This window comes from Opisthorchis viverrini, assembly GCF_000715545.1.
Source record: "Opisthorchis viverrini unplaced genomic scaffold opera_v5_696, whole genome shotgun sequence".
Taxonomy (NCBI): domain Eukaryota; kingdom Metazoa; phylum Platyhelminthes; class Trematoda; order Opisthorchiida; family Opisthorchiidae; genus Opisthorchis; species Opisthorchis viverrini.
Window position 1 is genome coordinate 1 of NW_008752347.1, and position 60927 is coordinate 60927.

Genomic DNA, 60927 nt, shown 5'->3' on the forward strand with positions numbered 1-60927 from the left:
TGAGTTATTTTGTTTTGTTGTTCGGGTTGCTTTGTGCTGCATGGGGTTTGGCGTATTTTGCGGGAAATTTTTTGCGATTTCGGAGGGTGCGTCATATGGGTTTTCTCCATTTTTTTAATTTTGGCTTATTGCCCCCTGTTTGGTTGTTTTAGTGAATAATTCGGCGTGGTCATTAGCTTGATTGTTTTCGAATATTTCTGCGTGACTTCCGTTCGTGTTTTCAGCCATTATTGTTGTCTTCTTTTTATTTGGTGGTTTCATGGAAATGGATGTTTTTCGGCGTTTGCTTGATTTTTTCTTATTTTTGGGTTGTTCTTGGCCTTGCTGCGTGTATTTCGGTGGCTGTTTTTCTGTTGGCTCTGGTTGGTATTAATTCAATGGTGGCTTTATATTCTGTTTCGCTTCCGTGTGTTTTGGGATCCGGATTTTTCTGGTGTTGCTCCCCGTCCTTCCTCAGGGTGTAATTTTTATGATTTGGTTATGATTGCAGTTTGTTTTTTTTTACGTTGGTGGGTACTTAGCCGTTTTTTGGGAGTTCATATGTTTGCCATCTGGTTGACAGTCGGCAGCGGTTAGTTTGCTTATGTTTCTCGTCCCGCGGTTTTGTTACTGCTCAAGGGGTGGGTGAGNGAGGGCTATTGGGTCTGTAGGGAAAGTGTTCGTTGGTGTATTCGTCCTCTGCGGCTTTCCTGGCGACGCTGCCGCGTGAATTCAGCTACCACTGCTTCTGTGTTATCCTGCTGTTGAACGGTCAGGTGAATGTGCCTGGTAGGTTTCAGAATGCATCACTAAGGTGAACGAAAAGTTAGACTGTTTCACTTATCGAGCACCTAACGTGTTTCATCAACGCATATGAAATGGAGGCGGAATTGTCATCTTCATCCGGTTTGGTGGACTGCGTGGTAGCAGTGAAATATTCTACTTCCTTTCATTCGAGTAGCTGTAAATTTTTGTGCTGTTTCGGGTGAGCAGTTAATCACTATCGGTAATGGCCGTCTGTCAGGTGTTTGCAGGACATCGAACGAAACGAAGGCAACATCATCCAGATTTCCCTGGCAGTTAAACAATATGGATTTTCGGAACATTTCTGAGTTCTGATTTTTCGGTACGCCCATCTTTTTTAGTTGCGTGCACATCACTCGTTAAATGCTCATTTGTCCCAGTGCAACTATTTTGATGAACCTTCAAGAAGGGTGAGGCACTGGACTTGCTTTTCCTTCTAATTTGCTCTGGTCATTAGTTAATTTCATTGGCCTTTCTGGGATTTGAACTCGGGACCTCGTACACGAAGTGAGTATGTTGCCGGCCGAATTCGTTGGATGCACTTTAGTTATATCGTCAGAACAGGCAGAATTTTCCACGCTTGCGTAATGTGGTGAACCCGAGAAATCGAACTCTGGCGCATTAGATATTCCTGTACTCTGGCGGTTAAACCGCCTATCAGAACATTCCGTCCGGTGGCCCACGAAAACCTGGGATCTGTTAGTTTTGTCTCCTTGTTTGTCTGCCGTCACCCGGTTTTCACCTTTCAAGTGACTTATTTTATTGTCATTTTACTGCTTGCCGATGTCGGCATGACAACTAATCACATTTCTAGATGCCAGACCACAGTGCATAAAGCGTTTTTGCTAACGTAGTGCGTGTATTTTTACTAATTCTATCAAGCGCGTCCGCTTTGGTGTGGCGATCCAGCTTGGACTTTGCAATAATCCTGCAGGCTGGAACGCCTTTGCTCAGGCTTCAATCCTGTAGCAAAGGTCAAAGAGAAGCAGTGCGACTTTGTACTGCAAGTAATACTATTACGAGGTGGTTTGAAGAGAAAATTACACTGTCTATGCGACAGAAGAGCGTAGAATCACTGGGCGTAATGTTGCCTTCCCTCAAGGAGGGACGGTTTAGAAACAGTCATCTTGAAAACTACGATCTCCGGTCGCCTGTGGATCTAACCTAGACACACCCCGAGGTCTTAACAGGAGCCTGGTGAGGCCCCAAACACATCTTTTATACATAGCAACAGCAGCAGCAGCAGGAGTCGGACACCCATGCCTTAATTCCTGTGGATTAGGTTTGGCTCGTCCTCCGTACCCAAGTTGGCCAGACTCTTGAGTGGCTCGCTTCTGGAAAGGTCCTCCAAGGGAACCTTATCGACAGCTGCATCGCGTTTGGTTCATTTGAACCATCACGAGAGTCTAGATCTTACCGTGGTGTGATGGTTTGTGTGCTTCCGTGATTCAATGAGCTATACTAGGGGTGCCCACGCGAAATTCACAGACTCACTTATACCAGGTTAGTCCATGGGTAGAGGTCTGACCAACACAGTTTTTTATTCCCCCAGGTTCGGGGTTAGAACATGTGGCGACTCGTTCTTTGGACAGAATTAATGCACCGGCATTTCCCGCTGTATTGCGATCAGTCTTTTAAGTCGAAGGCTTTGATCGAGGACCCCAGTCGTTTTTTGTCTAGGTTTGGTCGCTCTGGCACTATCCCAACCAATTAACAATACTTTCATGTACTGTACACGTACATCGGCTGGTACGTGTTGCCATTAACCGCGTCGTCTTACTAGCTGCATACAGCAGGATGGGTAGGCGAAAACGGGCTACTGCTGAAGCCTCCTTTGTTTCTCTTTCACATGCTTCTTATTCCCCATCCCTCATCAATAATTCTCTCTTTGTAGGCCCATTACTTGAAACTGATGACTCCGTTCGTCATGCGCCTGTTTAGGCAGCAGCGTCCGCGCGTCATCCTGCGCAGACATCTTCAGGCATCTCGAAATCAATCTTCAGTCCTCGACGCCCAGTCTGCCTGGCTGCGTTTAATGTCCACAATCTGAAGCAATCAGGAAAACAGGCAACTCTTGCTGTCACACTGGACTCGCTTGACACTGATGTATGCCGTCTATCAGAAAAAAATTCAAGCTGTGAGCACAGTGGTTGGGCTAACTGCCCCATCACTTTCCACTCACTTCCGGCCCGACATAAGGCTCCCACCTTGACATGGTGGTTGGACTTGAGTGTTGCAATGATCATGCAGGGTACACTGGCTGGAACTTCGTCCTACAAGGTGCAACCATGCCAGGAAGACCAAAGGGGAGCGGTCAGACCAAGAGCAGCGAGACCCCATTTTACGAGCAATCGTGCTGCATTCCCCCAACGAAGGACGGGTTCGAAAAGGTCGACCGCCAAAACCGCACGTTCCGATCGCCGGACGGTTGACGGTGACCGCCGACGCACTATTCATTATGGTCAAAATGCTTAAAATCCAAAAGTCCGGCGCTACTCAAAAGGCACCTGCTACGCGCAGCCGCATCAGGAGTGATACCGTAATGCCTTACTTCTTGCTTTCCTTCGGTTAGGCCAGCTCCCTGCAACGGAGCAGGTCAGACTATTGCGTCATCGGCTTCGGGAAGGGCCCCCGCCGCTTCGCGGATCAGACATTTGGTCTGAGGCTACGGGCAGGGTCCCCTAACGAAGTCCTGCATCTCCCCACTGTCTCGGGCCATATCTTCGCGCAAAAGGCTTAATTTGGGATACATCAACCAAACCCCCTTCCGCGGCCTGGGCAACCGGGAAGTAGCATTTGCGTGCACCGTTCTGTGTCCACCGATATCCCTGCCTAACCCAATGCTGCCTGACAAGCAAATGCTGCCTTAAGCACCCCGCTGCCTAGTAACAATGAACGAAACAACCCCTTTTTAAGTGGGAACATTTAACGTTCGTACTCTATGTGAAATCGCCAAACAGGTAATGCTTGCCGAAACCTTTTACTCCTGTAAAATCGATGATTGCTGTGTCCCTAAGCGTGGTTCTGCATCTTGGAACACTAAGGACGAGTTCATCTCTTTTACCTTCCTCTATCGGTGTGTTCGGTGATCCGGAAGCGATGACCCGTGGAATATATGCCGTGGTAGTTGTACCCAGCCCCAGAGTTGAACGCGCTTTACTGCATTGGGTCCCAGTGAATAGTCATCTTTGCGCCAATGAGTTATCCAGCTAAATCAAGCTCAGTGCCTTGACATAAAAAGCGGTGTCTCTTCGTAGTGTTGGCTTATGCCCCAACTGACTGCAGTTCTGATGTTGAGAAAGATAATTTCAATTGGGAGTTATCCAGCCCCATTTGTCATACAAGGAGCACTGACGTTGTGATCCTTGCGTGCGATATGATACTCAAGCTGGTCTTCTGAGCTCCCTGGAATCACTTCTGGGCAGTCGATTTGAAGTCGATACTCGTCGCGCAGACAGCAGAGAGCGACTCCCATACTTCTGTGCTGATCATGAACTGTTTCTAGCCAATGCGAGCTTTCAGCATAAACACTCGCATCGCCCAACCTAGCGACCTCCAGCTACAAATCAACCATGGACCCGGTTGTATCACGTGGGCATCAGTCACCGGTGGATGGCCACAGCTCAAGGCTGCCGTTCCTTCCACTTGATTCCGATCGTCCCATGGTGCGTGCATGCCTGACAGTTAGCTTCCCTTCAGGCCCTAGAGAATCAGCAGGAAGCATATGAATTCACTATTTTCGAGGAACTACCATAACTCATTGACCATCNGGAAGCATATAATTCACTATTTTCGAGGAACTACCATAACTCATTGACCATCTACAGTAAACCAATACTGTGCTGGTGGTACGACCAAATGATCACTAAATATCGTCGAGACCGCTAGTCGTGTTTGATACCAGGAAATTCATACTGGCAGGCAACGAATATGATGATGCACGCAAATCCCTCAAACGCCAAATAATGAAGAATGTAAAGCAAGACCGGGAGATCTGGTGGACCTTGAAAGCTCGGGAGATGGAAAACGCTTTTACTACGGGAAACAGCCGTACCGTACATCAACTGAAATGGTCAACTGGCCCCAGGAAAGCAACGGTCTGTAAAACGACGAGTGAAAATGATGGCTCATTAGTTCACTCGCAAAAACATCTACTGGAAAGATTGGCCGAACACTTCGAAGAACAGTTCAGCTGGCCTTCTGCAACACCGCTTGTGGATATAGTGTCTACGGGCTAATGGGATATACACCTTTATTGTCCGTCGGAAGAAATAAAGTAAGAAATATCCGTACTGGAACTTGAGAATGCACCAGGACCGGACGGTCTGTATCCATCCTTCTTCAAAGAAGGCGAACAGTACCTGATGACCCGTCCGTCCAAGCTTTTCGGTGCGATATGGAACGAAGAGAAGGTGTCTGCATGATGGGGCATGTCGACAGTTACTCCTATCTTCAAAAATGGTGTGCGGATGCTGTGTGATAACCACGGTTGCATCAGCCTGGTAGCTGTGGCATCGAATGTGCTCTTTGGCTTCTCGTTTCGTTTCCCAGGGCCCCGTATGGTGTGGACAAATAGCTTAGCAACTGAGAAACGGGCACATCCGGAAGTTAGACGAATTTATCATAATAATCTTCTATAGTCTCTTCCAACTGCTCCACTATCGTCGTTCTCTTCGAAGAGGAGACGGAGGAATAGGTCTTTTTGGATGAACTGACTAAAGTCATCCGGTTTTCCATCCATAAAGTGTGAAGTTGTGCTTCTGGGCATTTAGCGAAAGGAACTCGAAGTTGTGGGTTGTTTTACATATATTGGAAATTGTATTCGTTCTAATTGTAGTGTGACAGTTGAGGTCAATGCACGTGTTTCGAAAGCTCGGTTCGCTTTTGCTAATTTGAGACACCTATGACTTCAAAGCGTCATATCCCTAAACCTCAGTTGACGTGGGTATTAGGCTACAGTCCGAGCTGTGTTGTGTGGTTATGAGACTTGGCCTGGCCGAGCATCGGAACTGACGCATCTTCAGGTTTTCGACAACCGTTGTTTCAGTACCATAGCTCGTGTGGGTTGGTGTCGGATGATCCTTAACGAGGCAGTTGGAAAGGGAGTATTCGATTGTGCAGCGGGGACTTACATTTAAGACAAGCTGTGTTGGTTAGGCCACGTATTGCGTATGCCGAAGTGTACTGTTGTGCTTTCCCAATACATAGTGACGGAAGCAGAGAGATGGCCAACCTTGGACTTGGTAGATGAGTGCTTGTCCGACTCGCTTTTCCGGACGTGGACGTCGAAAGGCTACGGGTCCTTTTTGCGAACCGAAGTCAGTAAGTTCATATTGACAGGAAATTGTCGAAAATAAACCGTTTTATCCTTTTCAAACGCTTTAAAACTCGAGGATCAGTGTTCTGTAGTAAAGTATGCGGTGGAGATTGTTGTTTGGCGGAGGATGGTCTGGTTGAAGCTGGGTATTGTGCCTGGATGTTAATCAACGCATGATTTCGTGTTTCAGCTAAATCGCAGTCTAATACCAGTAGTCCTGATTTGGAGCGGAAGCAGTACCTACGGTACGGAGCGCTTCAACCGTAATGTCAGTTTTCAAAAAGAGCGCAAGGGGTCATGCAGAAACTATAATGTTGTCAGCCAGGTAGTCGGGGATCCATTGTTCCCGCTATTATTCAATTTTGCGCAGGTTAATCTATCACTGGAAGGAAACATTGTTATACCTGACTGCTGCCTCCGGTTCAGTGGCTTGGTGGCAGAAAATGATTCAGCGATAAGGAATATAACAGCTTTATTTGCAAACAAGCATGTGCGAAAGGACAATGGCCCCGGGTCATATAGTGACCTTGCTCCGAAGCTCTCTGATCGGTGTTTAGTGGAGTTTGAGAGTCTCAGCAGGTTCCGGGTATTCTGGGATCATCTTCAGGAGTATGACCTTAACAGACATTCGTCAGGATCGGGAAGGAATTCTACCTGATAGAGCAAGCATTGACTGTCTTCACTTTGAGAAAATTTCTCGAACAGCGCTATTCTTTCAAGCTTCCAGCGATGGTCACTTTCTCAATTTGAAGGCTGTGTTGTTGTCGTATATGACGGTCATTAGACCTTGCTCCAAGCTCTCTGATCGGTGTTTAGTGGAGTTTGAGAGTCTCAGCAGGTTCCGGGTATTCTGGGATCATCTTCAGGAGTATGACCTTAACAGACATTCGTCAGGATCGGGAAGGAATTCTACCTGATAGAGCAAGCATTGACTGTCTTCACTTTGAGAAAATTTCTCGAACAGCGCTATTCTTTCAAGCTTCCAGCGATGGTCACTTTCTCAATTTGAAGGCTGTGTTGTTGTCGTATATGACGGTCATTAGCACCACTAGCTTACTCTAGTGGGGCGTACGGATACACAGCAGACCTTCATCTGGTTTTAGGCGAGGCTACCATCCATTACCAGTCCTCCTCAACTCTGTTTTTGACGTGCTGCTTAAGACTTCAGCCTGTCTCTGGAGCCTCGAATTTCGAAATGCTCACAGCCGGTGAGTATGAGGATGATATTATCTCTTTAGATCCTTCAGATATGCAGCTTATTTTAAAGTACCTAGATAACACTGCCGCACCATTTGGTATGTGCTTCACACCTACGACATGTAAGCCGCTGCCAAAATCTCATCTGCAGACCAGCCAATCGACGTGGTAGATTTGTTTATTTACCTGAGTTGTTTTATATGTTCCGGTGAACTGACTGAAGGCAAGATCACTTCTCGAACCGGGAAGGCCAGCGCAGCTTTTGCCTCGACTTGGTGTCAGTTTGTTTGTCGAGAACAGAGTATACTGCTGTGTTGCGGTTCATACTGCATCGCGGATCAGAAACATGGACACTATGCACAGAGGATGTACAGAAACCATCGGTTTCTCCGGATCGTTGGTCGAGTCTGGAGTGGACATCGGATTAGGAATGTTGGGGAACGCCGTATGCATCTGGAAGAAAGAACTATTTCACATGCATGGGCTACTCACGCTTCATCAATTACAATGATTGGGACGTGTACTCTTTGTGCAGATCTGACGTTAAGAAAAACATCATAAACGAGAGATTCAATTGAGTCTCCCGTCAAAACCAAATTGATTTGCAAATGAGTGTATTTCTCGAAAACAAGACTGACGTTTTCATTCCTACGAAAGATATGAATGCTCAGGTCAGTTGGGTGAACTCTGTGACCTGTCTCTTCTCACTTCTCCGAACTATATACTGTCAAATGTCTAATGAATATCGCCGAGACCAGTAATCTCGACTGGTCCTTCGTCTTTAGTTGAGGCTCCAGTAGTGGCAATGCATTCGATGCAAATCGGTTTTGCACTTTGGTGCTTAACAACTTTCCTGACCTCGGATCAGACGTGATTACCCGCCGAACTAACAAGGATCATATTGGTAACGTCGAGTGAACAGAAAAAAACTCAGCAGCCAAGCCTGTGGCCAATTGGTCACTAGGCGTTTTGGTGTTCAGGTCATCCGGCGGAGCTGCTGCTCCATTCCAAGTCCAGTATTAAATACGGTAATGCTAGCATGACCCAAAGACGGTGAAAGGGCCGTCGGGATGGGAAGGGAGAAATAATAAACCTTTCTGTGTAGATCTTGGGTTCGAATTGTTTGCGAATTCAGTCCAAAGGGGGTGATATACTTCATCCAAGGTCAAATAATTGCACGAGTCTGATAGCGAACAAGTACCGTGAGGGAAATTTGAAAAGTATTTAGAAGAGAGAGTAAACAGTGCGTGAAACCTTTCGGAGGTAAACGGGTAGAGTTCACCTGTGAGCTCTGTGGATTTAGCTGGTGAGTTTGAGCATGGTCAAATTGGTAGATGAACGGGGTCTGCATAGCAGCAGGTCTCCACCCTTGGGTGGGAATGCGCAATGCATTTACCAAGTGTTGCGTGCTCCGAGTTTATTCGAGCCAGTTTGCCAGTCCACTTTCGCAGAGCGGTCACTATTGTGGTCAAACCGGTCTCGCATTGTCTCCATGGCTTTGTCTGGTCGGGATTGCAGGCATCCCGTTGGCTTGCTCTAGGTGTTCGGTCTTCGGGTCTGGTCAGCTGACCACATCGGTTGTGTGCAGTATGTCGGAGACTGCGGCTTGTGTGTGCGCGTGGCAGTCTGTTGGTGCGTCCGGGTTCGGGTTCGGGTCTTATCTGTCTGTGTTTACAGGCGTAATGATTTCTCAGATCCAGTCGATCGGCTGCTGCTTGCGTGTCACTGCTTCTATGACCAATGGCCTGTGGTATTGCAATTTGTGCGCACCGAGTTCTCCCTACTAAGGGCTGGAATACGGTGGCCGATATATGTTGCATATGCTTATCTAGTGTCTATCCACCAAAGTGGCCTTCCAATCCCAATACTGGTTGGTTCATGGTTAATCTTGCATGGAGTTTAGACGCTGAATAGTATAGATATCAGTGAACAGTGTCGGTGGTGTGGAGATCTACAGTGCCTCACGCGTCAGATGAATGAGCAAAACGCACGTCGATTGATTACCCTTTGGTGTAAAACGGTCGAAGGAATGGGTTCCGATCATTAGGCCTGTACCAAAGGTACCTGAAATCTCGAGTGCTCCACTCTGCCACAGTCCAGGTTACAGGGGAACAGTGGAACCCCTTTGAATTCGGCTCCACTATAGGGGTACTTGTGCTACCAGTGTAACAGTGGATACTACTGATGAGGCATGCGAGTAGTATGTTTTCTCGTAAATCCGCTTCGCGTCTCTTGAAAAGTGAGATCTCTTACGGAATTTGTAGAGTCGCTTCGTAGCATTTGCTTGCCTTTGAGTAACAGTCAATGAATATCCAGGAAAGTTTAGGAAGACGCGTTCAAGGAGAAGATGGACATTCAGTTTTGTTTTGCTCTTCTGTCCAATAGTCTAAGTGTTCAGTTGGTGTTTCTCTAATGAACAACTCCGCAGCGAAGGCCTTCTTGCTTTCAACAGCTACGATTCTGCTTATTAACGAGGACATGCCTTTTCAAAATCGAAGACTGATCTGAATTATCAGTCAACGACTGACGTAACCGACATCCACACCCCTCTTTATTTGAGCGTTGCTTTCTGGAAACGTGGTGCCCGAATCTATCCCATCAAAATCACAGCTGGGTTCCCGCCTCGTACGGCCCTTCCATCCAGGATGGTTGATCTTCCGTTAACTCAATCAATCATACCATTAAACTATTCGCTTATTTTTCGTCATTGACAAATGTCCCTTTTGTTTTTTCAGCTCTACACTCCTTACTCTTAACTGTGATACGCGGTTGACACATACTGAATGTGCTTGGCACAATGCATCAGATCTCCAATTGCAGATTATCGATCGGCGATCAAGGGCTGGCACCAAACGATTGTCTCCGTCTATTTCACAAACTAACCAACCTATTTCTTTATCAAAGTGGCCAATTTCCCGACTTCACATTAATGCAAAGACCAAAGACAGCCTACGAATATTTGCGGTCATGTCAGGTAGGGGCTGTATCTGGGAATGAAATCCAGTAACGCTTTTCTTTTGACAGGGAACGGATGCGCATAAGGTTGTCAAATTCCTTGATTCTCTACAAGAGCTGGAGCAGCACCTGTCTGAACTGCCGTTTCCGGTACATTATTGTTTAATCTTACTCGGTGGACTACCTTCTCATCCAAAACGCGCATTTTTGGTGGATTTTGTCGGTTCTTCTCCTCAAGACACATTTACTGATGAAGCTGTCATCAGCCCGTCTACTCCCAACCGCAGCGAGCCCATTTTCTCTGACTTTTTTCGATCATTTGTTCAACATCCTTTTTATCAGCTGTTGATGGAAGGAGCACCTCCTACTCGAACTTTTTTCTACTTTTATATGCCCACAAATTACGAGTCTAAGTGGTTTCTACCACGTCCGAATTTCCGTCTATTCAGAAAATGCCCAGTATATGTGTTACAAATTCTGACCGATTCAAAACACTCAATGATTCTCGATGATTTGGAAGCAGACCGCTGTTTGCTTGATATCAACAAAATCCTTTACGGGGAATCGTCGGACCGAATGTGGTACGCTTCCCCGGTGAGTGTGGAAGGATTTCGAGGAGGTGTCGTCTGAAACTGTAATCCTGTCCACACTCTCTTTCAAATATGTGTTCGAGGTTCTACTCGGTTTTTTATTACTTCACCCTACTGTCAATTCCTGACTGTACATAGTTTGACATTCTAAATGAAGAGTGGATGAATGAATGAATGAAGAATAAACAGACTCGTTGCATGCGGTGTTATAAATCCATATGGGATAAGCGGCAATTGGAATACACGCTGATATTCTTATCTTGCTTGGTACCGGTTTAACTTTCGGACGTTCCTCCGTGTTTTTCGACAAGTTCGATTTGTGCAATGACAATACGGCCTATTTTGAACGATTTGAGCATGTCGTAGACTGACAGAGCCGCGACGGATACACTTGTGAGCGCCTCCATTTCCACGCCCGTTGATTGTGCAACCGCTTTTGATGTGGACTCGATCCAAACCGATCCATCTTCGAACCACACATCTGTTGATATGTGTGTAAGTGGGACCTATTTAAAATAAGTGCCAAAAGAGATAAACGATAGTTGCGAAAATTCTTCCTATCGTCTATTCGTCAATGTCTTATCGCAAGCTTTAGTATTAGAATAGACATTCGTTTTGGCATAATACTGACGGGCACGCAAACGCTCAAGATTGCTTACGTTGCGTGGACGTGCAAAAATGTTCCTTGAATTTCTCAAATTTCCATGTTTTCCCCATGTAATTCAGACTTCTAGGCAGTAGAACTTACTTGATGGCAAAGAGGAAGGAGTGATGAGGTTTGTTTCGCAGCTTGCATTGCTCCAATTTTCGCTACTTGAAATACTTCTCCTTTTGGGCTTAGCAATTCGGTGTGCTTCCGAATATCTTCTCTCAAGTCCTGGTATTTTGCGACGGCCTTGAATAAGTCTTCCGAGAGTACCACCTGAGCACGGGCCTTTGCCCAACGTACCGTGCATTTGTTGGGATCTACCACGAGTTCACGCAGGTATTGACTGTGTTTTGCTGTGATGTCCACCATGGTTTTTGCTTTGTTGGATGTGGTAATTTCTGCTACCTTGATTGGGAAGTAAATTGTAAGGGTCTCTTTGCTGTAAAACTGGCGAATAACTTATAGGAATGCTTTTGGTATTTCGTTATATTTCGGCGTATAAAATAATCTCCCTTTACTTCGAGCGGAATAAATGTTAATTTTTACCTATATTAGCGCTGGAGAACCTTTGTTTCATTTTCTAGTTTTTACACTTGGACCAGTTAGAAATATGAGAATATTGTTATTCCTGACATCAAGTTACAGTGCCTAATTCCCCTCTACTTTCTCCCCCGTGTATAGTCAGAGTCAAAGCCCCACATTCAGAAGTCACCGAACATGTACTGCATGAAGTTGTAATCTTCACGGGTAAATGAAGCATTTAACTGCTGGAGGTGGCCTTCCTTCGGAAGTAGGTCGGGGCTGTCTAGTACACCGTGGTAGACAGTCGAGTGACGTCCCCTCAGAGGAGTTTCTTTTGAGGGGATCGCTATGCTCAAGAGCCGCGAGGTGTGTGCTGATAGTGAAAATTTGATCCTGTAAGTGAAGCTAATCTGTGCTGAAAAGCCGGGGAGCACTGTACGGCTGTTTCATTCTTATTGGGAATCATCAGCAGCGCGCATCTCGCGAAACTGGAGAATCTCGAATCCGCAACCTCCTGGCTAGTAGTTTGAACACTTAACCGTTCGACCTTGAACGGCGGGTCAGCAGTGTGATTAGCTCGCACTTAGACTCGCAGTTAGGATATTATGTCGCTCATCCTTCAATCACGGGATCCACATCACGTGGTCACACGTGCTGACTGGCTCCTCGAGCAACGACTCATCGGGTGAAGCCTATTTTTCCACTGAGCTCCTTATGGATTGTTGTTGGTTTGAGGAGATTTAAGAATTTTTGTGGAGATTTCGTCGTGTTTCATGCACAAACCCTTTAACTCTCTTTAATTCGGTAGTGTTTTCGTGCGTTATCGTCTACCTTGTTTTTCCTCAGAAGCTCACCCGAAGTCGTTTCTTTTTATTCTGAACGAAGTAAAATCTATTTCGTATGTCTTCATAATTATTACATCCCCTCTACTGAATGCACAAGTGTCGGAGTATCGAGAATTCGAATCCATACAAGTATTTGAAAAAAGGTAGTAAACTCACATGCTGAATAGCAATAGTTGATTGCATCCACCGAAGCACTGGCGAAAGAAGTCGTAAAATACTCATGATAGCCTCTTCCGAAAAGACCGCGAAATAACGGTTTCAGTTTCTCAGCTCCGATCACCAAAGAGAGCTATGCTTGGAAATTTGGCTGTCGAGTATTTCCCGTTTATCCAAACGGTGTCTTCGGTCTACATTCGATATCAGAAGATCCGGAGTAATTCATAATATCAAACCAAACAGTTATCATTACGCAACGAACATCCGGTACGACTTTGACTAGTCATCTGAAGGACCGTCCAAAACACGATGCTTATGTTTGATATACACTCTACGCATGTTCATTCTGGTAGTGTCTAACATTCGATAACATTTTATTTTTTTTCCTACAATGTTGAGTTTTATTTGTCAACAAATTAACACTAGGAAAACTTTGCGTCAGTTGACACTTTTCAGCCCCCAAAACTGTGTTATAGGATCCGGGGTCTAATTTTTTGCCCCAACATGTGTGTCTAATTATTGAGAAACTTAGAGAAGCCAATTCATCAATTTACGCAGTCACCACCAGTTTTGTGAGCAGACTCAAAAGTGCTCGGACTAATATGTGTACGTATCCATGGGTAAGATTTTGCAACTCATCCTCGCATGTACTTGGATTGGGAAACTAGCAATGCCATGGCCGCTCTTCATCTTTGAAATATTGCGAACTGTTAGGGTTGGCTGCATCGCTGAATATACCGAATATTAGAATCAGTCGTTATAGGAATTATCCACGCATAACACAGTACCTATCCAGCGCTTGGAACTGACAGGTCAACAAGTAGCCACATTATTTCCGATAGTTACAATATGGGAAAGATTATTTGGGGCAAAGGCTATGCTAGTGTCCGGTAACCAATACAATTCAATTGATTTGAGAGCTGTCTTTGACTTTGGGGACCGTCCGGCAATATATCAGTATCTGTGGAGCAAGGGTGTCCTCCATAAATACTTGACTTTCCATAGGGCGCTGTACGTCAACTCCCGCGGACTTGTGAAGCGTAGCCCTCGCCCGAGTTCACTACATCACGTGGTGTCAGACACGGCTGTTTTCTTTCAGCCTTCCTCTTCAACTTCGTCGGTGATGCGATTATGGAAGACTCACTATCAGTCTGTAATGCCTGTGGGGTCGAAGTGCTCCCGGGTCATTCGCTCACATATATCGAGTACGCAGACGACATTGCTACTTCTGGATCTGACGTCGTGGTAATGCAAACTAAATTAAATAATCTAGCTAATTATGCCTCACGATTTGGCATGCGCTTCATGACTGCAAAGTGCTAATACAAGACTAGATGGGATCGAACTCTAATCGTATACTCCCTTACAGTCCAGGGGGAGGTACTGTAAGTTGTGGAGCGTTTTACGTATCTTGGAAGTTGTATTAGTTCTGATTGTAGTGTGACAGATGAGGTGAATGCACGAATCTGCAAGGCCCGGGCCGCGTTTGCTAACTTGAGACACCTATGGCGTCAGAATGGTTTATCTTTGAATCTGAAGGGACGTGTGTATCAAGCCACAGTACGGGCTGTTTTGTTGTATGGATGTGAGACTTGGCCTATTCGAGCAGCGGAACTGAGACGTCTTCAGGTGTTCGACAATCTTTGTCTCAGAACCATAGCTCGTGTGGGTTGGTGTTGGCGAATCTGTAATGAGGCAGTTAGAAAGCGCGTTTTCGGTCGTGTAACGGGTACTTCCATCGAAGAATGTGTCCAGCACCAGAGGCTGCGTTGGTTGGGACATGTGTTACGTATGCCGAACCATCGTTTGCCGAAGAGAGTGCTGTTTTCCATGCCCAATTCAGAGTGGCGTAAACAGAGAGGTGGCCAACCCTTGACTTGGCAGAGTAGTATGAAGGAGATCACGAAACGCTTGGGTGCTGTCGGTGCTACTCGCCTTCCAGGATGGGGACCGCGTGATCCTCACTGTGCCTGGTTGCAGACACTACAAGGTATAGCTGCCAACCGATGTCAATGGCGTTATTGTTGTCAGTTTCTGTCCAGATTGCCTGAGTGAATGTTTGGAGGTGTAGGCACCTCGGAATGATTGTGTTAAGCTAGCACTAAGTCCCTCCCCATCCATGCTGATGACGAAGAGTCTATTGGAGTAATGGACAAATTTCCCCCGCTTGGAAGCTGCATCAGTTCCAGTGGTCTCGCGAAAGATGGTATTTCCATCCAGGTTGGGAAGGAAGAGCAGCTTTGGTATACCTGCATCACCTGTGGCGTAGGTGTGACTCAGCTTATCCATCAAGGGTCTAGTTTACAGTAATGCAATGCGCTCCATGTCAGTATACGGGTTAGAAACCTGGCCGCTGTGCACTAAGGACGTCAAAATTCCTTCACTGTTCGACCATCGATGTCTCTGAAGCATTGTCCGAGTCTGATGGGAACACCTGGTCAGTAATGCCTGAAGTACATCGAATAGTTTTCTGAAGAGATTACTCGCCCTACGATCACACTCCATAGGTTGTGCCGGCTCTGTGTGTCATTCGACTGCATTTCTTGAAAGATTCTTTTCACACATACACGTGAAGGATGAGAGAGAGGTCAAACAGTGACTTGGGGGCGATGTATGAAAGCCATTACCAGTAAGGTCACTTGCGCTGATCGTTGCCATCCCCCTGTGTGAGGACACCGAGACGAGACACATCAATGGTTAGAGACATTGTCAGATATGTCTCAGTCGCGCCTTCAATGGCGCTCGTGTATCCAAGCTATTGCCTTCAATACGTAGCTCCCCATTTGAAAGTCCACCGACAGGCCTGTATTTAGGCAACAACCGCCTACAACGCGGAGGTATGTGCTGGCCTCTCAAAATCATGGGTGAACGAAGTTGTGGCAGCTATAAGCACTCTACGGCAATTAGGCGTTTTTTCACAGCTGAGACGATGATGATGAACTATCCATCGTGAGAATACTTGCCTATGTAGGACCATTACGTCACTTCGTGGCCTAAATGAGCGCTGTTTCGAATGTTTCTTGAAGTTGCTAATAAGTAGACCGAAGATCCGCCACTTTGCACCTTGGAATATTTTCTCTAGGTTAGTGAGTGTGTCAGTTCCAAAATGTGGTATCGGGAGTGTCCCACCAGAACACTTTAGTTATGCAATGGAAACTCACATTTCTGAGGATGTTTAGCCACTGGGTGAGGGTAAAGTTTTTGTTTTTTGCTGACCTAATCGTCTCAGATAAAGCAATCATTTGTAAAGAGATGTATTGAAAAGGTACGAACCACGGATGACGTCAGAAGATCCCATTCAACTCAATTTATCTTAAGCATTTGGGACAGAAATAAGGTATCTCGTAAGTATTGAGGAAAATCAATAGGACTTTCAATATATGATCAGTTGGATCAGTAAATATGGGGAAACTTAGTGATTTTGCCTATTTTCGCCAGGCTAAATAAATACCCACGGAGTTAATGGACAAGACAACTCTCTCGAATACTACTCTACGCTTGTTAGGACTGTTCCACTTGCTGAACCCCCATCGTCATTTCGTCACCTATGAACCAAACTACCTGAAAATCACTAGGCCTGTTTATTACCTGAATCTCCCTTATTGTGGAGTCAGATATGGACTTTCATAATGGTCAATTTGTTGAATCACTGGAAATATTTCCCTCGTCTGTATTCGAAAAATCAACCTTCCTTTCGAAGTATGCTAATTCATCGACCAGTTTCTTTCCGAGTGTTTCACTATTAATCAAACTGAGCTCTTGGGTCAGTGACCAGAAGATCACCCCGACCTGATTTCGAAACATTTCCCCAAAGTTGAGGTAAATCCTAAATAGTATGCTGAAACGTTGGAGCAACCGCTATTGCTCGCTAAATTAGCCCAAAACACTCGCCTAATAAACCCGAACCTGGTATTCGCAGTGCAATTGGTCACCAGTCACCCTAATGTTCAGCACTTTTTTTACATATGAGGGACAACTAAGGTATGTTACCTGAAGCAGTTTCCGTTTCCTGATCAAGAAAATAAGTTCTCTGAATAAAATGTTCGTGACCAGTGGGTGTATGCCAATTATCCCTAAAACTGCTTTTTTTGATCCAGCAGGAACATGAATTCAATTTCGGTAGTAAGCTGTTCAGCTGATATTCTTTTGGGTCAAACTTGTGTACAGTGGAAATTTACAACTCAACTACAGTCCCTCATTGTGCATCTTTGGTTTAGAGCAATATACTGTGATTCATATTGAACCACGTCATGTTTATGAATGAAGTCTTCGACCACAATCATACATCGAGTCACACTGAAAAAATATCTTACTCTGGGTAAAATCCATCCGTGCATTCAAGCTGAACATCTCCCGTAAGAGTGAAGTTGTCATCTCTTGTATTCCATTCACATTACATTTTCGAAGCTTAGGTTTTAAAGAATAAAACCAGTGATTCCACATTTCTATGCAAATGGAAAATACTTGGAAACAGTGGCTTGTGTGTTTTATTGGTGTTGAAGTACATCATGACCCGAACTAGCTCCTGAACCTAAGACCCAGCAACAAACAGCGGTCACAACAGTCTGTTAACACGAAAGACCCCACAGAATAAGCTAATTTCACTGTGCCGATGCGACGAATTCCGACATCTGGAAATTTCGGTTGTGACCTCAGACGAATGACTGACTTTGTAACTAGTCGGAAGCACGTGAACATCTCATGGTAATTACCTGATATCTGTGTATTAACAAGAATCAGCACAGACGGTACTGACTGATTATTGACACTGCGTAGTGTCGAGTTACAAACGACTTTGATTTAAACGCAACTGAATGTCACTACTGAAGTTTGCAGTTGGTCTTGTTAAGCACCACATATTATATTATTTCAGAGTGATTAAAGGTAGTAGAATAAACATTTGTGTACGCATGTAATTACAAAATACGCGCGTGAAACTAGTACGCCTCTCCAATAGGCAGTACCATTTAGAATTGCTCGTTGCATGCTCAATGTTCCATGTCTTTCGTAGCGGCATGATGTTGAAAAAGAAAGGGGCATAACGAATAATGTGAGCTTATCGAAGATATCCTGCCGTTTTTGGAGCGCTTGGTTTTGTCTCTGAGTAGGCAGTTTGCTCTACCACTATAAACGCATCGTTCGAGCAAGGAAGACAAAGAGAAAGGCTATTTTAAGAAAACCACCACTGTAGTTGAAGTTGGCTAACTATACTGGGGAAGGTGTGTTTACTCTCGGTAGAATTGAATAGGAGTTCAGATGAGGATTTGCAACTTGATGGTGACTGCCTAGACTTATCAAGAAAGTCGGAAAGTAACGCGAACGGAAGCTCATTTCAGCCTACGCAAGGGACAAAAGCATGATGGGGTGCAACAACGAAGATGGACTGGAGCAAAGATCCTCAAATTACCACATACGGGCAGGTTCTTTGTACAACATGAAAACGAACGAGTAAATGGTTTTGTACAATTCAGTGCTGGTCGGGAATATTGACAAAAGATTATTTGTGGTAAGGTGTTTAGAAGGTGGAATTATTGCAGATCGATATGAAATGGGCTTCGTTTCCACCCAACTTTAATTATCTTCACCAGGATGTAAAGTTTGATAGGAAAAATCTGTTTCTTATCCTAAGGGTAATATAAACACCACGAAGGGTCTCTGTAAAGCAAGTAAAACCACAAGATAAAAACGCAACAGCTTTGACAAGAGTGCCCTGGACACAAGGGACTTTCTTCGGACTGCTAGGCATCTGAGAAAGATCATATATGACAACTAAAGTTCTGAGCACTAAGCGTCTGCGTCTAACGATTTACAAGAGCGTTTTAAAAATAGGTGAGGATCTGTTCCATAGCCTCGTTTCCAGTATGTCAAAAAATCCAGGTCTGCTCAGAAGGTGCAGAATACTCTGATTTCGGCTTGGTGTTTATTCTACAACAACCCGAATGGGAAATTCGTTCTTTTATTCGCTTGCGTCGCTGAGTGCAAAAAGGCCTATATCTTGCTAGGGCTTTTTCAATGTAATCTGGCTTGTCCACTATCACCGTGATGCGTCCTTTGTCTGCCGGTAGTATTACGATTGTTTCATCTTTTCGTAGACTTGTGAGTGCGTCTCGTCCTTGTTTCGAAATCAGTTGCATGGTTCTATTCCGTGTGATCGCCGGTACGATTGTCTGTCGATTGTCTGTTGTTAAACCTCCTCAGACATTTCGTTTGTTTTCAGGGCATGTTCTAAGCTGGCTAGGTAATCCTTGTAAGATGCGTCTTCGACGGTGAACTTGGGTCCTTTCATTAGCAGTTCCTGTTCAGCTGTGCTGAGTTGACGGCCAGATAAGTTCTTGATCCAAGCGTTGTAATTATTGTGTTTGTTGTTCCTCGTGAACTTGCGCAATTTTGTCTCCATGGCTGTTCTGCGTTTGATCTTGACATTTTCTACTCGGCGTCCGACTGCTGCTTCAAGCTCTGCTAAGTGTTGAGGACTGGTTTTAGTCAAACAATCTGTCTTGCACTCGTTAAGTACTCTTTCGTATTTTACGAGACGGTTGTGGGCATCTGTTATCGTTAACTTAACCATTCGCCTGCCATACTGTCTTTCTAGGTTTAAGTTAATGATAACAGATGCCCACAACCGTCTCGTAAAATACGAAAGAGTACTTAACGAGAGCAAGACAAATTTTTGACTAAAACCAGTCCTCAACACTTGGCAGAACTTGAAGCAGCAATCGGATGCCGAGTAGACAATGTCAAGATCAAAGGACTAGATCTCCTTATTTGATCAAATCGGTTGTGTGCTTCTTTATATTTTTTATCCTCAAGTGTATTTGTGTGGCATGTGTGTTGCATGTAGATTTCCAATCTGCATAAATTGGTAATCTCCAACTAGACATCTTGTATCACACCACCTGGTTTACACTCGTTGGGTTGCTGGACAATCGTGGGTTTCACCATGCCAGCATATTTGCATACAGTTTGTTTTTCCGTCAGTTGACTTCTTACCTCTGGTTTGGATCAATTATTGGAATCACATCGGACGTATGTGATAAAATATCCTTCAGTCCTACTCGACTTGTTTAAAATCAGTGCAGAACCAGATACATGCGCTTGAGTTAATCTTGTGTCCTGTTCACACATAACACTCATTGAGCTAGCTCCCATAAGCGTGATGTATTGGCGGGCTTGCAAATGTTTAAGTTTCCTGGCAGTTTCATAGGTGCAGACATGTTCACAACTACATGTCGATAAGGTACTTTTGAACATCAGTGTTCAAAGTCTGCTAGTTTCGGCTGACAAGTTTCGTGAGGGGCACGTAGTTGGAGGATTGAGACAACCCATCCCAAATAATAAAGTCCGAAAGTTGTGGCAACGGAGACATACTCTCAAAGAAAAGATTAAAAACATACTTTGACAGAAAACCATTTTATTTTACCAATAAATAAATAACACTTCAGTGGTATCTGAACAATTAGACTTTTTTGCTTTCTTGTCACTCTATCCACCAATGCGTATCATGGATCGGTTCTTCCCGGTGGCCAGCTGATTCATGCCTGAAATCAGCGACAAAAAAAATACAATGTAACACTGAGTGAGTTTTCTGATAGGTCTATACGATGATAATGATCTCATGTGGATGTGTGGTACGTTTGATGGCTACCTTAATTAGGCTAATTTTCAGCCGGCTCTGTTAAACTAAGTGTAGTTTATATGATATAACCCATTTTCCCTGTTATAGCAGTTCGCACAGAACAATCTGATGTAGTGTGATGAAACGACAGTTGAAAAGGTAAACACATGGGAAATTTACTCGAAATAAAGCAAAAGAGGAGAAAAACAGTCAACGGGTCGAACTGACAGTCCATGATCACCAGCTCATTAGGGCCAAACAGTGTTAGTGGACTATCGATTAGGATAATTCATAAATCACAACAACGCCATACTCCGCAGGTTTACTAGAAATAAGAGACAGCTGGTTTGGGTTCTGTGAGATGGGACAAGCAGAGTTATTTCTGATTCCACTGTAAGCTTAACTTTTCCAGATTGCAATTTATCCTGGTATGTTGTTTCGGACGTAGTAACAAACAGCGGTTAAAACACAAGTCAGCAATCGCTAGAAAACGGTTGACAATGATCGTTCTAGGCAGCTAGACATCACCCTAACGCCTGACCACGAGTAAACAGCTGTTTTTTCTGCCACCCGGTTCCAACTGATTTTGGGTCTCAATGCTTCAAAGCATTAGGTATCCAATGCCTTCAATTTTATCCCATATTTTGTATCGTTTAGTACGTGCCCGGTCCAAATTCCCGCAAAACTGTAGTGCAGCTTTCTGTGAAGAATGTGTTCGAAATGATTATTCTTCAAATGTATCCAGTAAGGTTTTACGGTACACCCAATCATGAGTGACAAAATGAAATCCCTCTGAATCTGGAATGTCTTCGTTTATCTCACGATGCATCCTCAGATCATAATGACACTCGGTATCAATTCTGGGTCGCTAAATGTCTAATTAAACTTGTCATTTGTTAACACGCTTTAGTGAATTATATACGAACAAAATAGGGAAGCAAACTATGTGAAACTAGGTCTAAAGAGACTTTCTACCAGAGAAGCATAGGTTCAAACGCAAGTCAACGTCATCCGGAAGCTCTGAAACTCAACTTCGAAATTCCGCACAGAAAAACTAGGCGTACTACGCAGAAGCCAGACTCCGGGTGCTACCGCCCGAAAACAACAAGCAACTCAATGCAAAACTGAGCAATGTTAGTAAAAATTTCCGTCGTACCAAAACTTTGCTTTCACAGAATACATGGAACTTAAACTATAGCTGATCAGGAACTAGAGTATCATACTGTATCCATATAGCAAAACCAGCACCGTTATCCAAACTGAAGTGGATTATATGTCCGTACTGGACATTATCTTAGTCAATGCATCCAGGTGCCTCCCAAGTAAACCACCAGACAAGGTGCTGTTTGTTTAGAAACAAATCAGTCAAAGGTTGTCAGTAATTCATTCACTTGTTTCATCTCAGAAGAGTTTACTATGTTAAAACCTGAGGGCCATTAAACTTACGGCCATTAAACCCACGGACGCAAGATACCCACTTGATCAACTTCAGCTATGAACGGTTCGCGCTGCCACCACTCAGAAAAACACCTAAAAGTTACTCTTAGAGCCGTTAAAATACTCAGTGATGAACATTAATTAAAGGTAGTTTACGAACTTTTAACCTACACATTATCATTCTTCCAGATGTTATCTGTTAGTATGACAAGTATTCACCATTTGCTAAGGTCCCTCTTATTGAATCTGTGAAGTTTTTGGAAAGTCATTTGAAGTCCCGATTCATACCTCCGAAGACATTAGTTTGCTGTGGTCTAAAAATGTCAGTTTTGATCAACATGGCGTCGTTTATTGATAGCCTTGCCACCTTCACCGAAGTTTTGATGGCCAACGCCAGGAAATCAACACAGATGGGCATAAAACGTAGCTGAAGAATGGTTCGCTTATCACGATCACCGAGAGAGGCTGGACACTACCGTCAACCAAGCCGTTTCTTCCCCATGTGAGTTTGGGGATGACAGCACACCTTCCCTTTTGGACAATCTGGTCACTAGAAATTTCGGTGGCACTATATCCCGTTCTGTGTATCAAAAACTGACCTGAATTTGGCACTGATTGAAGATCACCTGCTTTGCTCTAGTGCGGCACAAATATGTTTTTCACACAGCAGGATACATTTGTTGAGGAGGTTGGAATTCTTGAGGGCATGCTGCCGTCAAGCAGTAGTTTCATCGAAAAAGAAATTTCTAAAGACGAACTGAAAGTGTTCTTGTCTTGGTAACTGATTTGCCAGTTCGGCTGCTTATGTAAGGCTGCATTATCAGAAGACAGTTAACACGGGATAGTATCTCATCTTCAGGTTTAGCAACTGGTTCCGGTACCTCAGGCATTTGACGTGGGTGGATGTCTACTGCGGGATAACAGATTCGGAGACCCCGTTAAGACCCGTTAAGGGTCGACCACGACATTGTGTAAGAGAGGAAACCGGTTTTTAATGCACTGAAACTGTTGCATTCCAACGAATTAGAACATCATCTGGCCCCGGAGTTCGCGTATGTAAAACGTCACAACTATGTACATCTCGAGTGCACTCAGCTGCATTCGGTTTGACACCGTCTGTCATCGTATGAACTATCTCGGGAATCAAGATCAACTGCTCCCATGCCTGTCGCTTACCCCCATAACTGATGTCGCTTCTAATGAGGATGTTTTAGGATGGCGATCAATACTTGCGGTCCGTCGCGCTTGGGTCACCTTTGTTTAATCGAATAGGCTGGATCAAATGGCAGTTAACTCGATACTCTCTGACCTGTTTACGCACGGATGCACTATGGGATAAGAAACTGATTCAGCATAGCACCTTTGTGGGCCTACGTCGAGACTTTGCTGCAGTATATGCACTTATCAGTTTTCACCCGGTGTTCTTCAGTTGATGCATGGAGTGCGCTCGCTCAGTCACGCTTCACCTTGTTCAATTTGTTAACGCTTCTTGGAAGGGCTCGAGAATGTCGTTTATACTCGGACCTTCAAGAGTTTGTTGGTTTGCCCAATGTAAACACAAGAGAATTGGTGCAATCAATCTTGTGGACACATTTGCTACGGCGAATCAGTTGTCTCTGCGGTGTGTTGTCCATTGAGAAAGTGGTGCAGAATTTGAGATTGGAGAGTAGGTAACGGATAATTTCAGATTTATGTTATCGGTGCGGTATCCGCATCATATCGGTTGGTTCTAATCTGGATCTCGCTGTTGTGCCTTGATTGGGCGGCTGAAGCCTGTTGGATACCCCGTGTTTCACAATATTTGTTTAGTATAAGTAAACATCTTTTCTGAAAAAGTAGTTCTACAACAGCTTATAGGCACTCGGTGAGCCATTGTGCGGATTTTAATCCCTCCATACCAAATGGGTGAGCAGAGTTAAGGTTTAAGTAGTTATCCGTTTGAGTTGGTACGTGGTGAACTGTGCTTTTACAGTGATCATGGTTCCAAAAGACCGCAGAGGTGTTTTTTTTAAGTTCTGCATTCAAAAGCATTTTAGTCACCAGTATTTTCACTGCGACTGAATGGCTGCACGCGTGTGCTACCCCGCTGGTGTAAAATTCGTCCATCCAGGACTAAACACATCGCAGCTTAGAGGAGTAGTGTGAGGATGAAGGGGAAATGCTGTCAGTTAACAGCTTGTGATGAAAATTGAGGTCTTTTTCTCTTGAGAGGTAAAAATTGAAGTGAAAGAAAAGGGATAGTCGGTGGGGACAATCTCCACTTGGTATTGAATCAGCTCTGTGTAGGTCCTAAACACTGGCGGGACGAAATAAATCACCAAGGATGTCGCAATGAGTACCGTTCTGTTGAGCATCTCACATTTGCGTTCACGGGCTTTGTAATTTCCTTCTCTGTTTTCACACTTGCCTATAAGCAAGTAAAATGAACAAGCCCGAACTATTTTCGCCGATAAACGTGCCACTGCTTAGAATAAAATTATTGGAACATCATGCCCAACAATTTCTAGATAATACCTGTTGATAAAACTGGTACTTGTCAAAATGTTGTACTCACTGGTAAACCGCTTGGGAAAGACCAGTATAGTGACACAATGTGTGCATGAGAACAACAATGTCTACAAGCAGTTTTAGGGTAAGCAGACTCAAGAGCGGAGAATTAGGTGCTCAACATTCAAGGAAACCTGTTTCACCTAATGAAGGCCATTCTCATATACACATAGGCCTGTTTTGGAAACCCCAGGTGTGATCTCTTTAATCAGGCGGATGGCTGTTCTACGGGACTAGTTACTATGTTCTACCAATTTCGGATTATCCTGATTTGTTTCCCTACAGAGTTTCTACCTGAGTGAAAAGATGATTCGAGATCACCAGTCATCGCATTAAGAGATTAGCATGATGGCGGTTAAGGACCAAGTTACTATCCACACAATGTGCTTTCTCTGTAATATCACATTGCTCGTGTTTTAATAACCACTCCAAAGGCTGTTTTCTAGCATTAGAACAGTCAACATGAGAACAGCAATTCCAAGTCACCGGGTCGGTATTTGGGTAAACTGTAAAGGCAGCTACTCATCGCCGATCGGAAATCGCGATTACGGCGTGGTTTGTGTAGCCCTGCTAATCACGAACTAATAGTGAATACCAAGTTCTAGGGGATCTAGGAACGGTGGCTGTGGTTTAATTTACCAGTGCCCCCTCGGCGTTAATTTTCCATCCTTAAATCTTGCCCGCAATTAACTGTTAACAGAAGCAGTCTTATGGTAGGAGAGGACGGAAAATAATCTTAGGAGTGTAAAACTACTTGTCCTTTGTACTTGTACTGTCTAGTAGTTTTCTCAATCAAGTGTCTCGCCATGGAGGATTTCTGCGTACATGTCGTATGCATATGGTATTGTGTGGTGTTGCTGAGCTTTTTGCTGAAATCCCATGGAAAGCAGTTTAGGAAACCAGGTAGAATTGCCTTTTCCTGCCTGCCCACTAAATATCATCTTCTCCACAGTTGGCGATTTCGTGAAGAACATTCCTTGCAAGAACATCAAGATAATTTGCTGTCCTAGTCAACTCACAAAGCGAGTTTTGGAACCCAGAAGCGAATTACTTTGACATGTGACTATATTTCTAAAACGATGCGACTTTACATGAGAGACGAGGAATTTCGGGATTCATAACTGACTAGTGAGTGGGTGGAGAATTCTAATATCACTTTCAAATACACTAATCCACAGTTTTATTCCATAAAAGTTATCCACGTACAGAGTATAATACTGTGTTTCTCCACCGGATGATCAATGCATCACACTTAGACTGGGGACAATATTTATAATGTGGCTCACTAGCGAGTACGAACTCCCTGTAAATGAATGTTCCCTTGAAGTCTCAATTTCTTGGTCACTGTTTGTCATCCCTTGGGCTATCACAATGGGAAGCTATTTTTCATGTATGGAGCGACTGATTGGAATCTAAGCCGCAGACGTACATCAGTCAAAGAAGCAGGCCTTGGACTGAAAGTACTTGGACGTTTGACGTATCTGCGCACTGATGAGCTATTAGTTTTACTCTTGAAATTCGACTACCCATTGCTTATCCAACTTATCTGTAATAATCAATCAGTGTTTCGTAAATTCTATTACCTATTTTCATATAGACATTCACCTTCGTCTTCCAGACTTGAGACAATCCCGGTGGAATTTGGAGCACCTGACAGTGGATTGATCCGGTGCTTTGAATAACTTCCCAGTTATTACTGGGACGTCACTGGCACACACCAAATTATCCTCGGTTTTCGGATTAGATTTTTGTGAAAAATCTTAAAGTTCTCACCTAACTCACAAAACATGAATAACTCCCCAGTGTTTCCAACTGAGCCTGATATAGCTTGGAGGTTAAGCGGCGATTCTACTAACCGGAAGGTCCGAAGTGAGGACCCAACCCTAGACTTTTGATCGTATCACTTTATGTTTTGGCGATAAACTACCTGCAGAAGGATGTCAAAACGGCTTTAAAATAGGTTTACTATTATTACTAGTAAATTACCAAAACGTTATTAGTACTATGGTAAAATATCGTCAACGAAAGAGTTATGATGTTCGGATAATTATAACTTATCATCTTGTTAACTGCCGCAACTCACGGCGAGCATGAACTTTTAATCAACAATAGCTAGATTTCAGACGATATTACTGTCTACGGCATGAAAAATTATTCTTACCACTTGCGGGGAGTTTCTACCAGCTGACCTTAATTGTCTCGCTATTCTAGCGCACTAAGAAGACCATAAAAATGTTCAGGCACACTGACTACGTCGATACTACTGACAACAACATAACTAAATAAAGTGAAACATAATCACTGGTGCTCCGTGGAAAAACAGTTTGGTTGTCACCCTTATGTGGAACCAAATCAGTAAATCCATAGAAATTATCTCTCTCAACTTGAAGGTACCTTATAACTAAAGTAGGCTCCAATAGACGAACAAAAGTTAGTGGTCCATCGAGATGGGACCAGCCTATCAAGCCTTTTGCTGCTGCAAGTACCAGCAGCAAAATGGATTAATCCTTATGTTTGATGATTACGAGCTGGAATATATTTGGTGTTATATTTTTCAGCGTATGTTAGAATTTGTTCAAAGTTAAACGTCACAGATAAAAATACACGTTGGATGCATGTGGATCTGTCGACTTCAGCTACTCACCTGCATGCTCCGGTGCCTTTCTGGCCAGCGCTATATCCACCTTTTCGTCTAGACTGGCGAGAACCATTTCGAGCTTGGTCTGCGGCACTTGTGAATGAAAAAGCGAAACAGCCGAATCTTTCCAGTCTGCTGCTTCTAACGGGTACTGCTGGATAACCTTGATCAAATCAACCTCTTCCTCTCCATGAAGGCACGTTTTCAAATGCCCGTCGGCAGTCAGACGGAGGCGGGAGCAATTTGAACAAAAGTTTTCCGTCATTGAGGTGATGAAACCTACAGTACCCGGCCAATCGTTTACACGGTAGAGCTGTAGTTATTTGTGGGGATGAATGAAAGTGGTTAGTGCACTTGACCAATGGAAATGACCTCATATGCAAATATGGTCTTCTCAACTGAAAAAAATTGTCGTCAAGTAACTTGCTATGCATTGTTGCAGGACATATAGTGTATTCGTGAGGGCAGAAATTGTCGCAAAAATGTTGTGAAACAGTTGATAAATCAGGTAGGCATATCGTGCTATGGGTATCCAGGAGGATTCAGTCACTAGGTGCTCATAGGGTAGCCCTATTTTTGTCACACAGAATGAGCTCTTCCAGCATTCATTGTTTTTATCTTTGAGCCTACCCGTATCCTAAGGGCCTATCCTACCACGATTGTGTAGGAACGCAGTTAGACCCTCACGTTGTTAGGATAAGAGGAGTGGCTTCACAGATAAGGACTGCCAAATTTGCTCAGGGTGCTCGTGTTCTTACTAACAGGCTCGAAATTCTACTTTTCCGAACTGAAGGGAACACTTAAACCTGTGTTAATTTGCTGCTTTTGTTATGTCTTACAGACTATGGGGTCGTGTTTTACAGAAAAAGCATGCAATTTGCCAAACAACGATATGTGCTCATCTGATGAGGAGGTTGGATGCCCAAGTCCGCGGTCACTTGAAACCACTACTCATAAGCCTCAACAAGAGTGAGAGGTGAGGTAAATGCCGCACTAGTACTGAAATAAAGTGGAAAATTGTGCAATAACTTCTTTCCGCGGATAACCCTGCTCATTTCAACAAATCACATTAAAAGGGAAAATATGATGAATGCCCAGAGAAGCACCAACTAACTGTCTTAGAGCAATGGAAGGCACAAACTCTTGGTAAAGGCTTCGCAATAGTAAGGAGCCTGTTCTTGGGTGTAACGAAACGACACAGGGAGAAGGGCACTAATTGCACCAAGAAATCCTCATTAGCCTCAGTTTCATGACAAAAATCTCGCGTGAAAAGAAATAACAACAACTGGGTCGACCAGATTTATTTGGATCCGGCTGGACAGTAGATAAAGCCACAGGTTCGTGTCACTTTTAAGTTGCCAGGTGCGGCATTTTCAGGGGCTGAACATTGATGAAAACATCTGAAGTAAAACTGTGAGTGGCTGCGTCTATCTGATGGGTCAGTCGTAAGAAGGGCGAAACCCGTTTTGGGCGGTCAAAGAATTTTCAGCATCTCGTGAACAGTGTGTTATGTCTATACATGTGCTGCGATACCTCGAATATCATAACAACTGAACGTCACAAACGAGAGATCCAGCTGGGTTCTAGGTGAGTCTCTCGAAAAACTAAATTTGTTTGCAAATGAGTGTATTTCGCTAATTTCGTGACATTCGGGTTCAAGTAGAACATAAAGTTAACAGAAACCCGGAACTGATAAACCCTAAGAAAGGCAAGGCCGGTCGTGGGGTGTCGAGGAATTTTCAGCAACCTTGTGAATAGTTTCTTTTTAGGGCGAACAACATCTCATGTCCCAATAGGAGACTTTTAGGTGTGCAAGTATAAGACAAACGAAATTTGGGCATGACGTACCTTTGCAGTATTCGAAAAAGGAACTGGCAGTGGATACAAATCAGGGTAAACCTTCCTTATGGTATTCAACATTTCCTTGTAGCTGACCAGTTTCTCTGTATCCCAGTTGTTCCCCCCAAATGGCATAAACTCAATGAAACGTAATTCGATTGGCTAGGCGGGAAATGAACAAAACCAATGGTTGAATTTTAAAACAAAGTTGGAAGAAAACACCGAAAGCAAAGCTTAAGACAGTGACATGACCATGCTCCATATGTGTTCACTGTGAACCAATACAACTGGCGGTTTATTAGAAATCGGTTGGAAGATGAGCGGCTTAGGAGCAGTACTGCTCTACTGGTACCGTATACATGAGGCAGGAGTTAAAAGATCCAAGGATTTGATGCATCTATCGACTGTAGTCACATTCCACTGTGTAAACTTTTTTGCTGATCTTCTGAAGGCTTAGGCTTTCGGAAGCAGTCTGTCTGCTGTTCATGAAGTCTTTGTAGACTCAAGAGTCAGCAACTTACAAAGATGATGGAGAGATTGTAACACAGTGCCCATAAAACAGTTGTAGGCGGGCATCCTTCATACGTTATTTTATCCAAGTCAGTGGGAGTCAGTACGTCGGAAGTTAATCGTAAGCTGAATGAAATGGCCAGTTGTCCAGTTAATTCAATCTTTGACACCGGTTAGCAGACTTCGACTACAATTTGCGGACCATCCAAATATTTTTCAAATGACGCCACTCTTTCAGTTTTCATAACTTCTTTGGACAAAATTATTGAGTTTGGTCGATTAAAATTATGATTCACCACCATCTGGAAGTAACTTGATGTAAAGTTAGGATAGTCAAAGTCATGTTCAGATTCCAACATGAAGCTGGATGTTTGCACGCCATTTTCCGACAACTCAATACGACACCTGGTCACCCTACGTTTCTAAACCACAGGATTTCGTATTCCTGATTGAGACATTGTTTAAAAAATGTCGGCGCGTTTTAAAACGAAAGATATGAACTTAACTGGCACACACCATCTACTTCCTCCTTATCTCCTTGCCGTTACCAAACGAGGGGGAGTTGGAAGTTGAACTGTGATATCTTTGTCCGGTGTTGGTGAGTCAGACAAAGGTACCGTTTCATTGGTGATAGATCTGCGTTTTTCTTATTTGATGGTGATCTGTTAAACCTCTCGTTAATTGGATTAAAACATGTGGCTTTAGACCAAAAGTAAATACCCCTTCAGTGAGGAAATCGGTTCTCCAGTTAATAGGATCACATCCAGACTGAGACTATTTTACCCGTTCTATTTACTATGCTTTTCCTCCCGACATTAGTGTCTTTTATTGCTGGACTGGAGTTTTTGGATCATCTGTCAATCAGCAGGTGAACATGTAAGCTTGCCTATTTTCGATCTTGTTTTCTTGACGGTTCTCAGCTTCGTCCAAGCCACTTAGTGAAAATCCCGCCTTTCAGAGAGTGAGTGTGTCTAGTAGCGATGAGCTCGCATGGCTGCAAATGAGGCGAAAACGGTCACCAGATGCGGACATTTTTTCTTCAGGGGTCTGACAGATGGGTGTTCGTCGTAGCTAAATAATTCATTATAAGATACCGGTGCAGCTGACTATATTCAGTTAACTCTTCCGACAGTTGGACGATTTTCAGTCTTCAGACGTCGTGTCACATAGTCGGAACAGCCTTGAAGGTGAGTGACAATGGATAGAATGACTTGAGAACCGATTCACTAGTACGCTTTTTCATCTGATGTGAGCCTTTACATTGCGCTTGGCAGTTGTTTTAATTGTGAAACCACGCCTAGCGTTTGCGTAAAAAACTTAAGTAGAGTGATCTACTTTACGTCAAGTGGTGAATCATTGCTGGACTAGCTGGAGGCCAGAATATCTGAGTGGGGCATCTGCAAAACAGCTGTACCGTACTGAAGCATTCGTACCGCACTGCAGTGAATCTTGATCTTTGCTTCATCCAAAGGCCGAAGCCCAATTCTTTTGACATACCAGTGACAGCATGAGCAGTTCCAGCACTAATTAATTTGGTGAAATACGAAATTATCCAAATCACTGCTTCCGTTGACAGCTGACGGCAAATGGGATATTACTTATTAGTCAATCTGACGTCATTCTGGTAAAGTTAGAAGTCAGGAATGACCTGAATTGATTGCTGAAAACCATTTCGATCTTTAATATCATGAAAAAAGCCGTCCTATATGGTAAGCACAGATCTAAATATTTTGACAAAGAGAGATATTCTGACCACAAAAGGTTTTTTTTATTACGTGGGCACTTTACAACAGTGCCATAGTCCCCCTTGCTGGACATCCCACTGAGGGCAATGGTGACGTTATTGTCTGCCTTAAGATAGAAACAAATGGAAACGATACAGATTATGACGGATAGTGGCGTGAACTCTCCGATATTTTATATTTTTGGTACTTTATCGGATGCTTTTACACTCTTAAGGAAGAAAGGAACAGAGAAGGCACCACTGCGTGGATTTTGTCACACGCGTTCAGAGTTTTGTAGTGCTGTACTGAATTTGACTGCCATAATCAAAATTTCACTTGTTCAGTTGCATTTTTAAATGGGCCGCTATCAAGCTTTCGTAGGGTGCGCGGCACGTTCTAATTTATGTCACTATCAATCAATATCTTCACATGTTCGAAGTTTTCTGGTCTAGCGTGCTACAAATTCCTTTTACCATAACGCGATGGGAAAAAGTCGAGTGGAGTGAGATGATGAGGCGAACATAGTGGCCATTTTCCAGATCATTCTTAGCCGACTCACCGTGTATGGGATTTTTCAGTAAGAATTGTGAACATGGAGCACACTACGTGGGCTAGCATGGTTGTGCGTAAAATCAATCTTCATTCAGTGGATAACACCGCATCCATTTGGGGGTACTGAAGGCTGTTGTAGAGGTCGTAACTAGTTGGCACAGTCACGCTACAACCCCCCCCCCTCCCTAACACATGGACTAGAGAGGCTGTTTGAACTTCGGCCAGAATCCTCAGCCTCATATTGGGAAGAGTATTGCACACACGCGTGATTTTCATAATCACCCACACCCAGATACACAGAAGCGGTGCTCTCCCACCCAGCTGAACGGTCAACTGGTCGGTAACTAGCACGTCCCAGAAACTTCACTATTCACTAGGCTAATATCATCCGTCGATATTCTACACAGATGCTGCCAAGTCTCTACACTTGTTTCGCCTGTTCAGGTTCACCATGACTGACGAAAAGGGTTGTTCACAAAGAGAAGCTAGACGTCGAAAACTAGTGAGTCAAAAACTTTTGCTACTGCATAAGGTAGCACGTAGTATCGATTCTTCCACAACACTCCCTTGCTTACCGTGTTTTATTTTTCCTTCACTTGGCACAGTCCGCTACACCCCCCCCCCTCCCTAACACATGGACTAGAGAGGCTGTTTGAACTTCGGCCAGAATCCTCAGCCTCATATTGGGAAGAGTATTGCACACACGCGTGATTTTCATAATCACCCACACCCAGATACACAGAAGCGGTGCTCTCCCACCCAGCTGAACGGTCAACTGGTCGGTAACTAGCACGTCCCAGAAACTTCACTATTCACTAGGCTAATATCATCCGTCGATATTCTACACAGATGCTGCCAAGTCTCTACACTTGTTTCGCCTGTTCAGGTTCACCATGACTGACGAAAAGGGTTGTTCACAAAGAGAAGCTAGACGTCGAAAACTAGTGAGTCAAAAACTTTTGCTACTGCATAAGGTAGCACGTAGTATCGATTCTTCCACAACACTCCCTTGCTTACCGTGTTTTATTTTTCCTTCACTCGCGTTTCCCTCATTAAACTTCCATACAGTTGTCCAACAACCCGAGTGGGAGTCACTTTGACATGTCTCTCGCTAAATAGTTCTACTGTCTCCATAAAATTCCAGCTACCTTTATGATAAAGTACATAGACTTCGTGTTTGACCTATGAAGTCAACCAAAACATAGAAATTGTTTTCGGTGTCAAACCAAACAGTGTGAACAATGAGTGGATAACATAAATAGGCAAGCTAACGAGGCAAAGTGACACACCAGCGGATGAAACGAATTTTACTTCCAACCACATTTTAGTCCCATCTTCTGATGGTCGGCTTATATGTTTCGATAAAGGACTATGCAGCAAGTGAAATCTTGCAAACAGATGTACTTAGCCACCCTAGCGGATGTGACACAATTTTCAGTAAACACTTGACAGTAACACTTGATAACGTTTGTCCATAATTTCAAAATGTGCAGCTTGGTATCGAATGACAACCAGTACAGACTGTGCCTGTACAAGCTGGTGTCACACGCTGCATCATCCATCTATAAGCCTAGAATACATGACAAGGAATATGTTTTTCCGGGTATGCTGGGTTCAACAAGTGGACCTTTTGTGTACACACTAGATTAGTAAAACAGCGAACCTTTTTACATTTTTGATGAAAAAAACCAACGTGCTGCTGTCACCCAAACGGTGCACACTGCCAAGTGAAGTTGGTGCTGTGTAGTTCAATGCGGAATACTAATAAAAAAAACCGATGCGGTCTTTGTGATTGGATGCTGAATGTTTACTTTCCATTCACAAGTCTACAGTTTTATGATTCTTTGTAGGACGAACTGGCGTAAATTAGGCTACATGGATTTCTGTCTTGTTGTCCGACCAGAAGGGTTAACCCAGGTCCCCCTGTTGGCAAGGCTTCCCCAAGTGTGGAGTCGTTATAGAGTAGTTTTCATGCCACACAAATTCAATTTTATGAAGTCGCGAAGAGCTGTAACTCACACTAAAACCAGCAATCGATGGCTTGTTTGTTGTGTTTGGATCACAGGAAATTTTACACACGGGGAGGTTTGTTGAGTGTTACAGAGTACCTAGTTAACAGTAAGCCTTTACTAGGTATCGCATTGCGTCTTATAAACCAATCCAACCTAGAATAGCAGTTTTCCGTAGCTCTTCATATGGGTCTTGGGTGTTCCAAACTTGGTTCCAAATAATTAGCTCAGGGTTTTCACGTGCTTTGATAAACCACATGAAATTGTTCTGCTATCTCAAGCTTCCGAATTCACAGTGTTACGCAATTAGCTTAGGGATATTGCTATCCAGAGGAGGTTTCACAGTTGCATCAGGTTGTCGGAACAGTTAGAAAATATCCATGAGGTAGGTGTATTCTAAGTACATCCACCGAAACTCCCTCTTCCAACGTGGACTTGGTAGGTCTCTCAGATTACACGTGGCAGATTTTCCAGTCGCGTACTGTGTACTAGGTTGCTGGCAGAAACAAGTCAACATGAGGTACTTCATATAAAAAAGGGTTAAGACGTTTCGAATAGTCCATTTCTGTATGTGATGGCGATAGACACTTCAGGTTAGAGGGGGGAGTGTCAAATTCTGTATAAATGAAAAGTCGATCACTAGTCCACTCTTCATTTGGAGATGAGACACAAGCGGACGACATATAAAACGCAGAAAATTTCGTTGCAATGAAAACGGCAAATGACTTACCAAATGCTTTGTAAGTCCCACAAAGTCGCATATTTCGTCATCATTGAAGCCGCGAATCACAACGCAGTTGAGCTAAAACATGAAAAAGCATAAATGGGGGTGGACAGCAACGGACAAGTTTGTCACCGAAATAATAATAAAAATCCAGGCTAAGATCCTTTGAATGAGAATCAGGTATAGGATGGAGCACATTTTCATGGGAAAACAAACTACGCGAACGGCTGCCGGAATATCTTCGACAGCCCATTAGTAATTCTTTGGGTACCTAATGAGGGCGTATTCCGCGAGATCGTGTCATTCGCATTGGCCACAGGCTACTCATTTGTGAACTACAATAGCGCCCGTGACAAACTCAACCGAATCTCTTCAGACAGACCGCATCATTTTTCCTGTGGTGCGATGTTCGGGATATCGGAGTAAATCCTCTTGACATGACGAACTATTCAGAATGCAATATTGCTATCTATTTGTTATGAATTGTTAGCTCAGATCTGCGCAGTATTCCGGATTTAAGCCCATCTTAATCATACCACACGTTTCATGTTTGGCATCTTACCAGTTTTCCAAGGATTTGTTGACAGTAAACTACCAAAAAAGAGCTAAGTCCTCAGGTCACTGTGGAGGGCATTTTTCTATCGGTTTGTGAAACTTTTTATTAAAGGGAAATTCGATACGTGTATACGCGAACAACCTACCGTGAAATTAAAGTTGCATTCATTGGAACTCAGACACGGATTTTTCGTAGCAAAAGCGTATTACTGAAAGTGTTCGCTTTGGTTGCATTCTTTCGAACTTTTTTTCATTCTGATACATGGCACTCCGATAAATGTTCATATGAGTATATCATGGTCAGTTCGCCTTGGCGTGAAGAAGCAATGTGACAAATGTACTACAAAATGCTATTAAAATCATTGTCATTGTTATACTTGCTGCCACTGTGATTTCAGACTCTTCATGTTTGAAACGGATGTTTCTAAAGTCCTGAAAACTTATAACGTCAGCAGTTTTGAGCACGGTGCATTGATACACATACCAGCCAATCCGATTGATCGGCCGCGTAAAATCTATCGAATCTGATGCACTAGCCGGTCCTGATTGATTTGCAAAAGAACCAGTAACAATACAGAAAGTCGCAACTGTTATAACATCACGAATAACTTAAGGATTGACTGTGATTTCATATACGTATGTCCTTCGATGACGACAGGCGAGTACACTCACAAACTTCACCTACACGCATCATTATTTCAGTTGAATTCAAATCATAAATCCAATGTGAGTCGGCCGCCTAACCGTAGTAGAATCCATCAACTCTAATAGTCACAGTCAAGTTTACGGAAGCAGTGATGTGATGATTCCAATCCACTAAAAATCGACAACAACGCAGAAAATCGATCCTACTCAATTACATCACCAGCAGGCCCCTTCAGATCACTTAGATTCCAAACAACAGGGACCGTGTGTTGGCCGTTCAACATACACGGTAATCGAGAAGTTTTCTTGCCTCAGATATGAGTTGAAATGCAAAACTAACGGAATATCGTACCAGGTGAGGTATTGGAAATAATGATTAATTAATAGTTAACTAATTAATTAATAATTACTGAGTAATAATAATTAATTATTCTAATCACTTTGAACGAACGTCGTTGCACCAGGCGAATTCAAGAATAACGTGAAATTAGCGGTGTACATGGAGATTCAGACACTCTTAATTGAGTGCTCGTCGTATGAGTTAAGTCAACCAGTCTTGAGCCGAAAAGCACTCTGTAGCTGTCTCATCCTTATCGGGACCCGTCAGCAGCGCGTCCCCTGAGACTCCAGTGAGGTTCAAAACCGTAGCTTCCCGGCTGGTTTGAATACTAAAGCTACTACTAAGCAACAAGTGGTTGGGTACCAGTGAGATGAACTAGAACTTGGATTCAAAATAAAATACCCAGAGATTTTCGACGAGTCCATGAATGGCATTTGATCTGGTGGGTCACCAAACTGGAGGAGGTTGATTTTGGCAAAATACACTCATTTGTAAACTAACCTGGTATTTTGCGAGTGACTCTCCTGGAACCCAGCTGAATCTCTCGTTTGTGATGTCTCTAATCTTGGTCATCACTTATCGTATATTTTTTCCTTATATGGCCATAATTAGACAGACTTCTTCAATAGTGTTAACTTGCAAACCAAGCTCAAGATCTGTTGCAATATTTAATGAATGTGTGGGATCACTTTGCGCTGTTTGCGATAAACTTTTATGACAAACGCTATTTTTCTACAAGTTTCCTTAGTTGCTGCTTGTAAATAGCACTAGATTTCAGGGAGAAGACCTAGATCCATACATGGATGATAGTTCAGTTCATTTGAACACACAAGGAGGCATGTAAAAAATGAATTCGTAGCTGTTGACGAAGTAAAAGTCACTTCTATTGATATTCACTCACTTTCACAGGGTTATATCCACTTCCCAGTGCACTATAAATGGAAGTATAGGCATGCTTCAAAACAGGCGATCCGGTGAGCTGCTTCACTCTCTCAGGTTTTAAACTGTCCAAGCTGATATTTACTGAATCCAACCCTAGCTCCTTGAATTGCTTCGCCCTTTTAGCAAAGGCAATACCATTGGTTGTCATTGATATGTTTTTCAAGGTTCCATTATATTTCCTTAACCCATTAAGGGATTCTTTGCATTCAGCAGTTATCACCGTAAGCAAACATACCAATAATTTCCGGTAGGTCTTTCCTCATCAGCGGTTCCCCTCCAGTTAGACGGATTTTGCTAACACCTCTTCGGACAAAATAAGCAGCCAAGAACAGGATGTGTTCAGCAGAAATGAACTGTTGCTTGGTGCATAGGGGTGATGCGGTTGATGGTCGACAATAATTGCCTTGTTTTGTGTGATTTTATTCCGCAAAACCTACACTTTAGGTTGCAGTTTTCAGTAATGGAAATCCGGAGATAATCATGAATCCGATTACATTTGTCCACAAGTTGGCGAACTGGAAACAACTATCTTGAAATACGGCTTCGGTCAGACTGGTGATTTACCCTCAGCCCTAGAGCCACAGCCTGGTCACCCATCGGGGTTTTCTGTGTCTTTGCTCACAGATAGATCTACACCGCTTGGTTGAACTATGGTTGGCTGCCGGCTAAGCCAATCAAGTTCAACAAATACGTAACGGTGCATAGCTGAAACGCATCACAGTTTGCTGCCGAAACGTTTTCATTGGGCGCAAGTGCTCGTCAGTAAAGGGATGCTGATAAATATTAGACTGACTCCACTTACAGGATGAAATCTTGGAGGAATATTACGTAATCTGTCTAATGCATATTCTCCGCAATGGACTTGGATGCGGTTGGGTACCTCCATCCTGATCCCTCAGGAGTCCGTTTCTGGACGTGAGCTGAGCAAACATAATTTTTGAAATTCAAGATACAATGAAAACCTGCTTCTGGATAGCAACAAAACTTTGGCCAACTATTGGCTCCCGTAACTAGGTCTTTCGTTTGACTCGCTCAACTCAAGTGATACACAACTGGGCTGCCGAACCAGGCGATCTTCCGCATACGAATCTTTTTGTTCTACTCCAGCTACGCTGTTCGTCGTCAGTAACAGACATAAATTATTCACCATTTACAAGTATAACGTATAGTGAATGATATGGTAGCTAAGGTCGTGATAAGACCACGTAACGCTCATCGTTCAATCGTTGTTGTTGTGGAGTGTTTTACACCTTCGGCTGAGGGATGTAACGTGAAATCAACTTGAAACTATGATGCGTCCTGGAAAACCGGAGCTAGTCAATTTGCACATCTCTGTTAAAAAAGTACGAGAAGTGACTGCAGCAAGCACAGACGTATAACGTCATAACGCCGCTACGGGCCTCAATAATAGAACAATGCCTAAACCCAGTAAATCCGAGAGCATCAAGCAGAAGCTCGGTCAGGTATGGAGTTTATTGATAACGGTTTCGCATTGTCAATTACTTGATTAGCGGCGTTCGTACACCCTTTCAGGAGCGATGATTGCCCTCAAATTTAAGTTACCCCCTGACTTAGGAGATAGTTCAGCTCTACATATACTTGGCCAGAGAGGAGCGCCCTTGAGACTCGTCAATATACTCCATGCTCTCTGTTTCCTCAATGCATTTCGTGTGAGAGTTTACAAACTCTTCACCACAACTAGTGGGGATGGACAGAGCTACTGCTTCCATTCACTTTCCTCGTTAATATGACTAAAGAACGCACCTTTCAAGAAATAAAGAAACTTGGTACCGAATTTGAATCTAGATATAGACGATTCAGAACGATTCAGAATGCATTGCTCTGCTAGCTGACACAGGATTTTGCAGTCTGCCCAAAGTAGAATGCTGACCGTGATCCTTTTCCCCCCTCAAAATGTAAAGCATTGCTTGAGTTTTCAGTCACCCAGAGTCCTGAAACCTCCTGCAGAAGTTGAACCAGTTTACCGGTTTATCTATGTGAACAGCAGCATGAGCGGTCGATATACCGTGACAGAAATCAGTTAGTCAGAGCAAACATCTTCAAACCTGCGTCAATTTAATCTCTGAGCCGAATTCCACTGAAGCTGAAGGGTCGTGCGTACAAGCGAGTGTAGGAGCGATATAACATGGTTGCGATTCCTGGATCCTCCGACCCCAGGATATGTTGGACAGATTCAAACGCCTGAGCAACGGTGCTAACGCAGTGCTTCAGGCAGCCGGAATGTTTTCGCACTAAAGCGGTGCGTAAGCGAACATTCGGTAGGGAATCACTAGAACAGTAAATAAACCCATCAGTTTAGGGTAGTACGGATGTGGTGTACGCACACCGAACTTGGTCTTCTACTAGAAACTCGTGTAGATTAGGGCCCATGGAAAGCGGGTCACAATCTGGTCATGCGCAATACCGAGTCCTCTGGGACCATCGCGCCTTCCTAGATGGGGTCCGCGTGATTCTCTTTGCATACGGTTTAGATTTGTACGGTACATGGTACGTAATCGGTCCCAATGGCCAGCATTTCGGCAGTTTGTAGTCGTGCTAACTGGTTACGTCGGATTTATAAGCGTGGGCTACGTGTGGTCCATAAGCGACGTTGGATCAGTCCCACTGATTGCGTCATATTTCGGAGTGATACTAGGATACGTCTACATTGTTGTCGTTCATAAGCGTAGGCACCTTGATCTGGTTGCCTTTCCGCGAGGATACCAGTCTGTTTTTCTGAAATCCTCAATCTTCCTCTTCTCTTCCCTCTATATTAAGGTATTCATTCTCATGGTTTTATGGTGTTTAACCCCCAGTATTCAATACTAGTGCATAGCTGTCCATGATGAAGATTCGGGGCCTTACGCATTCGCTGTATGCATTTGTTCAAAGGTATTCATCAGTGTGGCAGTTTCAGCAAACGTTGCCACAATGTGGTAACATGTTTGCACATACGTGAACGGAGTTCTGTAACGTTCCTGGACTAGAAAACCCGCTTTGTATGAACAGAATGAAGTTCACAGATAATGTTTGCGCAAAACAAATTCCGCTGCGACAGTTCACTCCGAAAGCATCCTTTACTAGGTTAGCAGAAGTTTGCCTGCAGAAAGAAAATCGAATTCGAGAGGGACGAATCAGTTTCAAAAATTTTTCGTTGGACAAGCTAGTTTATTAAATTGCTCATATTTCGAATGAACGATACAGAATGGGAGCACTGTGCTTTTCATTCAGGATACAAAGTTGGTAGGAGGTAACACGATGCAAAAGACAACAGCCAGAATGTCTTCGCACAAAATCACATGGTAACTCGCTTAGAATAGATCCCTCCGAGGACGAGCAACTGCTGAGGAGAGCCTACTACAAGCTTTTTACGTCAGCTTTCCAGTATAATGCCTACTTCTGAGCTTGAGATGGTTCAGTGGTTGAAGTGCAAATTTAGTGACCAAAACGTCTATGGTTAGGGCCCATCCTTTTCGTTTCGAGCGCTTCTGTCTGGGCTTGAGAAACCTGGCAGTATTTTGGCCCTCATGCCTCCTTCGGGTGAAATGGCGACTGTGCTTCGTAAGGGTTTACAGTTGGTTGAGTATCTTATTTCTGGGATGATCACCTTCAGATCCATAGAAATCTTGTATCCTGGTAAATTACTCAGTCCCATTTACGAAAAGTTCAAGAATCTAAGTGCTTTAACAAGGTGAACTCAAAACACCCATTTGTGCATCATGTGTTGTTAGTGAAGAGGACAACGATCCGGAAAAACGATTCGAATGCCAACTGAATGATGAACTTTCCCGAATAATAAGGAGCAGTTCAACCAAGAAAGATTAAACGCTAATTATCCGTCAACTTCTCGTGGGCCAGAGAGAAAAAAGACAGAAATCCGATCTTATCAACCTTTTGCGATCAAAAGCCAGTCTACGGATCCTTGGTCCATACGAAAGCGCTCTGAAGGTGCATTTCGTTAGGTTTTGTGGTACCGATGCTTCAGAAAATTACTTTCGCTTTGAGTAAAACGGCTTCCGGATAATTGAACTGTGAATTGTGAGGATGTCGCCGTTGGATTCACGACGAGGTCAAATCCTGAAACTCGCTGTTTTCTTGGTACAGGCGTAAGAAAAAACAAGACGTAGCATATAGTTCCCCAAGTCCGCTTAAGGATATGAGCAGGGCATCCACTGCTCGTTTTCCGGGTCACTGATTAAGGAAACGTCATTCCGAAACATATATGAAGTATCGCAACAAAACGGTGACCAGGGACATCAGTTCCCTGACACATTTTCAAACAACCATGCAGTTTGCGTCCTGATCCTCGCTGCAAAGGAAATGGGGATCTGAGATACACACTCAGTGGTCTTTGTTGGAGGTTCAAAAATTAACAATTCATAGGCAAATTTCACGGTAGCTTAGTGAAATCTATTCATCGGTATTAGCTTATTGGGGAGCTAACACAATTACTGAAGAGTTTCAACCAATCACACAAAAATCTAAAAGTACGGACCGAAGAACAAAAGCAACCTTAGTAAGTGGTGTTTCTATTTGCCTTGAGTAAGAGACTGAGTAGGTGTGACTTTTAGTCAAACTAGCAGTAGACTTATTCAATCACTTACTTGACGAGGAATGTTTTATTCAGCTAGCAAACGATGCCCCCATACAATCGGATATTCACTAGGTCTTGGGACTGGAATACTTGTAAAAGGGTTATGGTCGAATTCCAAAAAACTAGCCGCATAATCCATCATGAAACATCAGGTGAACGTTCCGAGACCGGATCCGCGTTCATTTAGGTCGACTTGTGGAGCCGTAAAGTTGAAGTTCGATGCGATGTGCTCTGTGAGCAACAACCACCTGATTGCCTCTGATAAGAATACAAAGCATCGTTTAATTGCACTCGTCCGGATATGACCACATCATTACTATGATGGTAGGGTCACTTTTCTGGAGAAAAAAATCACCCGATAGTGCCATCACCCAATAAAACATGAGAGTTTTAATGAGGCACAGATACACAAATCTTAATATAGCTTTTCAACCAATGACCATGGAAAGACTCCCTGCATCCTAGCCATATGCAACAGATATATGCTGGAAACTTAGAAGATCGATTAAACTAGGGATAAAACAGTTGTTAATCATGCTCCTGATGACCAAAGTAAGTGATTAGGTTAACCTAACAGCACGCTTCTTGCTTGAGTAGAGTTAAGACACAAGTTCACTCAAGATGGCCAGTCTTTGGTCTGGTTCAGTGTGACTAAAAACGCCCAATGCGTACCGTTCAGTAGAAACAAATCATCAATAAAAGCCGATTCGGTTCGCAATAGCCTGTATACTGGCACGGAAATGTTCATAGCAGCCAACCAACGGTACAAAGCAAAATAACAATCAAGACAAATGAGCAATTTTGGTGGTAGAAAATACCCACATTCAACAAAATGAAAATGCAAGGTGGCACATGGATTGCCGGAAACCGGTTGCGGTGTGGGATAAACGTTTGAACAGGACCAAAGGATACATACAGCAACAATTAGTGAAGGGGAGTGTCACCCTGAGGTGGTGCGCCCAGCGCAGAATCAGCTCGTTTCTTGTGCGTTTTGAGCCGACCCTTGTCCAATGAAGCCAAATCCAACGCTTCTACCTCAGCAAATTGACTTTCCACTGTCAATCGCAGAGCTTGCACAAACGTTGGTACGGAAACTGTTGGCCTTTGACCATACTGGGCCAGCAGGGGATGCACAGAATAGGCAGGACCAGATTGCAGAGCAGCTGATGACTGACAGGATCCAAGATAAAGGCGTCCACTGGTGGAGAGACTGGAACGTAAGCTGGGACTAACTTTAGTGAGATGGAAGGCGTGTGCCAAGAGGGGTAGTTTACGCAATGTACGGCCATTCAGGCCAACACTACGTTCGGAAAGTTTCCAGAGGTCCAAGCTGAGATAATTCATCTGTCAAAAGTGAACAGACAACGAGAAATAAGAATATTACGTCCTAACAGGCAGATTTTTCTGGTTGTTTGGAAACTTCTGATGGGTTGCTAGTTTTTTTTAAGTTGTAGGCAATAACACTGAATAGTAGAGGGACATTATGAAAATAATCAGTTGTAAAGGACGCCAAAATCAGCCTTGCCGTGTTTCCAAGTTTGGAAATGAAACTCTAGTGGTTCCATATGGGAGTCCCTCTGCACACTGCCATTGTTCTTGCAGCACAAAAATGTGTTGAGGAGCTGAATGCAACGACGATTGTGTCACGTCAACAGTTCAAGATAACAGTTCAAGACAGACTTGGATGTAAGAATTATCAATTCCAAACAGCCTGAATTCTTTCATTTCCACAATCCGACGAATCACAACAACCAGTACGAAGTTCCTCGTTTTACAAGATACTGGTGACCCAAAAATGGATAACCACACGAAGTAAGAATCAAAGCAAATTTCCTGATCCGATAAGTATATAACTGGGAATTGTACATAAGGTTGCACAACCGTGTGTTATAAATCTGATGTACTGGACTTTGCACAAGATGAATGAACACTTGCATCCGCATTAGTCAGATATCCGGACAGACAATAACAGTGATTGGCACTCCCAACCACGTTGTGACTTGAGTGAAAGTGGATTAACTGGCGGTATATTTACCAGGATTTGTAACCCAAATATTCCATCTGGAGTCAACGTCAAACAGTTGAACTCATCAACGGAGACCCAGAACAGAATTTAAAAAAATGAGATGTTGCGAGCGTGGCCTGTGCGAAGGGATCAAGCTACGAATGACAACCAAACAGGTTACTGTGCCTACCTGGTGTGCGGGATCACGGCTACGGATCTAGTCGCGCTTGACAGTTATGAATCAAATGCTGAAGGATATGTTAGTAGAGCTTAGTGCTTTATTTATTCAGTGAGGCCAAATTCAAAGGGAAGCAGCTCCGTCGGTAGCACACCAGTCTCTAATGTATGAGACATCCGATCCACCATCAACTTCATCAACAGCATGACATCAGTGTTCAACACCGATGCTTCACTGCCGTACAACCACGATTTATTTGAAAGCCTTATTGTAAAGAAAATAGTAAAGGTGGACTATCAAAAAGGTAAGCTTCCTGAAAGCAACCACTGAATGCCCGGAATATACGGAGACTCTCAGCTCCGCTGGGTGTTCCTGGCAGAAAAGGGCGATGGTACGTAAAGTTGATCGTTTCCACAACATGGACGCTGTATTTATGCTTGTTGCAGAGCACCACACCCTCCAGATTCATTCAACGGGCGACCTCCACACACTGACGGCTATGCCTAGTCATCTTCATCATCGACAGCATGACATCATTGTTCAACACCGATGCTTCACTGCCGTACAACCATGATTTATTTGAAAACCTTATTGTCAAGAAAACAGTAAAGGTGGACGGGGAAGGGACATAGTGCTAGCTTACCACAATTATTCCGAGGTGCCTATACCTCCAGACATTCGCTCAGGCGATCTGAATAGAAACTGACAACAAGATTGCCACTGACATCGTTTGGCAGTCATAGCTTGCAGCGTCTCCAACCCGGAGCAGTGAGGATAACGCAGTCACCATTCTGGGAGGCAAGTAGCACCAACAACAACCAAGCGTTTCGTGATCTCCTTCATACTCCTCTGCCAAGTCAACGGTTGGCCACCTCTCTACTTCTGTCACTCTGAGTTGGGCATGGAAAACAGCACTCTCTTCGGCAAATGATGGTTTGGCATACGCAACACAACCAACGCAGCTTCTGGTGCTGGACACATTCTTCAATGGAAGTACCCGTTGCACAACCGAAAACGCGCTTTCTAACTGCCTCGTTACGGATTCGCCGACACCAACCCACACGCGCTATGGTTCCGAGACAACGATTGTGAAACACCGAACATCCGAGCCAAGTGTGGTTCAATGCAAACTAAACAAATCGTGAGCGACAATGACGACATTTCGTACCTAGAGGCAACCGTGGACATAAAGATGTAGTGGGCAGCTTCCGGGATTGGTCAGACATTTATGCCCTCATCATCTATATTCTCGCAAGCCTACAGTGTCCCTTAGAGAGCTCAGAAACACAAGAAATTCTATCCTACGGTAACCCGATTACTGGTGGAGAGGTCCGAGTTGTTCCAATTAAAACGTCAGTCTATAGACGGAACCTAATGACATAAGTGTGTCGCTGTACTTAGGAGGCGAAAAATTACCACACAGGATGAAAGCACCACCACAAAAACAGCAACAACGACCTCCAAACTACCAACAAAAGACGCCAAAAACACAACACAATGATCCCTACAAACATACAGGGATGATGTGACACGAAACAAAAAGCTACTGTTGAGTGTCGTTTGAAAAAATTACCACGTTAAGCAAGAACAGGTACCTTATTTTCCATGAATTGCATTGCTGCCAGAGCTTGGTAACTCAGCAGCTTATCCTCGCCCGCTTCAACTAAACCAACGCGCATGAGTTCTTGCAAACAGGAACGGAAAATAGTGTAGATGGCCGGAGCGGATGGCGGACCAATAAACACGCGAATATCAGCCCGATCAAGAAAGGCAGGATCGATCACGCCGGTCACGTTGGAGGTTGCCAAAACGAGCACATTAGGATAGCGCTTGATCTGATCATCACAAAATCAAAAAGTCTCACCAGAAAGGAACATAAAATGATAGAACAAACACGTGTGATATGCTTCGATGAATTATCTACATACGACATGGCAAAACCGCGCTTATCTGATAAGCCTACATAGCTTCAGGATGATCATCTCGTTCACACGACTGACTACTGAGTCACTTGAACCTGGCTGCATATGGTAGCGTAGGGGAATTCTGCTAATTTATTTTTATCAACGCTGAAAGTCAAAACCATTTAAATGATGCATTCAAACTTAGAACAGACACTAACTCAGTGTCGATGAATATTCTGAGACACGCACTTTGATAAACAACGCAAGGTTTCAGCGAGCCACGAATTACAGTCCCGACCACCGTCCAAATCAGCCAGCAACTCAAGATTTAAACGTATCCCGTTTCGAGTATTACAAATCAATATGGAATCTTTCTAAACAGTAAACTAAACAGTGAATAAGTCTATGATCTTCGGTCACCGAAAAAAGCATCATAGCTCTAGCAGTACAGAGATTTTGCGGTCTCCTGTTCGCTCACAGTGATGAAGCATATAACCCTTGCACGATCAAAGCTGGGCGTTTAAACACGAATTCCGTCCGAAACCGCATTCTCACAAGACACTAAACTTCTACATGGTAGCTGGTTTGCTCGCTGAGCTGGACAATCTGATTGTTAACGCTTCAGCATCAATCGAGGTGATATCACCAGAGCACAACCACTGACCCCATCCATTCCGCCCTCTAACAACGCACAGACGATGTCATCCCGATTGGTGATGAATTACTTGCAATTAAATTCCCCAGCTCAGTGGGCAAACGACCATCGTATGAAGCTCTATGAAGAGTTTTATGTGTAGAAGAGCAGCCTATGCGATTGAGGAGCAAATAAACATTTTCTATGGTCGCGTTTGTATTGAAATAATCGTCCGCTAGGTAAAAAAATACGTCCAAACAAACTTTTGCTGACTTTGAATCAACTGCTTGTGAGACACTGGACAAAACTTTCGAAGTCGTGACGATGCATCAGTACGACGCTGAAGGTGTCTGTGCAATAACCCGCAACAGGGTTTTGTTACGTATCTACTTGAGTTGTTACCCAGCTTCAAGAACGAGGCGCTTACAACTGAAATGCCCATCTGAACATCCAGCTGGGACAAACGTCATCAACGTCACTGACATGGTATCTATCGAGAATCTTACGCAAAACAAGTCCATAAAACAATGAAAAAACTAGTTAGGTAGGTCGTTTAGGTGACAGTGACAGTATACCTGTCACTGGGAGAGCTTACGTACAATGTCGTGTAAGGTTTTCAATCTCGTGTGAGAAGAATCATGTGAACCCTAATCAAGAAGACGTGAAGACGTCAGGCGATCAAAATAACAGAAGCTGCTTGTTTCGCGTAGTGATATCACGATCTGTACGCTTCAAAACTTTCATCGACTTAGGTTTGGCGAAAACGAGGGTTTGCTTAGTAGCCAGTTGTCACGCCAGTAGAGTATGTGCCCAATTACATTTGACATCACCTGAGGATGTGGCCTTTAAAGCTCAATACGAGATATTTTGGTAAGCTTGCTTAAATAGTGGTTCGGAATTGCTCGACAGCTACAGGAGCAGATTCCTTTCCAGTTCCTAGAAGAGCTGTTGAGCACAACCTTGATCGGAAGCGATTAGAGAGTAGCAACAGTCAAGAAAAGAGCCTTGCCTTCGATGGCTGATCGCTCTGAAATCCACCAGCCTCCGTGGTTATGCATATTCACCATCCTTACCATTGTGGCCTGACTACAAACAGGACAGGTCATGAAGTCGACTCCCGGAGAGAATGAGACAGCCCAATTTGCACTGAGAGCCTCGGTGAACATTTCGCACTGGATGGAATAGTGCTTAGTTTCCGACCAAAGGTATGTCTAGATGAATCAGAGCTAAAGTGGCTACTACGTGAGCAGGAACTATGAAAAGGGGATGGTTAGCGAGCGCCCTTATGGAAGTTGACAAATGGACAGCATAAAGACGGTCGTTTGAATCGACCCAGCCAAGCAAGGAGGCTTCAGCTTGGGTACTGAGATCGATACCAAGGCTGACTCGAACAGCTGCATCAGCTGCAGGATCGCAATAGTTTTAGCAGGTGGCGTCTGAATGACCAAACTGCCGCGGACTCTGTTACCGTAAGTAGTCAAGTTTCAGAAATTTGGAAAACAGCTATTGACGAAATATCACGAGAGCCCTAGCAAAACTTCATTCCGGTTTGCTTTGGAGTTTGAACATTAGAGGCTTGGTAAATTCAAAGGAACGAGGTCTGAGAGGGACACAAAGCGACTGAAATAGGCGGCTATGTTGTACTAGTCCTTGGACGCAAGAGGGACACCTAGAACCCGAATATACACTACAGCAATCGTTAAATGAGCAGAAGGGGAGATTTGGATGAAGGATAGGAGGTATCAGCGGTACTCTGTTTTCGCTTACCCAACAGTATGCATAGGGTGATCCGAATGATGACAACAAGTGACGGCCGATGTAGCTCGAAATCATTATTTCACATGTAGTTTTGTGGACTGACATACTGTCAAGTTGTCCAAAACGAGGCAGGAATTATTGGGGTCCCCAGCCGAAAGCCTTGGCTCAAAAATACAAACACAAAACAGCGATATTTAACGTAAAGCCACCAGAGTATTGGGAATTTAAACGACAAACCTCGACACCCGCTTCGACCCTGGAACTGGAAGGCCAGAAGAATGGTGTTCGGACCTGTATTCATTGAACAGCTTTGCATAGTTCGGGGGCGCACAAACCACCAAACCAGCTTACAGTTCAGGCTCTTCATGAGTATGAGCACTTTTAGAGCCCTGTGAGTTAATCACGTTTTGGACGAATTTTGCGGGTTGTTTTGAAACTGATAAAAAGCCTATCGCAGGAAATGAGTAACATGAAAGAAAACTGCTTTGCTGCTGCTTAGTGATGTTTTTGTTGGACAGATAATAAAGCCAATCCGGCCTTTACAAAGAACGACAGAAACTAATGAACAATAATACTCACTTGATCTATTTGTGTCAAAACTGCATTGACAACACGAATAGCATCACTGGGTTCACAGCCTGACATGGCGGAACTGCGTACCGCAGTCAAACTTTCCACCTCATCAACCAAGAGACAAACCAAATGCTCAGGTGCTTCCAGATACTCTCTGATAGCATCGAACATACGAGCAACCAGCCGGGCACTCTCAGAAAACCATTTCGACATAAGATTCATTGTGTTGAGCTCAATAAGTTTGGTCGATGAGTAACGATTAGCCATGCGGATGGCCAATTTGTTAGCTAGGGCTCGGCACAATGATGTCTTTCCCGTTCCTGGTGGACCGTACAATAAAATCACTCGATTCCACGAGATTATTGACGTGGACACCTAAAAGCAGGTTACGATCGTCAAGATGTAATACCTGTCTATCAGCGAACAGAAGCGCTGTCTGGGCATAACTCAGCAAGTCCAGTTTGATATCTGAGTCAAAAATTAAAGACTCCCACAGACCTTGCATTTCCATCGATGGAAGAAGCCAAACAGTTCCACCGTTGATAGTCTCGGATCCCACTTCAACAAGTTCGTGCACTGGTAGTGCCTCGTCACCAGAAACGAGTTGATAGACATGTACTAACAGAGGAACAGTGCGCAAATCCACCGACTTGCTGATATCGTAACCATTCTCACCATCAGCTTCGTCCAAAAGGAGCTGTATAGAGAGGGATTGACAAGAAAAACAAAACATACTTGAGATCCACGAAACATGAAAAGTGATGCAGCGAAAACCTTTAATTCAAAGATACTTGTATAGCACTTTCAAATGTGCGGAACAATGAAAGTAAAGCACTGGGAAGTAAAACAGAAATCACTACCATAAAAAACGCATCAAGTTTAGGGCAAAACTAAAAGCCCCCTGTCATTAGAAAATGTCAAAAGTTGAAAACCTCACCTAAGAACAAAAGCACCACTACACAGAGAGGGACGCAGGCACAAGGTTTCTCTTAAATGCCATGGGAATCGTATGGAAGCTTTCTCTCAGCACTCCTATTCAAAAGATTCACTCGATCAAGCTCTGTATGTGCTTTACAAAAAGTTTGTTCTCGCTTTGAGAATTTTAAAATTGTGGGCATATTAATGAAGAGGTGACTGCAGTGTTCGCCGTCTTCATCTTAAAATAACCCACAAGAATACCAAAATGTTGAGTCGTCAAGGGAGCATCAGACCTGGTGCCCAACCCGGTGCATACATGTAGCAGGCTTGCAGTTCTCCTGAGATGCAGTAAACCAACGAAATGGCCATTTAGATCTATGATGAAGAAAGTCAATGAACGACACTACGAATATTTCAACAAAAGGGTTCAGAAGACCTGACCCAGGACACCAACTGAGAGAAGGTAAACATCAGCGAATTGGTGCCTAACACTGGATGTAACCAGTGTTACACCATGACTACATGTATGCGTCACTTGTAGTGAGAACACGGACATCATCGACGGCCTAACCTTGTGACAGCTAGTTGGCACCCAGAGTTGTATAAATTCAAACCAAATATCGATTGAGCATACAAACATGCAGAAAATTTTATACCAGTTTTAAATGAAAAGTTTGGTTGCATGGAGGCTATCTATTGTTTAAAATGGCTACGCATTTCTAAATTAGGAAGACACATCACGGTCAGCACACAACAGCATGAAGTTAAACGGGGATAGTGTCGAGAAGGCGGCTTACGCTGATAGATGCAACGCAACGTTGAAGAAATTCGGCAACCTGTTGACTTGAGCTGTCTGAGTTGACAGCAGTGAAGTGGTTCTCACAATTATTGAAAACCGTAGGGACGTGCCGTGGACCCAAACTGCGTAAAAACTCCACTACGTTTGACTCAATTACAGAAAACGTTTCCACATTGAACTGTGAAATACAAACTTCGGCATGAATGGGACGATCGGAGGTAGGCAGTTCCAAGGGGGCATTGTTTAGCAACTGATCAGAAAACAGGATATTTCCATTGAGTTCGGCGTCTGGCGGTCCACAAGAGAAGATTCTCCCACTGGAAGAATACGGTGATCCGCCCGGGGGCTCCGAATTGGAGGCTGCACTTGTTGTCCAGGCATCGGAGGATTCCGTTTCCATGTACAACCTAAAACAATGTTAGGACGCTGGGTAGGAAAACCAGTTGCACGCACTAAAGGTGTTTTAAAAAGTGTCATAAAATCATGTTCAGCAATGACCTTGAGACGAGCCGCAGTTCGGATTATCGTGGAAACAACTTTTTCTCCGTCCAAAGCAATAGCTTATATTCGGATTTTAGCCAAAGTAATTATTTTTAGATGCAAAAGCTTCGCTCAAACAGGATGGCGATGATATGTAAAGGAGGAAGCAAAAAGTTCAAAAATTACAGACTACACTTTACAAGGCTGCTGCCGCTTACATATAGTACTGGGCAGTTATGTAGTGTAGTCATGTAGATTGCACGCTGTCTGACTTCGCAAGAATATGAAATACTTCTCAGGAAGTAACTGTCTCAGCATTCAGAATGCGGAAAATAAACTAAACAAAAGTGCAACAGATAGATCAATTCTAGGTGGCTTGTAGGCCAGTGAAATCTAAAGTATCGCACTCACAGTTCAACTTCGTCCCAGTTTCACCTAAAATCCAACCGTTTAGCACGAAACTACGGCCACATTACATCTTGATTTCTAGGAGAATCCATCAACGCAAGGAATAATTTTGTGGATTTCACTTTACATACTGCTGTGGCGTGTAAAGTAGGGCTCTGAAAAAAACAGCATGGCTGAAAAGCATCATTCAAGCCGCGAAAACGGACGAAGTATGAAAGATAAAAATATATTAGATAAAATATAGTACATCTGGATGCAAAAAACGCGAGGTGAAAATCATCAAAGAACTGAGTATAACAAACGACCGGATTAATCAGGGGGAACCGAGCTCCCGAGATCTTTCCATCAAAGCAGATAGGCCAACTGAAGCGAGAAGTTTACATTCCGAATCGTTGTCTACCGATGAACAGAGTTTAAGCCAACTGGCAAGTGAAAATCCCGAAGCATCTGTATAGTCGGGTGCAGGTAGAGGGTGCATCGATGAAGAGCCCTCAAGAAACATTTGCGGATTGGCCAAAAGGAGGCTGGTGGGAGTAGTAGTTATTACGGTTCCAACTGCAATCAAAACTGCTCGTCTTACAGCTGGTTCTCTATGAGCATACAGAGTTGGTGCAAGTTCCAAGAGTTCCGATGCCATTCGCGCCTGAACGGAAGACAAGCGAGCACACATGTATACGACAGCCAGTGAAGCAACCAAATTAGCTAACAAACTGGCGTCCTGATGAGCAAATGTGCCAGTGTGAGAACCAGCAAAAAGCTGAGGTATGCTTCGTAACAGAGGAAAAAAGAATTCTCCGGCAACTGCAGCGAATTGGTTGATTGTTTGTGGTTTCGGTGGTCGATGGCTGCAGAAGCGACGTGTTTGTGACACAAGCTTAGAGGACATCAACGACTTGGGTGTAGAATCGTCAGCGTGCGAAGGCGAAACACCCGCTTTCTTGTCCACATTACCGTCAGACGATAGTTGACAGGCTATATCAGTGATCGCAGAGATAATGTTTTGCCGTTGTCCAACGGAACATGTGGACTGACAGAATTCATTTGTAAGATAACGAGCACATTCCTTCGGAGCAACAGTACCCAGCGCAACAAGGGCTGCGTGGCGACAGGATGCTAATTTAGATTCCTCGGGACAAGAGGGCAGGTCCATATGCACAAACACATGGGCAAAGTCGTTCACCAGTTCACGTGCAGCATTTGGATGAGCATAAATAAGTTCTTCGGCGGAAGTATAACAAGCCACGCTGATATGGTTATCTTCAGGTTTGGAACATAGCATACCATCCAGACATTCGCGTAAATAACGAGGTTTCCTGTAAGAAGATAATACAGAGCTGACCATTTTTGGTTGACCAGATCGTCGAGGTAAATGTACAAACGGCGAATGGTTGGGGTCTAACGAGTCAGGTTCATCGTCGCTATCCACATCGGATGTGGGCTTGTCTGACCTGGCTTCTATAGCCTGACATTTTTCAGTAAAGTCTAAAAAGTTGACAAGGAAAATAGAAGTACATTTTTAGTTACGAAGCGCATGGAGAAATCAATGCACAAAGTGGCCAAGAAACTTTGGATCAAACTTCAACGGCTCTTATTCGAAGAGCTGCGACATGATAAAACTGTATGCATTTGATAACTAACGAATTCAGAACTCTCATACGCAAGCGACTGTCACCGATGGATCTTCGTACAATATCCACCTCTCTAAGAAACCCTTAGGAGGAAACACATCCACTGTGGAAAAACCTTTCAATCACGAGATTTGTCCATCCTGATCCTACCTTGAAGAAAACATCTTCATCCAGAACTGATGAGACACTTTCTGCTCCTCCAGATAGCTGGTTTATTCGTAAAGAGAAAAAACAATGTCAACATATGACTGACCCAGATTTATTGGTGGACCGCCACTCAAAAAAGTTTTCCCGAAGCACAGGTTACTGGTTGCTGGGATAGCCTTTCTGGCTCCATCAGCTGATCTCATTTAGTCTGCTCGGATGGCTTCGGCAGACAGCTATAACAGCTGAGAGCGTAGCTTCTTTTTATCACCTTTCATTCATCGTCCAAACAACTACCATCGGTTTGACTGTGAATTTCAAGTGGCTTCCCAGCCAAATCAGCTCGACACCGTTCTTATGCTGTTGTCGGTGATGTCCGAGTAACACGACATGAATGGTTGCGCTGAAAGTTGATACTAAAGAGGAACAGACGATGTTCAGCACAGAGATGAAGAATTCGTCCTCTATTATCTCTACAGTGGCCATCAACTCCGAGTCTACCACTCAAGTGTGCTGATTCCGGGCCCGGTCCTCCAACCTGAGCGTTAAGATCACAAGCCAAGATGAAACCATCCTTCTTGCTGATCGGAGCAATCGTAACCCATCTCAATAAAATCTACCTTTCTGTTTCTGAGCTGCAGTCTGCTGGCGCATATTCCGACACGACTAATAAGCACTGTTTACTCATTTATCTTAGTTGAACCAGACAAACGTAAGGCGCAAAGATGACCGCTTTCTGTCCAGTCCAAAAAACACAGCCCTGGGAATGAGTTTAGCACCATGCAAGTTGTCATGAACCGTTGCATCAGGATCAGAAGATATCTGGCGAGTGGAGGATCAAATACCTGAGGTCGTAGAAATGGCTTGTGGTGATTGTATGAACTGGGGTCTTGCATGCATGTTTCGGATACAACACACAAGCAAGATTTGAAAAACGGATGACTGTTTTCAAGTTCAGAAGAGAATGTGGATACTAAGCTGAAACATGGGATTCAGTTCAGTGAGGGGTCATTAGGGTTTGCTTTATTGAACGGTAGCTAGGACAGTGGGTAATGATTAGAGGATGGATGAATTGAATCGTGGTTAACACTAGCTAGCTACACGTGTCTTATGTGTAGTGCGGGTTAATGAGCCATACTACGCGTAAGGGAGCATCCGATGTGCACCTGCTTCTGTTTGATTTGATAGTTACGACCGACAGCTCTGGAACTGTTCCTTCAATATGCACCCTCAGGTTTTACCCCCACGTAAGGGGATTCTGGCTGACTGCACATATGACACAGCGCAAACCGCATGTAGTCTTGTCCATTGTGTGCGGTGGTAGTTCGATGAGACAGGCGTACCCGAAAGCGGGAGTTAGTCCAGTCCGATTATGACTGTGTGGATTAGATACAAGAAGCCAATAAACTCATTTATCACAAATATACACGACAATGGACGAACCTCTATCGCCTTCTACAATCCTATCCTGTCTAATCGCACTCCATCGTCCTCGCATGTCCTACAAAAACTGCGAAAGACGATTAAAAAACTCTAATTGAAACACGCTGGTTTACCTTGTGTTCCATAGAGCGTTACGATGTTAGATTAAGAGCTCGTTACTTAGGCATGCCGTGGAAATCTATTAGCAATTCAGATGAACGAGACTATGGTGTAAATAAACGTGTGTATTTCAGAATGACTGGCATTCAAAAGCAGCCTCTCCATCGGTAGTTGGTCGTTGTGTGATCAATTCTGCTCCATGGTAGTTCAGTTACATACTATTGAAAAACAGGTGATAGTCAGCACAAGACTGGGAAAGGCTTCCATTACTGTCATTAAGCACTGCGTCTAAACTAAACACGTCAATAAGATATTGCTCTGATGGAATGATGTGGCGTAGTTGCGCGTTAAAAGCACCAGCTATTGCGACAACCAATTTCTTACAAGAATCAAACAAGTTGAACTTTACCTTGTCAGCCCATTACCAAATAGACATGTGAGTGCTTGTGTTCCCTCACATTATCTCGTAAAAACTTCGACTAGTGATTCATGCGACAGCTGAATGGTTCTGCACATAGCCGTCCCCTCCTGCTTACGCCCCTGTTATAACCAAACGGTCTGGCTGGAACGTAGCGAGAACGATCTGGATGAAAACATGCGAGTGAGATCCCAGTAAGAGAGGTGAGGCAATAAACATGAGCGCTAGCGGTGATGATGATGATGATGACGATGATGATGATGATGATTATCGTTCAGCTCTAGCACGCTTTCACTGCCTAGCTGCCATGCCACCCGACGGAAGTACGAGGGCTGTGATACTGGCAGTTTGCCCAAACCTACATAGGAGAAACCGAGAGGCATAGGTCGGGTTCGGACCAGTAAATTCGCGCTCTAACCATTGGCGGTACCACTGGTCAGTACCCTGGGCAAATGAATGGCGTGTCTACAGCTAAGGTTATTAAGTGGGAAGTTCGAGATGGGGGCTTGAAGAAGATGAAGATGGTAGACAGGCTGGTGTAGGCAGGCTGAGTTACTACCAGAGCTTCCGTATGTATATAGTAAGGTGACTAATATCCCCAATCCGTCTTTTATCCAAACACCTGATTGCAAGGCTAGTGTAAGTGGTACGAATTCCGGAGAACAAGACAATAGTCTTCTCACCACTGAGGTGGAGATCTAAGAGACTGTGTTTCATGAGGTTGTCCACTGTCCCTAGTAGGGTGCTCTGAAGGCTCTTTGGACATCCTCTAGCACAGCTTGACACGTGGCTGACCCATTGAAACTGTCACAATAACATGATGCAGTCTGTTCGAGACTACGTTATTTGAATTGCCGCTTCTAGTTCCTCCCTTTACTGACACAGACCTTTTCCGCTATAAATTTGTGAACTCCATTTTGAAAGCCCACTTGTACTGTATGTGCAAGACCATTCCTGATAAGGAATTATATCATGTTACCTCAAGGGAGCAGCAGTTGATCGAAGCCCTTGCGCAACAAGGAGCACAAAACGTCTGCCTACTTGTGAGTAGTTGGAGAACCCACTGATATTCTTGCTGAAATAAGCCGGGTGATTAGAGTTCAAAAGAACTGTCGCAAGGACCGGTTCGTCATCGTATCACATTCTATCGAGAACTTGCTGGGACATACTGAGGGGTGAAACCCGGTAGTACGAAATTAATTTCGTTACATCAGCTCTCAAAGTATAAATCTGAGCGACGAGATTGGGTTACAAATTATCCAGATCTTTATTTGCACAGCTTGCTTGAGGCCGTGACAAAGTCAACAAGACAGAAGCATTGCTACTTCAACCGTAAGGTCCCGAACAGGGTGACCTGTAGATTGAATAAAGTAAACTCAGTGTCCAAGTCGATTCAGGCTTCAAAAGGACAAAAGTATTGATCAAAGGTAACGCCGTTCAGAACCAGTTTTCCCTTGCTTTGGACGTAAAACTATGAAAACGATATAAGTATACCCTGTTTTTAAGATGGCTGCCTTTGTAGGCTAGCTGCAATCGGCTTAGCTGACCAGGTGGACAAAGATTAAAATGCACACCAAATAATTGGTGTACAGAGAACGAATCCCAAACCGTGTTGATTGCGAGGCGACTAGTAAAGCGGTAAAACTAATAATCAACAGAAGACGCGCTGTCCAGCTAGGAACGCTTGAGCGTACGACTTCATAAAAGTGGTGAGTGTCACACGTCACGACAGAAATCGGGGAAGAAATTTCACGGAACGCTGAAAACACTTTTTGACATGTTGCTTGGTCGACCAGTCGTATGCATAAGCTGTGTCGGCGGTTTCTCCGTTGTTTGGTCTGAAACCCTTCTTCTTGCTAGTGGTCAACCGGTTCAGCAGTAACACGACAGTGGTAGATACATCTGATTGGTAAGACTAGTGGGCGTGNNNCTTAGCTGACCAGGTGGACAAAGATTAAAATGCACACCAAATAATTGGTGTACAGAGAACGAATCCCAAACCGTGTTGATTGCGAGGCGACTAGTAAAGCGGTAAAACTAATAATCAACAGAAGACGCGCTGTCCAGCTAGGAACGCTTGAGCGTACGACTTCATAAAAGTGGTGAGTGTCACACGTCACGACAGAAATCGGGGAAGAAATTTCACGGAACGCTGAAAACACTTTTTGACATGTTGCTTGGTCGACCAGTCGTATGCATAAGCTGTGTCGGCGGTTTCTCCGTTGTTTGGTCTGAAACCCTTCTTCTTGCTAGTGGTCAACCGGTTCAGCAGTAACACGACAGTGGTAGATACATCTGATTGGTAAGACTAGTGGGCGTGTTCGTGTGTAAAGATCCAGTTATCTGTAGCAACATAACCACTAACCACTGGAAATGATAATTGAGGCAACTGAAAAACGACAAAAATTCATGAATTCAAACAACTTTAGTGTTGTCCCGGATTGAAGCAATATCTTCGAAAGCGAGCCTAATGACGCTACAGCCATACAACCTCAAGAGGGAGGAACGACAATGTGAACGGAGACCATCAAACCAAACTTACCAGATTCCGAGACGACCGATGTTGTGTCTGTTGTGTCTGTAGGAAAGGCTGGGAAAGGTACAAATAAGGGTTTGATTCGTTTGATCACTTCAAGATCCTCATACTCGAACTGCAGCGAACCACACTGACCATCATCACAAGGTAGTTTAATCAAGCTGACAAGCCATTCTCCAACAGCCATTCCAATAGTTCGAATTTCAATCCTGGGGCTTGCAAGATGACTGCTAATGCCACTGAGAATATCCGGCAGCATGAGACTATCAGAAATTTTGATAGACAGTTTAGATGCCACCGGCGAATGAAAGTCAGTAAACCAGGAAGCTAACGCTTGGGAAGTATAAACCCGTTGTTCAACCGATGCGGCCTGAATCGCTGTAGAATCGGCCCACAAGTGAAGTAACGGTAGACCCAACTCTTTATTAACCATATCAACCAATTGTGAGACATTCGAAGACGAAAGATATTGGATGACAATCTGAGATAGCCCTCCGAATAGATTGCGCAAGAGCCGATCGTTCGGAAAATATCTGACAAAGAGAAGGCGCCGGAAGAGCTTGAAGAGAATTTTTAATGAAGAAGGGTTAGGCCCATCTAGCAGTCTGGAGAACAAAACGGCGACAACGAAGGGGTGAGAACTTTTCGATAAGATAGGCTGCAAACAAGATTCCATGCTATTTGTCTTCAAATGATAAAGGGCTTTGGACCATACGTTCTGCGTCACCATACTTGAAGCACTAAGTTGAACCTTAGTGTCGTCTAGTACAAACTCTGCCAGCTCGGACGCAAAACCATTTAAAGCGAGCTCGCTCAGAAGTAGACCACAGAGTTGCGAATGTTCGTCTTCATCGAAACTACCGGATTTGAACACTGAAAGAAGATTGATAACAAAAGCAGTCCGGTTCAGAAACTTGGATTTCGAACGCCTACCAGCAAAACGACTTGGCAAGTTGATCAATGAACGCAACGATGCCTCAACAGGCTTGTTGTTCACAGACTTCCGTAAAGTATCAGACCAAAAAGCAAATGTCGCGGAGAGACGTTCCTGGTTAAAAACAAACTTCTCCAGTTGGTTGGTGACAACAGAGACCCAATCCTCCTCAGTATGCGCAATTAACTGATCCAAAAGGTACCGGAAAACTACATCTGATTTGGATAGCTCTACAGCACATTGTACCAGTTTGCTCCACCGAGCGTCTTTCTGGGCAACGTAGCTGCTAAAAACATGGTGCACAACTCTGTACACATCAAACTCGTAGAACGCTCGCAATTCATTATCGGTGGTTTCGAAAGTGAATTCGGCAGTATGAAGAGGATATATCAGTAAACATTCCAGCGTCGAATGGTTTACCAGTGTAGGACTTGATAGCAAGATGGAGTTCAAAAAGCTACTCAGGGTAGTCATCGTGTTAGTGAGTCCAGGCTGCAAATAGAGACCGACAGTATGAAAGATTGGACTGGGTGAACGAAGGGAAGAATAGGCAGATATCATGCAATGTAACCATGAACACCCTCTCTAAGACGACCACCAAACGTCCATTTTAAAGAATGTGAGAAAGGCAAGAATCTCACGTAACTGCCTGATATATAATAGTGTGAGCCGTAAGGAGCCCCAGAAAAGTCATCAGTATCAAAATCATCGATATAGTGCGGAAGTTTCACCACCACACAATCACGAGGAATACCTTAGTAAAGAGTAGGAAAAAAGGAAAAGTCACCGACCTATAAAAAAACAGCGTACGCCCCACAGTAAAACAATCAAGAACAAGGTTCATACACCCCAGTACAGCAACAACATAAACGGATCTGAGCGACACATCGAAGAAATGTGTCACCAGCGGGACTCATCCAGCCTTCTCTGCGAACCTCGCTTGATATGAACCCGCAAAGCAACGATAAACTTAAGTTGGGCAGTCACACTAGGAAGTAACAGCATGCTTGCATGTGCTGCTGGTGACGTGCTATATCCTGTAGGGATTCTAATGGTGTGCATGAAGAATCACGTGAACCCAACCAGAAATGTACGAAAGTCCAATCGCATCCAGTGTGACGGATAGGAAAGACTTCTAAACAAGGGCTCACAGCTGATAACAGAACTTCCTTTGGTAGACAGTGGTTTAGCACTTTGAACTGATGGATCTTATGTGATATTCTAGTTATTCTCATTCATCACCAAGAGTCTCCTCGCGTATTAACTCATTCCGAACACGCTGCGGCCAAGTAATGCTCGTCACCATACGAAGACATCAATGATCCGACTAGAGCCCTAGGACCTGAAGACTAAGTTTCACAATCATACAGCAAGGCCGCTCTTACGGTTTTCCAGTATATAAGGCTGTTCTGCCTTAGAGGAATTCGCTTTTACACCATAAATAACACGCAGAACTCCGCACGGTATGATATAATCACGGTTTACGAAGCCGCCCAGATAAGTGAACCGGTAAACAAACTCAAGTCCCTCTCCCTGAAGTTTTAGAGGGACATTTGGGGCTCAAAACCCTAACAAAAAATAAACATAGCATTTCAGTTGTAACACCCAATCGGTGCCTGGCTGCCACGCCATCCAAGCCCAGAGAGGAGCTGTCGAAATGCAGAACTTGGATTTGAAACAAGGACCTTCTGGTCAGTAAGTTCGAGCCTTGACCACTGAGCTATCTCGAGTAATAAGCACGCTGAAGACCCAAAACGCAAACCACAGCAAAGGATAGAATCCCAAACTGTACACAGAGTAGCCCGCGCGTACTGATGAGTTAGATAAGAAGAGTGGGTCACTCACATTGTCCAAGTCTACTAGTCTCTCCCTAGATGTAAATTCGATTCCAGGACTCTTGATCCTTTGGAACATGCATACATACGGTCCGGATTATAAAATCAAATAGAAAGGGGAAAGGGAAGAATACCAAAACCCACTGGTTGTCGGAAGATTTGGGACAGTTCTTAAAGGCTCAAACATGCGACAATACGGAGTACGCACTGTCTACAAAGTTGGTCGACTTTATGCACAGAAACCGACTTAAATGAGTCAAGGAATTATTTGAAGTCGAGTAAAACAGAAATTACTGGTCTGCGGCATGGACAGCGCTACTCAAAAGTTTGACATTACGTGAAGATATGGTCCATGCATCCCCTAGCCGGGCGAAACCCTGCTTTTTGCTCTCGGAAATGCGTCTCACGTACCGGGGTTAGGCGTCGCATAAATACTGAAGCCAGTAGCCGTGTTATAACATGCATGAAGCTGATATCTCCATGACTGGAATCGCCGCCTCATGTACTTTTTTGAGGTATGATGTGTTGGGGATATCAATATCCCCCAG

At 43.9% G+C, this 60927-nt stretch overlaps 5 protein-coding genes across 5 annotated transcripts in view; 2 read left to right on the forward strand and 3 right to left on the reverse strand.

The window, feature by feature from the left end:
• Positions 1 to 5213: 5213 nt before the first annotated feature.
• Positions 5214 to 11347, forward strand: T265_11978 (hypothetical protein; the record flags this gene model as incomplete). The annotated part of the gene is made up of 4 exons (XM_009178841.1): positions 5214 to 5390; positions 5736 to 5888; positions 10033 to 10271; positions 10322 to 11347. 2 exons carry the CDS (start codon positions 10095 to 10097, stop codon positions 10880 to 10882), a joined length of 738 nt encoding a protein of 245 aa, XP_009177105.1.
• T265_11979 (hypothetical protein) lies at positions 10030 to 19148 on the reverse strand (the record flags this gene model as incomplete). The annotated part of the gene is made up of 3 exons (XM_009178842.1): positions 10030 to 11348; positions 11591 to 11896; positions 19053 to 19148. 3 exons carry the CDS (start codon positions 19146 to 19148, stop codon positions 11118 to 11120), a joined length of 633 nt encoding a protein of 210 aa, XP_009177106.1.
• A 1265-nt stretch (positions 19149 to 20413) lies between these two features.
• On the reverse strand, positions 20414 to 37688 carry T265_11980 (hypothetical protein; the record flags this gene model as incomplete). The annotated part of the gene is made up of 8 exons (XM_009178843.1): positions 20414 to 20552; positions 27258 to 27564; positions 29100 to 29252; positions 34616 to 34687; positions 37051 to 37289; positions 37327 to 37494; positions 37529 to 37616; positions 37656 to 37688. 8 exons carry the CDS (start codon positions 37686 to 37688, stop codon positions 20497 to 20499), a joined length of 1116 nt encoding a protein of 371 aa, XP_009177107.1.
• Positions 37689 to 42389: 4701 nt separating this feature from the next.
• T265_11981 (hypothetical protein) lies at positions 42390 to 59018 on the reverse strand (the record flags this gene model as incomplete). The annotated part of the gene is made up of 7 exons (XM_009178844.1): positions 42390 to 43029; positions 45464 to 45703; positions 48744 to 49112; positions 49147 to 49434; positions 50453 to 50861; positions 51945 to 52824; positions 57617 to 59018. The coding sequence occupies 7 exons, from the start codon at positions 59016 to 59018 to the stop codon at positions 42610 to 42612; spliced, it is 4008 nt and encodes a 1335-aa protein (XP_009177108.1).
• A 1183-nt stretch (positions 59019 to 60201) lies between these two features.
• T265_11982 (hypothetical protein) overlaps positions 60202 to 60927 on the forward strand; it is a gene marked incomplete at both ends in the record, with an annotated part of 12285 nt that continues 11559 nt past the window's right edge. The window contains one exon of the mRNA XM_009178845.1: positions 60202 to 60239. Within this exon, the coding sequence (XP_009177109.1) occupies positions 60202 to 60239 (38 nt within the window). The remainder of the gene's footprint in view (positions 60240 to 60927) is intronic.